The sequence below is a fragment of the Oncorhynchus nerka genome, linkage group LG4, assembly GCF_034236695.1.
Source record: "Oncorhynchus nerka isolate Pitt River linkage group LG4, Oner_Uvic_2.0, whole genome shotgun sequence".
In the NCBI taxonomy this organism is placed as follows: domain Eukaryota; kingdom Metazoa; phylum Chordata; class Actinopteri; order Salmoniformes; family Salmonidae; genus Oncorhynchus; species Oncorhynchus nerka.
In genome coordinates, this window is record NC_088399.1 from 33,755,457 (window position 1) to 33,827,545 (window position 72,089).

At 46.1% G+C, this 72,089-nt stretch overlaps 1 protein-coding gene across 1 annotated transcript; it reads left to right on the forward strand.

Moving 5' to 3' along the window:
* The first annotated feature begins 8,296 nt into the window (after nucleotides 1-8,296).
* On the forward strand, nucleotides 8,297-33,115 carry LOC115128896 (T-box transcription factor TBX5-A-like). The gene is made up of 9 exons (XM_029659035.2): nucleotides 8,297-8,669; nucleotides 9,558-9,730; nucleotides 10,375-10,469; nucleotides 12,212-12,331; nucleotides 13,811-13,958; nucleotides 21,038-21,190; nucleotides 26,152-26,243; nucleotides 28,853-29,085; nucleotides 29,256-33,115. The coding sequence occupies exons 2-9, from the start codon at nucleotides 9,587-9,589 to the stop codon at nucleotides 29,843-29,845; spliced, it is 1,575 nt and encodes a 524-aa protein (XP_029514895.2). The 5' UTR covers nucleotides 8,297-8,669; nucleotides 9,558-9,586; the 3' UTR covers nucleotides 29,846-33,115.
* Nucleotides 33,116-72,089: the final 38,974 nt, after the last annotated feature.

Here is a 72,089-nt window from a genome sequence, read left to right on the forward strand (position 1 = left end):
CCAGGTGTTTGATGCCATTCTATTTGCTCCGTTCCAGACATTATTATGAGCCGTCCTCCCCTCAGCAGCCTCCACTGCACTACACTTAGAGGCAAAGGTGTTCCTGGATTTCAACGTTTACCTTCTCTTCATTGTTAGGGTTAATCCCCATCAAAATGAGTTCAGTGCCAAAATGACAAGTACTATTGTTTATCTATAGTGAGGCTTCTAGTGGTTGTTAGAGGTTTTTGGCACCTATGTGGCATGTTGATTATTTTTTCTTCATATTGGAATTTGGTACAACATATTATGACCCCATTCCTGAGAGCTATGACTCTAACATGCTGACCAGACCGGACACTTCGCGTGCGCGAGCGTCGCAAAATAAATTTAGAAATCCATGTTATTCAATTATTGCACCCACACTGCTTGCGCGCGCCAACGAGCGTCTGCGACGCCAAGGGCTAAAATAGAACTCATTCATATTTCTGACGCAGATCCCGCTGCAAGTCCTGCCTCTCCCATATAATCATTGGTTTATAGAAGCAGGTGCCCACGTGCCATTTCCTCATTGGTTATACCCACGTGGGGTGATTGAAAGACGAACTGTTTTGCCGGTAGTCCTGGTAATACAATGACAGTTTAGATGCGATCACCATATAAATTAAATGATGAAAAAGCCTGGAAGGAGGAGAGATGGCTAGAAACGATTCGGTTGGCCGTTTTATGTGTGGATTAATTGTCAGAGTAGAGGTCCTTGTGCATTTCAGGTAAAATAACAACTCAATGTTTATATCCCAGGACAAATTAGCTAGCAACAGCAAGCCAGCTAAATAGGACAAATTAACGTTAGCTAGCAAGTGCAAGCTAACTAGATAAATTGCCATACATGTTTAATGCTTTTCGACCTGTCACCAAATTAATGTAATGGGAGGGGGGGCAAAATAAATATATGCACGATAGCGCACGATAGCCCACGCGTGCAGCCGGTTTGGGTTCCGTTTAAGAAACACGTATATGCTTTCTGTTTGGTACTCACAAGGACTCCCAGACCCCAAATCCCTGTAAGGACTGCCAATTCTGGACCAGACCAGACAGATCAAACCAGAAGTTTCCCATCCCATACCACACCATAAATTTCCCATCCCATACCACACCATACATTTCCCACGCAACTCACTTTACTCAGTCTCCCCTAACTGTGTTCTGTTCTGCTGAAATAATCTTCATAGTGTCATGGTTCAAACAGGACAAATGGGCAGGCACCATCCGATATAGCTTCCCAAACAACATTCAGGTCAGGGCGACATCCAACCCATATCTCAGTTGTTCCTAGTTATCAAGTAGGCACCGTATGCACGTGATATTTAACTATTGACTGATTGATAACTGAATACTTCGTGTGATGTATGTAGTACAATGTCTGCTTTCTCGCTTGATTCTATTGAAGTCGATTTTGGTACGTCGGTCTTTTCTCTTTTTCACATGCCAATGAACTAAGAGTGAAGGGCCAATAGAGGGCAGCAGTGTACATGACATGTAAAATAATGTCCCATAATTAAAGGGGAAATGATGTCAGAAGATCAAATCGATTTCAATGATGATAGGGAAACAGGGAATATAAACAGGGAATATAAAATATGCTTGCAATTAATAATATTGTAATTACCATCAATATTATTCTGATGAATAATAATTAGTGATTTATGTCTGAATCCACATGTTTGATTTGAGCATATCTGGCCTACAGCTGCAGAGTTCCACTGAGTGCCAGCTGGGGGAAGAGGAGGACTGTGAATGAGAGGTTGTGGGTAGAGAACGGGATCAGGAAGTTGGAATGTGGGTCCCTGTGTGTTATGTGATTGTTAGCAGAAATGTGTCAGCCCAGCCCCACCACTCCTCGGAGCAGGGCTCCGTGCAGCCTGCACAACTCAGAGCCAGGCTAGAGGTGTGGGGGACTCTGCCTCTGAACGCTGCAGTGCCGTGCAGCCCCAGATAACTTATCATCCCTGTCTCTAGTGGAACAAGCATAAACCCACAGGGAGGAGGAAGAATGGGTCTTAGTAGAAGGCTGAGCATAGAGCCATGTGTGGCCATGGAGGGGTCTACCCATTCTGCGGAGGGTTCAGTGGGTCACCCCCTCTCTTGGAGAGGCCTGGAGCTGGAAGAACCGTGTTGGCAAGAGAAGGAGACTCTGTGATGGGATCTAATCAGGAAGGAGGACACAAGGCACACAGACAAATGAGGCATCAATCAGGACACAACACATCACTTTCTAGTCATTATGCAAGACTGAAAGAGATGGGAGCTCCAGTATGTCCATGAAACTTAGGCTCTGACACATTCTTTGAAGGTGCATTTCTAACACTATTTACTCATTTTACTTTCTTGGAATGTTAGAGGAAAGATGGATGTTTACATTTCAAAAACTTGTTCACAGAAAACACATTCTCTATAGAATGATGAATGCTGTTCTATAGTATATGTTTTGGATTGGACCTAGATGAACAGAAAGTAGTTTTGCCTAATAAGAATAGAATCACATTTGTGCATATTCATTCAATCACAGAAGGGTCAGTCCTGAGGTGAACTAGGTTGATTGAACCCAGGTTGCTTTCTGACATGTCCTGTATCTCTGTCCCAGACTGACTCTTCTGGCCCTATCAATGACAAACTCCATGTCACAGTCACACATGGGAAAGTCTCAGCCTGAAAAATGCCATCTCAACAACTTTTGTTCTTCTTCTTTCTACTATTCTCCCCAGGTCTTGTGACCCAAACCATAGCTGGGTTTTCACCCACAAACCACAGCTGGTTAGGAGCAGCTCTCCTCACCTCCAAGTCAGGGGCAGACCTGCAGTTACCCAACAGCGCTTTCACCTGCCTGTCTGTGGGATTCCAGACAGATTCCAGACACTTCCCAGGCCATCCATCACCCATGGGAGCGCCACATGGAGCGGAGTATCAGACCACACAATCACCCAACATACTGGATGACCCTGAAGAATAGAACACAGAATGTCTCTATGTGTGTGTGTGTCCATTTTCTCCTCAGGGCGAATCATATGTAGCCAAACCTCTTGCATATTTCATTCTGTCTAGGCTTTCCATGTACCTATTATGTGTGCCTCTCTCCACTGGGAAATCAGATGCAAGCCTCAACCTAACATAATATGAGATTTTGGGCAACCTGTGATCATTGCATGGGTGAATGGACTTTGTAGTTTTGTCTTTGGAGGGAACTTGCATGATCCTAATTTGTTATTATTAAATGGGCTACAATTACCAATCCCACAACCAGCGCATTAAAAGTCTGTCGTTAATGCATTATAATTAGCCTTTTAAAGGGAATGAATATAACACACACTCAGTGCACAAAACATTCGCATCACCTTCCTAATATTGAGCTCACCCCCCTTTTGCCTCAGAACAGCCTCTACAAGGTGTCGAAATGCGTGCTGTAGGGATGGATGCTGGCACATGTGGACTCACAGTTGTGTCAAGTTGGCTGGATGTCCTTTAGGTGGTGGACCATCCTTGATACACACGGGGAACTGTTGAGCGTAAAAAACTCAGCAGCGTTGTAGTTCTTGACACACTCAACCCGGTTTGCCTGGCACCTACTACCATGCTTCCGGTGGCGCTGCACAGCCATTTTTTTGTGGTTTCAGTTAGCTTTTTCTTGTTCTATATGATACCCTAATGTGGATTATTCCCCTTGTGGATTATACATATAATGGACGTGATACGAACTGTATCCACATGTGTTGTCTGCTGTAGTTATTGCTATGGATTTATTTATGTATTTATGTATCTATTGGTGATTCTGTGCTGTTGTTTGTGGGGATGCAAGACACCAAAAGAGACACACATAAAATAATTACTATTACCCCGTTCAAAGGAACCTAAACATTTTGTCTTGTCTCCTCCCCTTCATCTACACTGATTGAAGTGGATTTAACAAGTGGCATCAATAAGGAGATCATAGCTTTCACCTGGATTCACCTGGTCAGTTTATGTCATGGAAAGAGCAGGTGTTCCTAATAAGGTTTGTACATTCCGCATATAATACAACATTCAGAACATATTTAGACACAATGCTTTTGATTAAGTTGCGCTCTCGGCTCCCAATGGTCTCTTCTGTAGGTAATAACATGGTAAATATACCTGCATTATGTACGGCCCTAATTGGTGCAAGTGTTCGATGGTCTTCATTTAAACGTTATTGTAAATGTTATGTATATCCTCTCACCACGTGAAGATGAGTTCATGAATAAAATATAGCCAAATGTTTGACCTTTTTGAAGATAACCTTTTGGAAAACTTTTGCTGCAAATGTTCACAAGCGTGATGTTTTGCAGGAGTTGCAGTGTGCGTTTGTAAAATATGTGGTGTTAATAATATTAAATGTTTTTCGATCAGTTTTATGAGTAATTAGGCCTAAACTTTCACTATGAATCACAACCACAATTGTTCAGCAAAAGTGAAAATGAGAAAATGCCTTAATTCACAAATAATTACAAATTAGTCTTTTTTTAAAAAATAATGCAAAAAAGCGTTTGATTTCTAGGTCTGAAATTCACTTCTTGCATACATTTTGCACTTTTCCATTGAGCATTGCCAAAAGGCCCATTTTATTCTAAGCACACCTCTGGCTGTGACCTACACCTTTATCTGGCGATTAATTCATTTGTCAGTTTTGTGCACGTGCAATTAGATACCAATTATTAAGAACAGACTTCGATAAATTCATCGGAATTACAGTGTATTGAAACAAATTCAAATCATACACAAATGCGTCACGATTGTCATAGTTTAGGCTACGGTATTAAAACAGTTTTTTGTTATATATTTCCATTCGAAATTAAGCCTGATACTGACAACCAAGCATAATAGCAAACACATTTGTTGTTGTTTTTTTTGTGTGGAATTGTGTGGCTCTCATATGTCTAATTCAATCCATATTCTTTTCTGATCAGACTTCCAAAAATAAGATGCAGTGCCATGTCGCTTACATTTTTGTTTTTACATCTCGATGCAATTACATGTAGGCCTAATTACACTGTATAATACGTTTTTCCCCAGTTTCATTACAATCAATCATTATTTATTGTAAGCTGACTCCAAAGGGCCTTGCTGAGTAATGACGTTCTAGTTGTACACGTAGTTAGGCTATAGAGTAACTAACTACATGGCATAAATGTAACCTAATAAAGGGTTGACACTTTATCCTTGGTTTTGAACTACCCGACCATTCTGCGTTTCTATACTGTTTGATCGTGAGATATTTTCACACTGGTGTCGTTCATGCGTTATAGACAGGCTATCGAACAGAACAATCAAGAGGAATTGGCATGTTGTTGAACTTTCAATATCATTCATTGCAATAAAATATGCAGTCAATTAATAACAGTTTTACATTTGAAAGTTAATGTCCAACAGCTATTTTGAAACGACTTAGATGCAGTCCTTTTACACAGCTAAGTTGATTGGTGTTTTGTTGTTGTTGTTTTTCGTTATTACTTCATTAAATGTCAGGAATCAGAATGTAGGCAAGCCCATGTTGAAAATGAATTGCTTTATATATATAGTATCATCTCTAATAATGTGATATATCCCGAACTGACAGTCATTAGCCAGTAACGTTCAACGAAAACGTTTGGTCCGTAAAACTACTTCCAGACTAATTTGTCAAACCAAGGGTTGAGTCCAATTACGCACATGTTTACCTGTTGTTGACGAATATGATTATGAGGATGAGGATAATGCCATGATGATGATAAGAATAGTGATGGTGAGGATTATGATGATGAAGACTGTGATGATTCTAGCAGATTGTGGTTGCACTTTTGGGCATCAGTAGTTGTGTTCTCATGGGAAGTGAATGTTCTGGTCAATCATTTGGAGGAGGAAAAAAACCATATCATGAACATGCTTGTGCTTTCGTCAAATTGGAACCAAATTGGATTTACGCAATCTGGCATGATTAGCCCCATATCACCTCCATGCTAAACAATGCAGTATGAGAGTTTACATTCCAGTGGTGCGTTGGGTGTAATGTTGACACAGAATGCAGTGAGCGGTGCATCACTCCTATAACGTTGTGTTGCCTAAACACAATTCAGAAGTTACGTTTCCCTTAGGGAGTCGGTAATAATTATTATTTATTTTGTCTCACGCACATGCACTGTACTGTGTACGATCTTGAATGGAAATAGTGTATTTGACAACAACAAAAAAGTGCACCGTTTTGTGCACTTTTTTTTTATAACGACTGTCTCCTGTAACGCTAATTTTATTAAATGCATTACTGCTGTTACCTCATGTAACGTCCATATTTATTTGACAGAAAGCATTAAGTAGCCTAGCAGTTATATGCCCTCGGGTAATGTGGCGTATTTATTATTGAATACTTATTTGTCACTTGGTTTTAATTTCACGAAGGTCTTACAGTATTAATTATTAGCGGAAGGCTACACTATTTGATTGACCTGCAGTCACAGAAGTAGTAGTAAATGGAATATTGATCTACAACGACTTACACCAATATAGTATTTTAAACATTGGTACACCTCTTGACATGCATGCGCTCCATAGTTGTCTCGCAAGGTCAGCCTCTCTCATTCAATTAGATTTGCTACTTTATTTTTCTCCTCAGAATGATCAAAAGAGGAATGCCATGGAGCGTCCTAGTATGGGGTAGTCCTACAGTTCAGTGCATATCATAATGCCTCCGGCGGCCAAGAACTGGGCTACTTTAGCATGAGTTTCCTGGATCTGCATTGTATCATTGCAAACAACCGGTTCGCACACACGCCTGTGTGGAGCAACGGGTTATCATTTGCTATATTAGGCCTATAGGCCTAAAGCTGATTAGTTCATTTTAAGGACATTCATTTAATTACAAACGTTGTCTTTTTGGGGTAGGCCGAATTTCTACTTTGGTGATGTGTAATATTTTGACACGTGTGAATAGAAATGCTGTTTATGGTGAGTCCTAGCCTAACTGTAGCGGTCACTCGTCACATGTGTGGTGTAAGTGGGGCCAGGGTGTGGGCTACAGGGTTATAGCAATTGCCATAAGAACCACTGACATCTTAGAAGTCTAAATATTGACATCGTGCCACTTAACTGACCCAGAACAGCATATGGGGTCATACCACGCAGTGTGAGGTGGCTTTCGTCCCATATTGTTTTTGTCACACAGTTCTTCCCATTCGACGTGTGTCACAACACGCTGAATTAAGTCAGGGAAATTGCCTGTAAACCAAATGTGGTTTTATCAGAGGCAGTGCGCCTGCATTCTGAAACGATAGCCTCGGGAAAATCAAACCTGATGTAGTGTGCACAGTGCTTCATCTTAACAAAAAATCAGGAAGCTCACCATAAAAAAATCCATGTAAAATAGAGATGTCGGTGCTGTTCACATAAGAGTAATGTCCAGTTAAATACTAGTATTTCGTCATTTTGTGATCCCTGATGCTTCCTGCGAGATCAACGACAAAAACTCTCCATATTATATGACAATATCCCTGCGAACAATGGAGAATCTTCCGTGTAATTTTGTATTCAATATCGATTTGTACGATATCTGGCCTTCAATGAACATTATAGGCTTACTCATCCTCGTGGAAGTGAGGGCATAGCCTATAAAATTGTGCTGTGCTATATTGTAAAGGTCATTCCCTCAATAGAATGTTCCTCTATGAATGTAAAGCTGGGCTGCCGTGGCCCACTCCATGTTCACCTAATGTTACACATTCACACATTGCATGGATATTTTCTGTACAATCCACATTTGTTGCCTATTACACACATGCACTCCCATTTGCCTATGTTTTTGTTGGCCATTGTTTTTAGATTTTCCCAAAGTATCCCATCACAAAGTGTACTTTTCAGTTATCTGATGCAGGATGCCCAGGCAAATTTAATATTTCAATATGATGGATGTGCTCTCACACATGTCTGTATCTGTGTTTGTCTCAATTGACGACGTTTAGTTATTTTTGTAAACGAAATCCCAATGGCGAACGTTACTGAATCTGCTCAATAGCAAAATATATCCGGAAGACTTAGCAGTGAAGGATAGGTTTTGGAGAGAGGGCGGAAGGGGTTGAGGGACGCGGGAGGGAGAAGGGGGGACCCGAAGAAGACTATTCTTGGGGTAGACCATTGCTGTTCAGGCACTGGATATGCAGAGAGGACAACCCAAACTAGCCTACGCTGCTCGTCACAGACTCAGCGCTTCCGCGTCATAACGCGTACTACTGTGGGCCATTGGTGCGTAGAGAGAGAGAGAGTGAGAGGAGGGAGGGGAGAAGGTGGTGACGGGTCTGCTCCTCTGTAAACTTGCTATACTGCTATGTGCTATCAGCAGGGAAGGCTTCCCGAACAACGGTCATCGACTCTAAAATGTACAATAAAGTAACACCGCGTGCTTATTTTAGCCATCTTTGCTAGACTCCTGAATCTTCCTTCACCTGTGCGTTTTCGCTTGGTCACCGTACATTTGGACTTGCACTGAAGATAGAGAAAATCCATGGGGATATTAGAAAGCCTTTTCGGGCTACACATTGGGATTATACATTGAATTGGGTGGACATTTTTCGCAAACACTTTGCATTTTTGAAGAAACGACCTCTGCTGTGCCATATCTTCACGACATTGAAAGTGACGTATCTGGTTACAAGGTAAATCCGTTTTTACTGTGCGGAGTATTCCGCGTTCCAGTGGTCAGTGGTTCACTATTGTCGTTGTTATCGCAGGTCATTTTAGTGTAGGACCTCGTAGTGGAAGAAAATAGTCTGTTTTTGCATGGAGCCACGTCGTGCTCTCTGTTTTTATGCCTACAAATACATGTATATGTTTTGCAGTGATGGTTGTTACCAACACCATCTATGGTAGGCTGTTGTTTTTTGTTTCCATTGGCATTTTAGGAATACACAACCTATAGGATCTGTCCCGAATGTATGTTTGTTTGCGACCAGTTGTCTATATTCTCTACAAATACGAACAATGTCAGCATCATCAAATGTAGAAACCTTCAATGAGTGGTGTCCTTGCTATGAATATATCACAATTGGTATGTTCATTATAGCCTAGCCTACTTTTTACAAGTAGCCTTCATCATTATTTGTTTTGTAATCATTTGTGCTGTTATTGAAGTATTTTTATTATTCTTTATTGTGGCCTATCCGGAATAATGAAACGCACGTCATTTGTCCAAAGGGTGAAATATATTAGAAGAATAAAACGTCCTTATCCTTATTAATAGTTCTCTTTACTGGTAATTAAGTTATATTTTAAGGAAAAATATTGACTTATATTTTCACAAAATTAACCTAAATAAGTTGTTTGTGATCAGTGTGTGTGTGTGTGTGTGTGTGGTGTGTGTGTGTGTGGGGGGGTGTATGTGTGTGTGTTGGCTATGTTAATAGCAGGCCATGTTGTCTAATGATGGCTACATTTTATTTTGGCCTACAACTCATTAAAGACGGCCAATGTCACATCAAAAAGTTATGCGCATATTCAGGACAGAGAATGGGAGGTTGAAATGCGCTTTTGTTTCGATCTGACAGTTGGGGCCTTGGTCTCCGGAGCTCCAGACATGGCAGACCAGAAGGAAACATTTGGACTGCAAAATTCGCCCAGCGGATCAGAGTCAAAGGAATTACACACTGAGAGTAAAGCAGAGAAACAAAATGGAACTTCGAGCAAATCTCCATCCTCCCAGACGACATATATTCAACAGGTCAGCTTTACATGCTATTTTGAGCCTATGTACTTCAGGTCTCAAGTCACTGCCTAGGTGTTATTCTGGACCTGTATCTAGGCCTACGTATTAAATATGGATATCTGTAAACGACTCATAAGAGGAGTACGTGCACTGCAAACTTTTCAGACCTTAGTGTGCATAAAAACGTAGAATTACCATTGTTTTGAACTATAGCCTATAGGCTACAAAGTTCCGTGAAATGATCATGTCAATCAACTCGATGAATCGCTTGGTAGTTGGTTACCGTAGTCTAGTCCTGCAATTATTGCAGTTTCGTGTATTTTCTTTGTGAGATTTTATTATCTGCCTATTTATAGTCAAATCACAGAATTTATAGGCTAGTTATTTAATAGGCTTAATGGGAAATGATGGTATACTATTTCAGAATAGTAGCCTATTGTTTCACGAGGTAGCCCAATGTGAATGGTAGGCTAATATGAAATTATATTATGTCTAGGTTTTTGTTAAACTATTATGGAATTTATACCACAGTGCAACATTTATCCTGTATGAATGACATGACATATGCATAATACTAACTGGGCTAAATAATCTTACCAATTGGTCTCCACTGCAAGAAAGGTCATATTGGTATTCCTTTTACTTGTCTAATTTTGAAGGGAATGGAGGGGATAAAAGTGTACCTGCATGAGAGGGAATTGTGGGCGAAGTTTCATGAGGTGGGGACTGAGATGATCATCACCAAAGCGGGAAGGTAAGAGAGCAACAACTGCTTATACTGGCATTAACGGATTATGCAAATACGTTTGAGAAACATACAATTGCATGTGAGGTTATGTTTGAATCATTATTAGTAAATAAGAATGGTCAGCATTTAGTGGTTTTAGTTTTGACAGTGCTGTCTGAAAAAGTTATTTCGTCCATACATTTGCTGTAGACCTATGTCCACGGAGAAAATAGATTTTTACTAATCTTTTTGTTGCAATAGTGATAGTTATACTGATGCTGTACTCGTTTTCTAGAGGGAGGCCTACTGTATTTACACTTCATTCTCTACCAATGTACCACGGCATAGTTCCCTAAATACATCTAAAGGGATATAGTCGGTTTGAGACAGATAAATTGGGCAGATAAATATACACTAAACATGCTTTATAGCCTATATATCCTCAATTATTTTAATCCTGTCATTTTTCCACCCTTTTTGTCGTCTTTTTCCAAATTGGATGTATGATATTACTTTTTATTTATTTATTATTTCCTTATATTCTCCACGTTTGCCATATTGAAAGCATTATCGAGTGACTTTTCAAGACAAAAAGGCCAACACGGCAATCGGGCTTATTGGGTAGACCTGTCCTGCTCAGAGTCTCTCGCAGAATATGGTTGAGATATTCTTCTACCTCGATTTAGTGTGAACTTGAATATGCATGATGGTCGGTGGTCTCTGCTCATGTTAACAAATCGTCTTGTGGCTCTTAGAGGTAGCCTATTTATTATTCATTTCAGCTATGTCTCAATATCCTTCCAGTCTGCACTAGGTTCGTGTTTTTTTCTCAACTGCATAAAGCAGTCTTTATATTCTGTCCATTCATTTTCCCGTTATTGGCTTGAGACGTTATTATCCCTCCCGCCCTCGTTATTAACCAGCCCTTACCCCTTTCCATCACCTCGCGACTGCCTCTTTATTCAGGCAGGTCACCCGTTTGAGAAACAGCTTGTAGGCCTGGAGGCTTGGATCCCAATCGGCGTGCGACAGCAATTTCTGACGTTTTTCCAACCTGATAGACTCCATTTCATCAGGGTACTTGTGTAAACGTTCTGAACATATGCACGTATGTTATCATGCATCTGGTTACCATGCATCTGGTTTTAGTGACGCATTTGATGCAAAAGCAGCTAACGTTTATTTCACCGTGAAACTATAGGCTCTTCCTTAATACATGTTTTATTTTGTTGAAGTTTGCATTCGCTTCAGTTGTTGCATGTGTGAAATTATGCAGTCGTTTCCAAACGAACTAAATATATATTAGGCTACCTAATTCCCTTACATTTGATTATGTTTGATTGATTGTTCTTCTACCTTTCATTTGGTTATGCATAGGCTATCTGACGTTGATAGCATATACATGCATTGTGAACCAGTGGGTTCACACCCTGACCCACCCCAAAAGACGTGCAGTGTATGCATAGTTGGTCATATGTTGATATTTTAAGATAGCTAAGTTTGAAACAAGTTGTGGGCTTCTATGCAACGACTGTGCGTCAAGGTCGTATAATTTCCTTACATTTGACAGTGTGATTTCGGAAGTAATCAATTGATATTAAATTGAGTTGAATATCGACTCTTGTCCATAAATGTGATTGCATAGACTGTAAATAATCAGAAATGTCCTTAAGGAAATATACGGTAACTTCAATCACCAATAGCCTATAGCAGGCATAATGTATTAATGTATGCACTTACATTGTGTAACTATATTGTTTCATTTGCAGGCGAATGTTTCCCAGCTTCAAAGTGAAGGTCACTGGTTTGAACCCTAAAACGAAATACATACTCCTGATGGATGTCGTGCCTGCGGACGACCATCGCTACAAATTCGCCGATAATAAATGGTGTGTAAGACTTTAACAAATACAGTTCCTTTGGGATCGCATCAGAGCTAATGTCCACAGCCTTATGACAATAAGTAGCCTACCTGTATACAAGATATGAACATGTCATATGTAGCCTATTTTTGACCCAGGATGTTTCACCTTGTAATGAGGTGTTTTCTGTTTGCAGAGTGCAAATAACTTTACAATGCATTTCTGGAGCTATCAGGCTATTGCATATAGGTAGAAGGAAACTGTAGTCAATGTGCAATAAAGTAGCCTAGTATTAGGTCGTGTCCAGTTTATGTAAATAAAGCATTATACTTCACACATTGGAATGAGATTTATAATCAGTCCTGGGACTAAAAACGTTTTTTATTGAAATTAGGTTGGCCTACGATTTATGGCTCAGATTATATTCGAGGGCATTTACTGGTTCTTTAGCAAACTATTCATTATAGCTCAAATGTCTCAAAACGTTGATGTTTTGAGATATGCAGCCTTAGCCTAAGTACTAAACGTTTACCAATTCTGAAGAAGAAATAGCTTCCGTGTGGTGTAGGGGGATCCTTGGCAAATGCTGGGGAGTTGTTCTGACTACCGACTAGAGGTGGTTTATGCGAATTAATGAACTCATATTTGTATTGATGTTTCCTTTGGTGAGGGTGTAGATCTCTTTAGACAGCTCTGAAATACAATCTTCACCATCAGCGAAACACAGCCTATAAACACTAGTTGTTAGTGTCATGTCCATCTGGTCAAGAATGCCTTGTTTGGGTCAGTGGTTTTCAATGGCGAATACCGCCGATAATGATCCGTTCAGCGCATGTTGTGGAACTAATCTGCTTTTGGTCAAGTAGCCTAGGTTACTGTAAGAAAATAACGTTCGCCCTTGCAAAATAGCATGCAGGTTATTGGTTATGCTAATTGGGCTGACCCAACCCAACTGTCCACGTAGCACGACACACCTAATGTAGACTATTAAATTAAATTAAATAAAAATAATTATTATTATTATTGTCGCGCAATAGCCATTTTTACAATACTTCGTCATTCTTATTCCAACGGGTTGAGAGTACAGGCTAAACAAAATTAGGCTATAGCCTACGCGGACAATACTACAAACCAAAGACTAGGCTACAACTAAAGGCATTTCTCAAACCTTACATTTCATTAACTGGATAACCTTGATAAGATCTCCAGTTTTGGAACAAACCCCAAGCCTACTTCCAAATAGCCTAACTGAATTTATTTCGAAGAAGCCTTGGCTACATATTAGGCTAAACCACTATTTCCGATGAAAGGGGAAAGGGAGCCTAAGCATTTTCATGAACAGCATATTTTAATTGTGAGAAAGTATTTTTCATGAGTGGAACAACTTTGTAGGTTAGAGGTCGCTTTTATCTGCTCACATAAGCGTAGGCCTATCGTACCATTTATAGTTGGGTTAATTTAGCTGTGATTTGAGTGTAAAACGCAGACTTTGGTTCTGTGATTCAGGTCCGTGACCGGGAAGGCCGAACCTGCCATGCCCGGGAGGCTCTACGTTCACCCGGACTCTCCTGCGACAGGGGCGCATTGGATGAGGCAACTTGTCTCTTTCCAGAAGCTGAAACTGACGAATAACCACCTGGATCCTTTTGGACACGTATGTGTTACTTAACTCTTCATATGTTACGGCTTTGTCTTGCAAGATGCTTGATGAATTTCGTAAAGGATTATAATGATTAAACACATCATCTGCATGCATTAGTACAGACAAGAGGTCAGATGGCATCAGCTTCTTTCTTTTTAACGACCTATTATTATGAACTCCCAAGACCCCAGATTTTGTGATCCATGTCGGAAACAAAACAGCAAACAAAAACATCAATTACATCATCTATTTTCTTCGATGTTAAAAATTGTGATTTTGGCTAGATATTTTATGGGGTCGGGGGGTGTGGGTAACATTTTGGCCAAATTACACATCTCAACAGAGAATGCAGGATTGGACAGATTACAATAACATACAATACAACAGTCATATCACGTATAGGACATAACAACAGCCCCATGCTATAGTTGACAACCCAAAAAACAATAGTGGTTGTTATATAACTTGAAACAAGGAAGTAGATTATGCACAAATAAACCAATTACAAATGATATAAAGCTAAGTGATGAACTTCCTCTATCCATCTCTTGAATTATGACAGGCAAGAAAGTGTCAATATTGGTCACTTCCTTGTTACTTCTAATTGTATGAAGCTGATAATAATTACAGTTGGTGGAACCTACTCTTTCTGCCCAGAGTGAAGCAAATATGTGATATTACTTCAGCATAACACACTGGGTGCAAACTAAAACACTATAAAAGGTCAGCACAAAATCAGTCACAGATTTAATAGCGACTTGTAGTCATTGACGATAGCTGTAGTAGGGAGTATGTTGATTGGAAATCATTTTGTATTGTTTGCATGTGTTGAAGTCAGTAATAAGCCAGATTTTACTCTCTTTGACTATCACTTACAGCACTATCTTCTGCCTGATCACATGACTCCATTGGCGGTGTGTGAGAATTGATAGTGATTGTTGCCTTGCCAAAACCCAGCTAGTAGAATGAAATTGGAGCTCAGTTCAGTTGGAATGTGAACGGTGTTGTAAATTTCGCGGCCAGAATCCATTTTTGATTGGTTGCAGTGGTTCCTGGCTTGCCCTCTTTCGTGTCCAGGAAGTACCATGGGATTCATAAATGAAATACTGGTGCCGAGCCAAAAACATATTCCATCAGCTTGTTGGTCCAGCTGGCTGAAATAACTTTGAGACGATTTATAATTACTAGCTTCGGACGTGGAGCTAAAACATGTCGGTGAGGTAGTTTGAGCCAGGAGGGACCTGAAACGTCTGGAAATTAGACAGAGCAGAGCAGGACCTCACCTCCTCAGCCAGAGAGTATGCTGCTATAGACCAGTGTCTCCTATAGCGTTTTGAAACAATTTCCATTGGTTGAAATTAATGTTTTTTATTACTGTATGTTTGGAATTGACTATGAATGTGAGTTTATTGAAGGGATTTCTGATATTCCTATGATAGATTTCTACAGTTAATTGTATATGGTCAATGTTAACATGCATCTTAATGACTATCTATATATTTTGTTGCTTATTCTCAATAATTTAGTCTCAGCTATTTGGGTTACATGTTGCTAATTGAGCCTTTCGTGTCTATCTGATACCAATAGTATGCATATAAACATACAGTATGATTACCCATTTTCAACTTAGCACCTACGGTTTATCCAACACAACACTTATCACAAGCCTAAACTATGGCTTTGATCTTCCTCTAGACTTGCGAAACATTTGTCCACGTTATTCATCTTCTCCAAAATGTGCTGGCGCTGGTGCGCTCGTCCAGTCCTCCCCACACATGTCTTTGCCAGCTGGGTGGGTTGTGGATATCTCACTGTTTATGTTCGAATGGCAGTGTGAGATGAGCAATAGATGATGGTGTACAAATTCTGCTAATCCAAGGTCTTCAGAAAGCTCTCTGATGTGGAGGAACTTGAAAGGCAGCCGCAGGGGACCCAGGGTGATCCCTCACTATCATTAAATACTATCATACAGAGTCGGGGGGAATGGAGATGCAGAGAGCCAGGCAGCAGAGAAGGCGTGTGCTGGAGGCCTAGTGGGTGGTCTGGTCTGCCCTACTCTGGTCGCCCCTTCAGACAGACAGACAGACAGACATGCAGGGAACCAACCCACAGTATGTCTGTCTGTGCTTCTTGTTGTTGTTTTGTAAGAAATTAACACAATACTTTTAGTGTATAGGTTATATGACAGACGTGGGAGTTAATTGTAACCTTGTCTTCTATCTACATGTTGTAAATCAAATCATCCCAATGGTTTGTATCATTGTGAATCTGTTAGCCAGATAAAGGGAAAAGGGGACACCTTTCAGTTGTTCAACTGAATGCATTCCACTGAAATGTGTCTTCCGCATTTAACCCAACCCATCTGATTCAGAGAGGTGCGGGGGGGTGCCTTAATCGACATCCACGTCATCAGTGCCCGGGGAACAGTGGGTTAACTGGCAGAACGACAGATTTTAACCTTGTCAGTAACTTGTACATTTGCAGTGCAGCTGCAACACAGTCTCACAATCAATTCGTGCATATATGTACAAAATGCATTTCAGCAAATTTCGTACGTTATTGTGCGTTTTTCTGGCTTAATTCGTGAGAAAAGACACGAATTTATGTGCAACTCAAGGGATTTTGCCTGATCCTACATCGAGTTTTAGAACAAAAATTAAATATAAACTATCGCGTCTATATGGTTGTTGCAATGGCTTGTGTGCCTACTGGTTAAATTTGTGTCTTTTCGCACGAATTAAGTAGCACATAAATTAGTGTATTTTCGAACGAATTGAACCACACAAAAATGCACAAAAACGCACGAAATCTGCTGAAATACATTTTGTACATATATGCGCGAATTGGATGTGAGGCTGGGCTGGCAGATGATATACGCTGATGTTCATAATTTATTTTTAGGTCCCCAACCAACCTTCATTGAAGGCTTTGTGATGGGATTGGTGAATGTGAAGATACAGTGCCTTGACTTTTTCCACATTTTGCTACGTTATAGCCCTATTCTAACATTTATTCAATTGTTTTTCCCCCCTCATCAATCTGCACATAATACCCCATAATGACACAGCAAAAACAGTTTTGTTAATGTTTGCTAATTTATACAAAAATAGAAAACTGAAATATCACATTAACATAAGTATCCAGAACCTTTACTCAGTTCTTTGTTGAAGCACCTTTGGCAGCAATTACAGATTGAGTCTTCTTGGGTATGACACTACAAGCATGGCACACCTGTATTTGTGGAATTTCTCTCATTCCTCTCTGCAGATGCTCTCAAGATCTGTCAGGTTAGATGGGGAGTGTTGCTGCACAGCTATTTTCAGGTCTCTCCAGAGATGTTTGATCGGGTTCAAATCCGGGCTCTGGCTGGGCCACTTAAGGACATTCAGAGACTTGTCCCAATGCTACTCCTGCGGTGTCTTGGCTGTGTTCTTAGGGGATGTTGTCCTGTTGGAAGGTAAAACCTTTGCCCCAGTCTGAGGTCCTGAGCACTCTGGAGCAGATTTTCATCAAGGACCTCTCTGTACTTTGCTCCGTTCATCTTTCCCTCGATCCTGACTAGTCTCCCAATCCCTGCCACTGAAAAACATCCCCACAGCATGAAACATGCCACCACCATGCTTCACCGTAGGGATGGTGCCAGGTTTCCAAGAGTGACGTGTGGCATTCAGGCCAAAGAGTTCAATCATGGTTTCATGAGACCAGATAATCGTGTTTTTCATGGTCTGAGAGTCTTTAGGTGCCTTTTGGCAAACTCCAAGCGGACTGTCATGTGCCTTTTACTGAGGAGTGGCTTCCGTCTGGCCACTCTACCATTAAGGCCTGATTGGTGGAGTTCTGCAGCGATGGTTGTCCGTCTGTAAGGTTCTCTGATCTCCACAGAGAAACTCTAGAGCTCTGTCAGAGTGACCATTGGGTTCCTGGTCACCTCCCTAAAGAAGGCCCTTCTCCCCAGATTGCTCAATTTGGCCGGGCGGCCAGCTCTAAGAAGAATCTTCTTCCATTTAGAATGGTGGACGCCGCTGTGTTCTGGTGGATCTTTAATGCTGCACACACTTTTTAGTACCTTTCCCCAGATCTGTGCCTAGACACAATCCTGTCTCGGAGATCTACGAACAATTCCTTCAACCTCATGGCTTGGATTTTGCTCTGACATGCACTGTCAACTTTGGGACCTTATATAGACAGGTGTGTGCCTTTCCAAATCATGTCCAATCAATTTAATTTACCACAGGTGGACTCCAATCAAGTTGTAGAAAAATCTCAAGGATGATCAATGGAAACAGGATGCATCTGAGCTTAATTTCAAGTCTCATAGCAAAGGGTCTGAATACTTACATAAATTACATATGTTTTTTATTTTTAATACATTTGCAAAAATTTCTACAAACCTGTTTTCGCTTTGTCAATATGGGGTATTGGGATTTGTTACATTTGATTCCCTTTTACAATAACGCTGTAACATAACAAAAAATGAAAAAGTCAATGGGACTGAATACTTTCCAAAAATATTCACACCCCTTGACATGTTCAACATTTTGTTGTGTTACAGCCTGAATTTAAAATGGATTTAATTTAGATCTTTTTTGTCACTGGCCTACACACAATACCCCATAATATCAAAGTGTACTTGTGTTTTTCGAAATTTTTACAAATTCATTTCAAATGAAAATATGAAATGGCTTGAGTCAATAAGTATTCAACCCCTTTGTTATGGCAAGCCTAAATAAGTTCAGGAGTAAAGACGTGCTCAACAAGTCACATAATAAATTACATGGACTCACTCTGTATGCGATAATAGTGTTTAACATGATTTGTGAATGACTACCTCATCTCTGCACTCCATACATACAATTATCTCTCAGTCGAGCAGTGAATTTCAAACACAGATTCAACCACAAAGACCAGGGAGGTTTTCCAATGCCTCGCAAAGGCACCTATTGGTAGATGGGTAAACAACAACAACAAAACAGACATTGAATATCTCTTTGAGCATGGTGAAGTTATTAATTACACTTTGGAAGGGGCATTAATTAATACACCCAGTCACTACAAAGATAGAGGCGTCCTTCTTAACTCTGTTGCCGGAGAGGAAGGAAACTGCTCAGGGATTTCACTATGATGCTGCCATTAACAACATTGTAGTTACTCCACAATACTAACCTAATTGACAGAATGAAAATAAGGAAGCCTGTACAGAATGCAAATATTCCATACAATGCATCCTGTTTGCAACAAGTCACTAAAGTAGTACTGAAAATACAAAGTGTTATGTTTGGGGCAAATCCAATACAACACATTAGGGAATATCGCACTCCATATTTTCAAGCATAGTGGTGGCTGCATCATGTTATGGGAATACTTGCAAACGTTAATGACTGGCGAGTTTTTCAGGATAAAAAAAGAAACGGTATGGAGCTAAGCACAGGCAAAATCCTAGAGGAAAACCTGGTTCAGTCTGCTTTCCACCAGACACTAGAAGATTAATTCACCTTTCAGTGTGACAATAACCTAAAACACAAGGTCAAATCTACATGGGAGTTGCTTACCAAGAAGAGAGTGAATGTTCCTATGTGGCCGAGTTACAGTTTTGACTTAAATCTACTTCTATGGCAAGATCTGAAAATGGTTGTCTAGCAATGATCAACAACCAATATGACAGAGCTTGAAGAATTTTGAAAATAATAAGTGGGCAAATGTTCCACAATCCAGGTGTGGAATGTTCTTAGAGACTCACAGCTGTAGTCGCTGCCAAAGGTCCTTCTACAAAGTATTAACTCAGGGGTGTGAATACTTATTTGAATTAGATATTTCTGTATTTTATTTTCAGTAAATTAGCAAACATTTCTAAAAACAGGTTTTCACTTTGTCATTATGGGGTATTGTGTATGAGTCAGAAAAAAAAATATTTAATCAATTTTGAATTCAGGCTGTAACAACGAAATTTCGAATAAGTCAAGGGGTATGACTGAAGGCACTGTAGTTCGTTTTCTCCCACAGTATTTATCTGATTCAGTGTTTTATAAATCTCAAAAATACTTCAGCTTTGACCCATTGTATTATCATGTAGAAAATCAACCTGAGTCATAATGCATTTCCAGTGTTGGCTGTTGAATGACGTTGACCCATTTTTGTTAAGAAGACAATCAATTTCATTGTACACTGACCTACTATCAAGGTGCTTTTGGAAAATTCACAGTGGATCCCAATTTACTCTCTATTTTGAGGTTAAATTGTTCCATCAGTTGTGAGAATCCATTGAGGTCATGTCTTTGTAGTCAGCGCATCCTCTCCCTTTTCTCTGCAGCGTGCTTGAAAGGCACACAAAAAACCTACAGATAACAGATAGGAGGAATACCCAAGGGGCAAGGGTTCCTGAGGAGGTGAAGGAGAAAAACACTGTTTTGTTATCTCTAAATTTAATGAAATTAAAAACCATTAGATTGCTCACGGCTGATGCCCATGACTCCATAGTATGTCAGACCAATTAAGACTAAAGCCCGAGAAGAGTTCATGGCTCAAGTTCAACTGGGTGGACCGCCGTCTTAATGCCGCCAGCCTGGCCAGTGGTAGTAGTATTCACTTGGCACAAACTAGGTCAGGGGTCAGGGAGAAAGCATGGAAAGAGAAAATGTTCACGTGTTACAATGGGAACTCATCTCTTTTGACATATGTGCATTATCATGTAATGTAAACAGCGTTGTATGTATGTATGTATTTATTTATTACTGCCATACCCATCAGTGATGGGCTTGTAGAGTTAGGCAACATATAAACTATGCACACATTTAGATTTTGACTGTACATTCTATCGTCAAATATATTTACATGCTTTTTCTTTCGAATTGCTATGATTAGGCCTATTGGTATATTCATGGTTTTATGATATACGTTGTATGTTCTATATTAGTATGTTTTTGTTCAAAGCAATGGCAATAATATTTTGTCTTTATCTTCATTGTCTTGAATGGGTTTGGATTTATTTGAATGTGATTTTGATAATATCAGAATTTGGGTTTTGGCGGGATTATGCATCAGGAGAAATTGTCAAAATACAAAAGGCGCTTAATGGAATACATTTCTCTCTTCAGATTATCCTCAACTCCATGCATAAATACCAACCCAGGATTCACATCGTGAAAGCGGATGAAAATAATGGCTTTGGCTCCAAAAACACGGCGTTCTGTACCCACGTATTCCCCGAGACTGCCTTCATTGCGGTAACATCTTACCAGAACCATAAGGTAGGCCTAAGCCTTCGATTTTGGACATATTTACGCCGTGGTATTATGTATGTAAGAATAGCCTAAATTGGTGTGAATTTGCAAGTGCATTATAAATGTATAAGCCAAATACAATCAGTTTAGAACAAATGAAAACTTTTTGGCATATAGAGAAATCGAATTGTTGCATTGCCCTTTCCTGCTCAATTAAAAGTAACAACGTCACAACACATATAGTTAATAAAATCACTTCATGGATAAATCGAAATCAGTTCCTGAACATCAGAATGTAGGCCCACATTGCTGCTAAAGACGTGCCGGGAAGATTGAAAACTGATGAATGGGCTGATTATCAAAAATTGAATAATAAAGCGGATGGAGTGTATCCTTTCGCCACAAATGGAGTCTGACGTAGGCCTATGTCACCATGAGCAGTGGCAGAACATGAGGTTCATGTCTGATTATCACTGATATCATATTCAGATCATTGACAGATGTGAATATGGGTCGGGGAAACCGCATGTCCGAAATATTGGACATGGCACGACCTACAGACACTTTAGGAAATTTCAACTGGTGCAGTTTCATTACATTTTTGTGAATGATACGGATTGCAGATAAGGCTCAGGGCGTAAGTATAACGTCCATACATTTTGAACGTTTTATTATATGCTTATATGTACTTTTTATGTTATATGTTATGTTCGAGCTTTATAAATAGTGTATTATTAACAGGCTACTACAGTTATTATTATGACTATGCATATTATTTATAATATTAGAGAAAATGTATGTGTTAGCCTATAGCCTGTAAGAAATAAGACTAAACCAACTTGTTTTTTTAGCCCGAAGTTGCAATAAATCTCGAAATAGCATATAATGTGATGAATATCGATTACATCAAATCTATTTATGCATGCATGTTTTTTATTTGTATAATGTAAATGTAGACTAATAATTCACAGGTTCGAACATGATTTCGCACATGAACGAAAATATTAACTGTTTAGCTCCTGCTTTCTTTAAAAAAATATTTAAAGTACAATTTTGTCACTGAATTAAGAGCATTTCAGTATTTAATAATATTTATTCGTCTTTATGCAATTAATGGTTACGGTTAGACACAATCCGTCTCCCATGGTACGCTCAGGGTTATTCATTCATCAGAAAGACAACTTCCTCACTTCAATTTATTATTTGCTCAAATGTGATGTAGGCCGATATAAATTATTTTGAAAATATTTTCAGACTGAAATGAAACCACTAAGAAAAATAAAGGCATAGTCTATTTACAAACCTGCACTTAAATCCCTGGAAGATAAATGGTTAAAGTGTTGTAATTTACTTATTAAGTAAGTTTTAAATTCAAAAGTGGGTATATTTTCAATCATGTAGTGTGATATTGTCCTCTATGAACGTTCAAACATGCAACCACCTGTTGCATGCGCTTTATTTTGGCTGCGCATTGGAACGTTTATTTACAAAGAGAAGATAAAGATAAATAATTTCAAACGATTACATTTTCCTCAAATCCGACCAGGCATACGCATAATCTTAGGAGTGTTGCCCAATCATTTCTGCGTCCGTTTAACATCCGTTTTTAACTATGTCTGAGTCAGATTTTACTGTGGGACAGAGGGAATGTGCAGAGGGTAAGGACCCTTAATGTGTCCTGAGCCAATCCGAATTCCCAAAGACTCTGAGAAACAGGAAATACAAATGACTGAAACTCTGAAGAAAACATTAATTAAAATCAGGGAGTTTGAGGGCTCCTGAGAATGCAACATGGGCTAATTATTATTATTAGGCCTGCCAGACTTCCAGACAAACAGTCTATTCTGATTTCCTCAACTTTTACCACGAATACCTAATCAAAGAATGTTACATCTGCCAATTAAGCTAAGAAAAAGTTATCATGCCATGCATGCCTTTTGGGGGAACTCGCACCACCTGTTAACAGTTTATTCAGAACGGCCAAACTTGCCCATAGCTATACTTGAATTGAAAACAAAACATTTCCTTCTGAATAAACTATTTCGAAAACAACTCGCCTTTTCATATCTTCTGTTCTCAAATTAGTTAGTTCTATACAGGTTACAGAAAACACTGGGCCTATGAATCTGAACGTATTGGCTACCTCTTAAAAATTATATTTGCATTATGGTAAATAGGCCTGATTAACAAATGCAGTAATCTATTATGGCTGAATGTTTGTCATGATTGCTATCCTTGGTAGTCAAGGCAAGTAGGCTATCTAACGACCCAGCATTGGTAACAACTTGCTTTGTATTTAACGGGGTGTTTAGGCCTATAAATGTCTCCAGAATTGTTAGGAAACTGTCACCCCAGGCTTGTAGTTTTTTTCACACGAACAGGGTTAGTTCATGCATGGCGCTTTCATGCAACGGCACACTATACAATATTTATACCTTTGGGCTCAGTTTGGAAAAATTCCTACATTTGTATAGTCTGGTATGAATTCGTCCAAGTGTAAATATACTGTATGTAACCTGGTTGACCATTTCGTGCCATTAACATTTGCATTTACTATGCTATTCAAATTTGAAGATAGCATTCTTTTTCATGCCACCCTTTGTAATTTCATAGGCCTTTTCACCTGAAACACCTTCAATTATCCTGCATAGGTCTAATTGGTTTACAATTAGATAGGGATATTAAGCGATTAAATATCAGTTAGGCTTTTAGGTAGGACTATAGCCTATTTTGTTGAGCATGTGTAGGCTACAAGTTATTTTTGCAAATATTTTGTACCACCAACAGTTATTTTCAAAATGATTGCTTTTTTAATAAGCTAGTTACTTTTTGAGAAATCATTTTGAGAATCATGTTATTGAAATATGGTAAGATTCAATACCCTCATACTCCTGTATTGTCCACACTAAATTCTACATTTGCTTCCCAAAGAAATTTCTAGACGTTTGCCAAACGCACAGTGCATTAACGAGAAGCTAAAAACGTGTATGTCTCAATGAGATATATTTTACAAGGTTTCGTAGAAAGTGAAAGCCAGCGCGTGGACAAAAATCCAGTCTTATTGTGAGGCATGAAACACAGCAGACCAGCCAACTAATTAGGCCTACCTGCCAGAAACCGCGTGCCCTGCATTCTGTTTAATCTCAAATCGTAATTTTTGCGGCTGTTATTATCTCAAATCTATGGCTTTGGTCCAATCTGGAAAATAATATAATTGTTTCCTAGATGGGCTACTTGCTCTCTACACTGTAAAAAGTAACTGCTTAACCCATTAAAGAAATGGAGTAGTGGCTACTAAAATGTATCCAGTAGTCATTAAAACTCAAATCGTACTAACTCATATGTCATTAGGATTTCTTATCACTTAATATTTTTCGAGTACTGTTTATTATTGAGTAAATAACTTTGTGTTCTGCTAATATAGTTCGTTTTTACAAATTATGATTAATTAAGGTTTTAAAGTCAATCTGGCATTTATTAAATAAGTTGTCCTTTCTTGATTTCAATGTTTTACATCTTTACTTAATATAATAAAGTAGTAGTCAGACATTGATTTTTGAGTAAAAACACTGGATTTATCTGTGTTTTTCTGATGTATAATTATTACATTTTTGCAAGTTATGAATTCCTAATAGTGCCATGTGGCTCTGTTTTTAGAGGATTGGGTAATTGTGGGTAATTCAAAATGTTTACACTTTATGATACTTCTACACAATGTTGTATGCATGTTTGAAGAAAGTAAATTATATTTCTAAAATAGTATTAAGCAGTATGTTGTGCTCAGTTGTAATGGATCATGATGAACACATATCAAAACCATCAGACAAAATTGATGTTCAATATTGAGATAAGTCATTCCCACCGTTAACAAGATGTGCAGCACTCTTAATGAGAGGTTTATGTAGCATCCTGTAATGCTCACAGCTCTACCTCCACTTACTGCTAGAGGAATGAGTACTGTGCTCAACAATGCCTGCAAAGGTGGGTTAAAATACGAAATCTTCAAATAGATACACATTTTAAACATGAAGACAATATCACTCAAAATTACCAATCAGAACTACTTACACTTGAAAAAGAAATGTCACAAAGGTAAATCATTTAAGTAGAAGGGACCCTAAAATGTATATGTTCACTACAACAAAAATTAATGTTCAGGTAATGTCAAAAGCTATAGTTCAGAAAACAATGCAATTTAGTGTCAAAAAGTTCACACACAAAAAAAACAGTTAAGTATTTTACAACTTAAAAAATGAAGTTATAAAGTGACATCACCATATATGTTTAAGTATTGAACACTGAAATACTTTGAGTTGGGTTACTCGAATGGTTCTAGGCAAGGGTTTCCACAAAAAAAAAATTGTTAGCAGGACTAATGACCTTTTACAGTATATAGCTCCATGGGAAATGACGTTTCTGGCATCAACTTTAGATCTGTAGCCTGATCCACTTTAATATGTATAGAGTTGTATAGTACAGCAAGCTAATGTTAGATGATAGAAAGTTTTCATATTTACATTAAATTAATGACATATGTTTTTCAGAATTAAATTGTGTGCTTAATGGTCTGAGCACATGGTAATTGAATCTACATGTTAATAACTAAACCAGGGACACAGCAACCAACTAGTACAGTAGGCCTATTATGCCAATGCTTTTGTGAGGTTTCTTTCCTTTTCAGTGCATATTTGAAAAGTTAAGATTGTCATACAACTACTGACCAGCGTGTGTGTGTGTGGACCTATGGCCAGTGTTTCATCCTAAAACCATCTTGATGCTTTATGATGTTCCACATGGGAGGGTGAAGAAGCTGGTTTTGAGTGAATATTTCTTTGAAGAGGCTTTGAAGGACACAACAAGTCCTTCTCACAGAATATAGGAAAAAGGAAATGTGTATGACATTGGGATGCAACGTTTTCTTTTTACATAAAATTGTAGGCTAATTGACGGTTGAATCACTTATGACAAATGTGCGGTCTGTTTTGCAGATAACCCAACTTAAGATAGAGAACAACCCGTTTGCCAAAGGCTTTCGTGGGAGTGATGACATGGAGCTCCACCGGATGTCCAGAATGCAAAGGTAGGACCTATTACAGTCACAAAGAGACCCATGATCGCCAATGGCTAAGCTTTGATTCAGTGGTTGACTTTTCTAACTCTAATAATCCAATATTACCATCATTAGAGGTTGTTTGGCACACTATATGGTAAACTGGAAGCATGCATTAGACAATGTAACCACAATTAGATAAGGATTACTGACATTCTAATCACAGTGTCACTTCACAAGCACCATTGTAATCCCTGAATCAGTGAAATGCAAACCAGATGAGTGTTATTTTCAGTGAGACCCACCACCCCCTGCCCCCCTCTCCCCAGCTGAGTAAGTGTAGTTCTTGAGCAAGGGCCAGTCTTCATGTCCCAGGGCTTTTTATGGCTGATCTGGCAGGGCCTTCTGAACTAGCGACATCTCCCTCTTTACCGGGAGGGATATTCCTACCAGTCGTCTGTGCATTGATGGCTGGTCCAGCATTAGCATCGACCACATGGCTCTTTTCCCTATTCACTCCAGATGAGTACTTTCACATGCATCCACACAGTGTGGAAAACACATTTTCAAAGAAGAAAATCTGGTTTGAAACTTGCCCAGATCGGCCAACAAAGGCGTTGCAAAGGCTTTCAAACAGAGGATTCTTAAATCTGAGAAAAATGTTAAAGGAGTTTGGTTTGCCATGCGCAAGTGACACTTTGCCTCCCATACATTTTATTTGGAATGGGAGAACAGAACATTCTCTCTAATTAGCCACTGCAGGTGAATCTAATTTTGGTAGTTTTGGTTGACTATGATTTTCCACATTGGGTGATGTGGTACACATTTAGCTAATTTTATAATGGAATTGGTGAGAGAAGACAGAACAGTTTGGATGTTTGTCCTTTTTCTCCAAAACTATTTTACCTGCACACATAATCCATTTTTTATTCATCACTGGGGTGTTCACAAATCTATATTGTATATTTAATATTGGGTTATCTCAGTCAGATGTTGATTAAGTTGGTTTAAGTCACAATATAATACTTCTGCAAGTGGGATAGTTATTTTGTATAGACATTTGTAAATTGATTTCAATTGGCCAAAGGCCAAACCACACCATAACTCCGACATGCCACTGTCCTGTCTTGCCAAGTACAGTAAGCTCAGCACATCTGGTCTTGGTTAATATTTCCAAGGGAGAGCTTATTGCGAGATGAGGTCACTGGTTCAAAAGAAACAGTCAAAGAAACAGAAGTAGCAAAAATGGTCCATTCATAGATCCTCTAGATTAATGCAACTGGAATAAATGCCTTTCTTTCCACTGGAAACCAATCCTCCCGAACACTTTCCCAGTGGATCCTAAGTGGGTGTGACTCATTGATAGTCCGTGTGGTTTGTTAGTACTGAGAAGGGTATAGTGTCAGATCATTGGATGAAAGAGACAGTGTATACAAGTCAGCCATGGTTAATGACTTAGGTCAGGGGCAGTTCTCAAGTAACATATCTATCTTCTTTTGCATGTGAAAAACCATGATGAATGCAAATAAATGAACAAATACTCAAAATAATTAGGATGATTGATTTAGGATAATTAGGTGATGATTAAAGGTCCAATGCAGTCATTTTTATCTCAATATCAAATAATGTCTGTGTAACAATTAAGTACCTTACAGTGATTGTTTTCAATTAAAATGGTTAAAAAAGTTTTTTTAAATAGCTTCTTAGCAAAGAGCAATTTCTCAAGCAAGAATTGTTCTTGTACTGTCTTGGAATGGTCTGAATGGGGAAGGAAACCAAGAAAACTAGCTGTTTGGAACTCTATTTCTTATTGTCTATGAACTCATTTACTGGCTGAAATTCAGGCCGTCTTTTCAAACAGCTCTTACACAAACATTTTACAATTTCACAGGATTATTCCAACCTCAGTGTGGAAATATATATAAAACACAAGAAAATCACATTTGACTGCACTGGGTCTTTATTAATCACTACTATTAGTAATAGTAATGGTAATTATAGTAGTTGTAGTAGTAGTACTAGTGGTGGTGATATATACTGTGTAGAAAACATTCTTTCCATGACATGGACTGACCAGGTGAATCCAGATGAAATGATCCCTTATTGATGTAACTTGTTAAATCTACTTCAAATCATTGTAGATGAAGGGGAGGAGACAGGTTCAATGATTTTTTCAAGCCTTGAGACAATTGAGACATGGATTGTGTGTGTGCCATTCAGAGGGTGAATGGGCAAGACAAGATATTGAAGTGCCTTTGAACGGGGTATTATAGTAGGTGCCAGGTGCACCGGTTTGACTGTGAAGAACTGCAACGCTGCTGGGTTTTTCATGCTAAACAGTTTCCCATGTGGTCCACCAAGAATGGTCCACCACCCAAAGGACATCCAGACAACTTGACACAAATGTGGGTAGCATTTGGAGTCAACATAGGCCAGAATCCCTGTGGAACGTTTTTGACACCTTGTAATGTCCATGTCCCGGTGAATTAAGGCTGTTCTGAGGGAAAAGGGAGAGCGACTCAATATTAGGAAGGTGTTCCAAATGTTTTGTACACTCAGTGTAAATTGAAAAAGCATACAGTACCATAAGTGTTATGATCATTTCGTAACCCTGTGTGTGTGTGTGTGTGTGTTTGCAGCACTAAGGAATACCCAGTGGTCCCTCGCAGTACGGTGCGCCAAAGGGTGGGCACAAGCCAGAGCCCATTCAATGGGGAGGTGCAGGTTATGGTCACTCCCAGTGGCCTGGCCTCCCAGTACACCCAGTGTGAGAATGGGGTCACCAGCACCTCACAGGACCTCCTGCCCCAGTCTGGCTGTTACCCCCTCCCCCACGAGCACAGCCAGGACTACCATTGCATCAAGAGGAAAGGTGGGCCAGGCTATCATGATATATGCATGCCAATGGGATTGGTTGTTGGAAGCATATAAAAGGGAAAACATTGATTACTAATGTATAAATATATAAATTGTTTTGCTCAGCTGATTAGTCTACAATATGTGTAAATACTGCAGCTGTAACTGTTTCCTGTCTGTCTGTAGTGGATGATGACTGTCACTCAGGGGAGCACACCTACAAGAAGGCTTACCTGGAGAGCTCCTCCAGCGAGGACGACCATTACTACCGTCCCGTCAGCTACCCACAGAGCCTGGGCCTGCCCGGGGGGCCCTACAGGACCGAGTCTGGCCAGAGGCAGGCCTGTATGTACGCCAGCGCCTCCCAAGGGGCTGAGCCTGTCCCCAGCCTGGAGGACATCAGCTGCAACACCTGGGCCAGTGTTTCGCCCTATGGCAGCTGCTCCGTCACCTCCATGCAGCCAATGGAGCGGCTGCCCTACCAGCACTTCTCCGCCCACTTTACCTCGGGGCCCCTGGTGTCCAGACTGAGCGGGGTGGCAAGCCACGCCTCCCCGCAGCTGGGCGAAGCCCACCACGCCATGTACCAGGGCCCCATGGCCCACCAGACACTGGGCCGCCAGTGTAGCCCTGGGGCAGGCATCCAGTCGCCCACCGCAGGTCTCCAAAGCAACGAGTACCTGTACTCGCACGGGATCCCGCGCACGCTGTCGCCTCATCAGTACCACACAGTGCACAGCGTCAGCATTATGCCAGAGTGGAATGAGAGCAGCTAAAATAACTTTCTTCATAGGAAAGGATGGAGAAGTTGGATAAAAAAGTCCCTTGATAAGGTTGGGCTTTAGATAAATCTATATTTATATTTTTGAAGCAGTACAGTACGGCAGTGCAGTCTCATGAGATTAATGAGGCATGACCGCCTAGAGCATTGGACTTTGGTGCTCAGAGGAACTGAGGAACTTCTTACTGTGCCTAAAGGCAAATATCATGAGGCAAAACAAGGTGGAGAAAAGCATTGGCCATGAAGTTAAGGAGACTTATAAGGAAACTAAACACGTTTAAAACCCAATGCTTTTGCATGAGTAACAGAAGCACAGAAGTGGCTTCATCGGGAGACCCCTATTTTAAAACTGTTCTGTTTTGATGGTGTATTTTACATCTTGGTGTTGCATTATCAATGTTTTTTTCTGCTGCCAATAGAAAGCTATTTTACCTTTATCCTGTAGATTTGTAGATTTAACATTTGGTGGAAAAAAAATACCTCCCGGTTTTCATTTTATTTGTTTTTTTTTGTTGTGAACTGCTTACCTTCTATATTGAACAAAAATAAACGCAACATGCAACAATTTCAACGAATATACTGAGTTACAAGTTCATAAAAGGAAATCAGTCAACTGAAATACATTTATTAGGCGCACATCTATGGATTTCACATGACTGGGCAGGGGAGCAGCCATGGGTGGGCCTGGGAGGTCATAGACCCACCCACTGGGGAGCCAGGCCCAGCCAATCAGAATATGTTTTTTCGCACAAAAGGGATTTATTACAGACAGAAATACTCATCAGTTTCATCAGCTGTCCAGATGACTGGTCTCAGACAATCTCGCAGGTGAAGAAGCCAGATGTGGAGGTCCTAGGCTGGTGTGGTTACACATGGTCTGAGGTTGTGAGGCCGGTTGGATGTACTGCCAAATTTTCTAAAACGACTTGATGCGGCTTAAATAAGCCGACTTGATGCGGCTTATTTAATTCACTGGCAACAGCTCTGGTGGAATTGCCAGTAGTCAGAATGCCAATTGCACGCTCCCTCAACTTGAGACATCTGTGTTATTTTGTGTTATGACAAAACTGCACATTTTAGAGTGGCCTTTTATTGTCTCCTCCACAAGATGCACCTGTGTAATGATCATGCTGTTTAATCTGCTTCTTGATATGCCACACCTGTCAGGTGGATGGATTATCTTGGCAAAGGAGAAATGCTCACTAACAGGGATGTAAACAAATTTGTGCACACATTTTGAGAGAAACACACTTTTTGTGCGTATGAAACATTTCTGGGATCTTTTATTTCAGCTCATGGAACACTTTACATGTTGCATTTATATTTTGTTCAGTATAAAACCGTTCTACAGAAATTCAGAGGCTGGGATTATTTTTTGTGGCTCTTGAAAAAAGTACTTGTTGAATTAATGGGTGATTTGTCAATCAACATTTCTAAGAGTAGAAAACATACTAGATACTTACGAAAAACATTGCATTGGTCTGCATTAGTTTGAATACTATAGAAGAAAAAAAATTGTCCTTAGGGTGACAGTATGTGACAGTATGTACTGTAGAGGAAGTGTGTATTGATATCCTCTCTAACCCTGGCATGTAGCAACACACACTTTGACATGGAAACAATGTGTTATTTGCAGTAAGTCTAGGAACAGTGTGTGAAAAATGGACCCAGTATTCACCTGCAACAACTCACATGAAAAAATACTATAGTATATTATGGCATGAATACTAAAAGTATTCACTAGTGTTTTTGCCAACTTCACTGTAGTATACTGTAGTATTTGCAGTTAACTACAGTATAAATACTGTAGTAAAATAACTAGTGTATATACTATAGTAATTAATGTAGTGTTTTTGCAGATTGTAGTATACTATAGTATTTACTGTAGTATTTACTATAGTGTTTTTCTTTTATTATCTTTGACATAGAAATGGAGGATTTCTCCTAGAGTAAACCTACTAGAGAAATATTAAAAGGCCAAATTTTCCACAACCTGTAGGTACGACTGGGGTCTGAACAGATAGTTCAGAGCTCCTGCTCTTCTCTATAACCTGAAGGGGACACATTATATGGTCTATACTTGGAATGTAGGTTTCTCACTTATGGGTGGCACAAATTGGGATATGGGGAAGGGAATGGTAAGGGTATATGCAATTAAATACTTTAGTATTTACTATAGTTAAACTCTAGTGTTTTTGAGGACTGTAGTGTTTAAGGGTATTGGTGAAAACCACAGTATTTTTTTGCGGATAATACTGTAGTATTTACTATAGTATTATACACTATGCTACCAAATTCTACAGTAAATACTACACATGATCGAGGGATACTACAGTGTGTAGTATAGTATTCTACAGTATACTACAACATTCTATAGTAAGTACTACTCATGATCGTGGGATACTACAGTGTAGTATAGTATTCTACAGTATACTACAGTTTACTGCAGAATAATATAGTAAGTACTGTAGTATTCTATAGTAAACTGTAGTATTTTGCAATGTGGAGAAAGCTAAGAAACAAGAAACCTTCTCAAATAGCAGGTATAGTTCTCATTCAGACACGGCCCTTATAAGAGATTGAAGCCAGCATTGCTGAAAAGGTGATTGCATATTATGAAAACTTGTTTTAATCCAATTTTTATTAGTTGACTTATTTTCCATGTTGTACCGAGCAAATGTGTTGTATATCAATATTTTCATTTATGTTTTGACAACTGGCACTTCTCCCATGACTACAGTCATAAACTCAAACTGAGCAAACAACAAAGATAGGTATGGTATATATGATTTAACAATGTGGAATGTAAAGGACGAGAGGCAAAGATTATTAATGACAAACCATGATCATGTAAAAGCATGGTCACTGCAGAGATTATACACGATCTAAACATGCACATCAATACATACATTCTGCCAATATATGGAAGTCATGGTATATGTTAAAGGTGAGTTTGACGAATGTACAAAGACTTATTTTTGAATTACTTGTAGTCGATAGAATGCTACTTGTCAATAGTATTTATTTTTTTCCCATATTCTAAATCAACTTGCTCCTGTTGTATCAAAAGTTGAACCTGTTATTCGGTCCTGTTCTTTTTGTTACTTTGTTATTTAGGCTCCATTTATTTTCTTTTTTAATCATACTGCTTTAGAAATCAGGACATTCATTTAGATGGCAAAAGTCTAAGAGAGAGAGAGAGAGAGATGGATTATGTTGCTGTAAATAAACACGTGTAAATAGAATAAAGAATACTTGCAATACATTTAAGAGCATTCTGTCTTTTCTCATTTGACCTCTTTTTTTAATGATGCTTTTTGTCCTTTGTTTACATACACATCATTTGTATAAAAGCAACAAGTTGAAAATCTTGTCATCACAGTGTAGGTGGCAGCAGTAACTAATTGTGCCTAATTGTCCCCAGCATCTCTTGATTCAACTGATAATCCTGAGGATTAAAGGTCTGCTGTCTGGCCAACCCCTCTGAGCCCCTCATAAATTGTGTGTGTGTGTGGTGCTGGTTCACACCGTCTAGTCAACCCCTCAGGTGCAGTTGACCGGTTACCCTAGACATCGAGGACATATTGACCAGAGTGCACCCCTCCTTGACCACTGTTTCAAACCACAGCCTGATGCACACGTTGTATTCTTTTACAGAACAGTTTGTTGTTGGACAGTCTAAATCAGGCTTGGAAGGTTCTCACACACAGTGTATTCTTTTACAGAACAGTTTGTTGTTGGACAGTCTAAATCAGGCTTGGAAGGTTCTCACACACAGTGTATTCTTTTACAGAACAGTTTGTTGTTGGACAGTCTAAATCAGGCTTGGAAGGTTCTCACACACATTGTATTCTTTTACAGAACAGTTTGTTGTTGGACAGTCTAAATCAGGCTTGGAAGGTTCTCACTCACATTCATTCACTTCATGATCAGGACCATTTATGATGAAGTGTCCTCTCCTACATAGCACACCGTTTGTAGAATGATCTAATTGAAAGCTATATCAATTCATTATGCTACAAACAATTTCTGTAAAAAATGTGGATGTGGACAAGTTTGATGTTGCAACGGGTAAAGAATGAGATGCAGCGCAGGGAGTAGCAAAGCTCTATCAATCAATGTGAAATGATTTTCTTGGTTGGGTTAGTGGAAGTATACAGATGTGGATCTTAATTTGATCACTCTTTTGTTGCCGAGAATTTTTGCTGTGCTGCAGGAAGTACAGATGAGCTTCGGGATTTGCATAAATTCACTGTAAATCCACACTAAACAGAGTTATATTAACAGTAATCCACTTTTCATGTAGCCTCATTTTGACCAGCTAATAGCCTAACCACTGATCAAGTAACATTATGGAGTAAACGTTCAAATCCTGTTGCTACAGGATTATTTTGCTATGACAATACAGGTCAAATTAAGATCCAAAACCTGTAACAGTTCATTTCACATCCCAGCACACAGATGTGTCACTCGGTATAAGAGGATATCACAAGATGATACATTACATGACCAAAAGTATATAGACACCTGCTCATCGAACAGCTCATTCGAAAATCTTGGTGATTAATATGGAGTTGGTACACCCTTTGGTGCCATAACAGCCATAACAGGGACTTGCTTCCATTCAGCCACAAGAGCATTAGTGAGGTCGGGCACTGATGTTGGGCGATTAGGCCTGGCTCGCAGTCGGCGTTTCAATTCATCCCAAAGGAGTTCGATGGGGTTGAGGTCAGGGCTCTGTGCAGGTCAGTCAAGTTCTTCCACATCAATCTTGACAAACCATTTCTGTATGGACCTCGCTTTGTGCACAGGGGCATTGTCATGCTGAAAAATGAAAGAGCCTTCCCCAAAATGTTGCTACAAAGTTGGAAGCACACAATTGTCTAGAATGTCATTGCATGCTGTAGCGTTAAGATTTCCATTCACTGGAACTAAAGGGCCTAGACCAAACCATGAAAAACAGCCCCAGACCATTATTCTCCCTCCACCAAACTTTACAGTTTGCACTATGCTGTCGGGCAGGTAGCATTTTACTGGTATCGGATACACTATCCAGAACCTTCTCGTGGATCTGGTAGGACAAAAAAAAACATGGCTTTGGTCCTGTGCCCAATTTGCAACACTGTTTTTTTTTGTTTCCCCTGCGTAAGATGCTACAGGCAAACTAGCTGTCTACCGGTAGCTAGCTTGCTAGCTCGTACGACTCTTTCAAGTGTAACTAAAGTTACTGGCAAGCTCATCATCCTTATAACATTATGTTAGCTAGCTATCCCCCGTTTAGATAATTTGTTTTCACGTCGCATCTGCGCTCGTTGCGTTTTCCTTGTGCTTGTCCGATGCACTGTGAGCTGGCTGATGCTTGGGGCCTTGTTCTAAAAATAGAGCACATTAGCAGCGGGGTGATTTTGAACAGGCAAATGTGAAATAGGCGTATATATGCTACGGTTCAAACGCACAGATCACTTTATATAGAAACCAGGGAATTTGAAAACATTATATAATAATTCTGTCATGTGCTTTATTGACTGGCCTCCACTCCACTGCTTACCACGTTATGTATCTTGATGCCCACCGCCACCCCATAGCCTGTGCATCATCCTCTCATTTACCCAGACATGCACGAGTGGGCAAGCCCGGCCAAGGATGATGATGCAAAAGGCTCTTTAAACATTTAAAGAAAGTCAGCTTTCAAAGGGGGGAGCCAGAACTGTTGGCCACTGGTTCAGTCATCATGGTCAGTGGTTGAAAGCAGAGAGATACGTTGAAGGGAGAAGGAATGAATGTGTAATGAACCAAAATACTGAATTATTAATGAACACTGATACTGACACTTATTTACATGATGACCGTATAGATATGGAGAAAAGGGAGGAAAAGTATTAAGTAAAATAAAATAAAAACAATGCATACTTATCTTCACTGATTTGTGCCATGAGTTGTGGCTTTGCTTCTCTTCAATTAACTCAGGTGATTTTTTCCTTCCTGTTTGGCCCTGTCCCTGAGTATCATCGGATGGGGCCACAGTGTCTCCTGACCCCTCCTGTCTCAGCCTCCAGTATTTATGCTGCAGTAGTTTATGTGTCGGGGGGCTAGGGTCAATTTGTTATATCTGTAGTACTTCTCCTGTCTTATCCGGTGTCCTGTGTGAATTTAAGTAGGCTCTCTCTAATTCTCTCTTTCTCTCTTTCTTTCTCTCTCTCGGAGGACCTGAGCCCTAGGACCATGCCTCAGGACTACCTGGTATGTTGACTCCTTGCTGTCCCCAGTCCACCTGGCCGTGCTGCTGCTCCAGTTTCAACTGTTCTGCCTGTGATTATTATTATTTGACCATGCTGGTCATTTATGAACATTTGAACATCTTGGCCATGTTCTGTTATAATCTCCACCCGGCACAGATAGAAGAGGACTGGCCACCCCTCATAGCCTGGTTCCTCTCTAGGTTTCTTCCTAGGTTTTGGCCTTTCTAGGGAGTTTTTCCTAGCCACCGTGCTTCTATACCTGCATTGCTTGCTGTTTGGGGTTTTAGGCTGGGTTTCTGTACAGCACTTTGAGATATCAACTGATGTATGAAGGGCTATATAAATACATTTGATTTGATTTGATTTAGTTCATCTTCTAATAGTTCTGTAGAATTACAGTTCAACATAAATGCAGTACAGTAGAGAACCCCACAACACTGTAGATCCAGTTAGAGAGAATATTTTAAAAGCAGAGTCAACGTAGAGTGAGTCATGGCCTGAGCCAACCTTAAATGTGAAACCAAAACAAATCACAGCCAGGGTGCCCCGCATGACAAAGGAGAGTAGCGCAAGAACAAGAGCATTCCTACCGGGAGAAAAACGAGCGAAGGATTACTTTATTAAGCTTTACTGAAAAGCTGTTCGCCAAAGATAGATGGAGCAGTTCAAAAAGCAGGGTTTTGGGGAGAAACAAATCCATCTCGTTTTGGAGACACACATCTGCTTTGAAAAGACAGCCCGAGCCAAACTGTAGCAGCTTCAGAGGCATCATTCGAAACTGGGAGCTATTCCTATTCTGACAGCCCCTGGACAGCAGTCTGAGACCACAGTGTCAAAGGGCTCTCCATGCCTGTAAAGAGAGAGAGAAGCTCCATCTCACCAAGGGGCTGAGCTTCTTGTCACACCCCAATCTGGAGGCTTGATTCTGGGCTTCGGCACAGGGAGGCCTGTGCTCCCGTCCACACACGGAGGCCTGGGCTGCCATGCACATGCGGAGTAGAGGGCTCGCTCTACTCTGTGCTGGCAGGTAAGAGAGGCGAGTTGCGATCTCTTGGCAGGATCCCAGGGCACATGCTGGAGGCCAGGCCTGAAGGTGGGAGTGGGGTCTGGAATTAGGAGAGCCCTCCATCAGATAACACATTTTCTGGTTCATGTAAAGACGTTGGGCGTATCAACAGAGACATGCATCACCCTGATGGGGCTCCAGCATGTGTACGAAGCCTTCGGCTCTGGCTCTGTGGCCAGCCAGTGCTGAGATGGGAGCAGAGGCCCTCCAGCTCCCACCATTCAGTCTTTCAGCACCAGCCTTTGTCAGAGCCTGAGGAGGGGGGCTCCTCTCTGGGGGAGGCAGGGAAGGAAGGTGGGGTGTTGATAGGGTGAGAACCAGAGAGTGTCGCAGTGCTAAGAAAGAGGGATAAAGCTGTTAAGCCTGGACGTACAGTAGCATTGAGCTTTCAACTCAACTCTTGCCAGGGTGTTTCCTCCAGTACATGGTAGAATCTGAACACTAACACATTTCCATACAGTACTGACAGATCAAATCAAAGTTTATTTGTGACGTGCGCAGAACAGTGAAATGCTTACTTATAGGCCCTAACAGTGCAATTTTTAAGTAAAAAATAGGTATTAGGTGAACAATAGATAAGTAAAGAAATAAAAACAACAGTAAAAAGACAGTGAAAAATAACAGTAGCGAGGCTATAACAGTAGCGAGGCTATATACTGTAGCGAGGCTATACAGGCACCGGTAAGTCGGGCTAATTGAGGTAGTATGTACATGTAGGTATGGTTAACGTGACTATGCATTAAATGATAAGCAGAGAGCAACAGTAGCAAAAAGAGGGGTTGGCGGGTGGTCTTTGACAATTTGTAGGGCCTTCCTCTGACACCGCTGGTGTAGAGGTCCTGGATGGCAGGCAGTTTAGCCCCAGTGATGTACTGGGACGTAATCACCGCCCTCTGAAGTGCCTTGCGGTCGGAGGCCGAGCAATTGCCGTACCAGGCAGTGATGCAACCAGTCAGGATGCTCTCAATGTTGCAGCTGTAGAACCTTCGGAAGATCTGAGGACCATGCCAAATCTTTTTAGTTTCCTGAGGGGAATAGGCTTTGTCGTGCCCTCTTCACGACTGTCTTGGTGTGTTTGGACCATTCTAGTTTGTTGGTGATGTGGACTCCTAGGAACTTGAAGCTCTCAACCTGCTCCCCTACAGCCTCAATGAGAATGGGGGCGTGCCCGGTCCTCCTTTTCCTGTAGTCCACAATCATCTCCTTCGTCTTGATAATGTTGAGGGATAGGTTGTTATTCTGGCACCACCCGGTCTTCTCACTATAGGCTGTCTCGTCGTTGTCGGTGATCAGGCTGTTGTGTCATCTGCAAACTTAATGTTAGTGTTGGAGTTGTGCCTGGCCACGCAGTTGTGGGTGAACAGGGAGTACAGGAGGGCACTGAGCACGCACCCCTGAGTGGCTCCAGTGTTGAGGATCAGCGTGGCAAATGTTTTGCTACCTCCCCTCACTACCTGGGGCGGCCCGTCAGGAAGTCCAGGATCCAGTTGCATAGGGAGGTCTTTAGTCCCAGGATCCTTAGATGAGCTTTGAGGGCACTATGGTGTTGAAAGCTGAGCTGTAGTCAATGAATAGTATTCTCACATAGGTGTTCATTTTGTCCAGGTGGGAAAGGGCAGTGTGGAGTGCAATAGGGATTACATCATCTGTGGATCTGTTTGGGTGGTATGCAAATTGGAGTGGGTCTAGGGTTTATGGGATAATGGTGTTAATTTGAGCTATTACCAGCCTTTCAAAGCACTTCATGGCTACGGACGTGAGTGCAACGGGTCTGTAGTCATTTAGGCAGGTTGCCTTACTGTTCTTGTGCACAGGGACTATGGTGGTCTGCTTGAAACGTGTTGGTATTACAGACTCAATCAGGGACATGTTGAAAATGTCAGTGATGACACCTGCCAGTTGGTCAGCACATGCCCGGAGCACACGTCCTGGTAATCCGTCTGGCCCCACGGCCTTGTGAATGTTGACCTGTTTAAAGGTCTTACGTCAGCTACGGAGAGCGTGATCACACAGTCGTCCGGAACAGCTGATGCTCTCATGCATTCCTCAGTGTTGCTTTACCTCGAAGCAAGCATATAAGTGATTTAGCTGGTCTGGGAGGCTCGTGTCACTGTGCAGCTCGCGGCTTTGCTTCCCTTTATAGTCTGTAAAAGTTTGCAAGCCCTGCCACATAAGTCGAGTGTCGGAGCCGGTGTAGTACGATTCAATCTTAGCCCTGTATTGGCACTTTGCCTGTTTGATGGTTCATTGGCGGGCATAGCAGGATTTCTTATAAGCTTCCGGTTTAGAGTCCCGCACCTTGAAAGCGGCAGCTCTACCCTTTAGCTCAGTGCAAATGTTGCCTGTAATCCATGGCTTCTGGTTGGGGTATGTAAGTACAGTCACTGTGGGAACGACATCCTCGATGCACTTATTGATAAAGCCAGTGACTGATATGGTTTACTCAATGCCATCGGAAGAATCCCGGAACATGTTCCAATCTGTGCTAGCAAAACGGTCCTGTAGTTTAGAATATTTTTCATAGACCGAGTCACTGGTGCTTCCTGCTTTAATTTTTGCTTGTAAGCAGGAATCAGGAGGATAGAATTATGGTCAGATTTACCAAATGGAGGGCGAGGGAGAGCTTTGTATGCGTCTCTGTGTGTGGAGTACAGGCGATCTGGCATTTTTTCCCCTCTGCGCATGTAACATTAAAACTGATTTAAGTTTCCCTGCATTAAAATCCCCGGCCACTAGGAGCGCCGCCTCTGGTGAGCGCTTTCCTGTTTGCTTATTTCCTTATACAGCTGACTGAGTGCAGTCTTAGTGCCAGCATTCGTCTGTGGTGGTAAATAAATAGCCACGAAAAGTATGGATGAAAACTCTCTTGGTAAACACAGAATGCGGTAGAGTACAGTAGGGGAATGGGTAGCAAGGGGAATGGATGGAGTGGAAATCTAAATCCTATTCTATTTTCATATCTATCTGGATGTGGGAAAATGTGTTGGTATCACTAAAAATAATATTGATAGCGAGATCATACTGTGGGTATCTGGACGTAGAATGTATTTGATGGACAAATCCTCCATTTTTATATATTTTTTTACATTGTTATTCACGCAAGTTAGCTATTTATTATCCTAATCAGCTCCATCGGTGGAATGCCAAACTTTATTATAAGATTATATCTAATTTGAACTGTAAAAAGTTTGGATTAATAAAGAGAAAGGGATACACATCTATTGATCATTTACTTCGTACATCTATTTATCATTTAATCAGTGGAATCTTAGTAATGATTTACTTTCAACACAGTAAATAATTCATAACATTTTAACATGAGGGCTTTCATCATACAAAAAGGGTTTCCAAAGACTTGCCATGACACGGCAGCGCTCGACTCCAACGGTGGGCTTACCTCCGCTGTACCCGCACCCCACCATACCCCTGTCTGCGCATTATGCCCTGAATATATTCTACCATGCCCAGAAACCTGCTCCTCTTATCCTCTGCCCCCAACGCTCTAGGCGACCAGTTTTGATAGCCTTTAGCCGCACCCTCATACTACTCCTTCTCTGTTCCGCGGGTGATGTGGAGGTAAACCCAGGCCCTGCATGTCCCCAGGTACCCTCATTTGTTGACTTCTGTGATCGAAAAAGCCTTGGTTTTATGCATGTCAACATCAGAAGCCTCCTCCCTAAGTTTGTTTTACTCACTGCTTTAGCACACTCTGCTAACCCTGATGTCCTTGCCGTGTCTGAATCCTGGCTCAGGAAGGCCACCAAAAATTCAGAGATTTCCATACCCAACTATAACATCTTCCGTCAAGATAGAACTACCAAAGGGGGCGGAGTTGCAGTCTACTGCAGAGATAGCCTGCAAAGTAATGTCATACTTTCCAGGTCCATACCCAAACAGTTCGAACTACTAATTTTGAAAATTACCCTCTCCAGAAATAAGTCTCTCACTGTTGCCGCCTGCTACCGGCCACCCTCAGCTCCCAGCTGTGCCCTGGACACCATTTGTGAATTGATCGCCCCCATCTAGCTTCAGAGTTTGTTCTGTTAGGTGACCTAAACTGGGATATGCTTAACACCCCGGCAGTCCTACAATGTAAGCTAGATGCCCTCAATCTCACTCAAATCATCAAGGAACCCACCAGGTACAACCCTAACTCTGTAAACAAGGGCACCCTCATAGATGTCATCCTGACCAACTGGCCCTCCAAATACACCTCCGCTGTCTTCAACCAGGATCTCAGCGATCACTGCCTCATTGCCTGTATCCGCCACGGAGCCGCAGTCAAACGACCACCCTCATCACTGTCAAACGCTCCCTAAAACACTTCTGTGAGCAGGCCTTTCTAATCGACCTGGCCCGGGTATCCTGGAAGGACATTGACCTCATCCCGTCAGTTGAGGATGCCTGGTCATTCTTTAAAAGTAACTTCCTCACCATTTTAGATAAGCATGCTCCGTTCAAAAATGCAGAACCAAGAACAGATACAGCCCTTGGTTCACTCCAGACCTGACTGCCCTCGACCAGCACAAAACATCCTGTGGCGGACTGCAATAGCATCGAATAGCCCCGTGATATGCAACTGTTCAGGGAAGTCAGGAACCAATACACGCAGTCAGTCAGGAAAGCTAAGGCCAGCTTCTTCAGGCAGAAGTTTGCATCCTGTAGCTCCAACTCCAAAAAGTTCTGGGACACTGTGAAGTCCATGGAGAACAAGAGCACCTCCTCCCAGCTGCCCACTGCACTGAGGCTAGGTAACACGGTCTCCACCGATAAATCCACGATTATCGAAAGCTTCAATAAGCACTTCTCAACGGCTGGCCATGCCTTCCGCCTGGCTACTCCAACCTCGGCCAACAGCTCCGCCCCGCAGCTCCTCGCCCAAGCCTCTCCAGGTTCTCCTTTACCCAAATCCAGATAGCAGATGTTCTGAAAGAGCTGCAAAACCTAGACCCGTACAAATCAGCTGGGCTTGACAATCTGGACCCTCTATTTCTGAAACTATCTGCCGCCATTGTCGCAACCCCTATTACCAGCCTGTTCAACCTCTCTTTCATATCGTCTGAGATCCCCAAGGATTGAAAGCTGCCGCAGTCATCCCCTCTTCAAAGGGGGAGACACCCTGGACCCAAACTGCTATAGATCTATATCCATCCTGCCCTGCCTATCTAAGGTCTTCGAAAGCCAAGTCAACAAACAGGTCACTGACCATCTCGAATCCCACCGTACCTTCTCCGCTGTGCAATCTGGTTTCCGAGCCGGTCACGGGTGCACCTCAGCCACGCTCAAGGTACTAAACGATATCATATTACCGCCATCGATAAAAGACAGTACTGTGCAGCCGTCTTCATCGACCTCGCCAAGGCTTTCGACTCTGTCAATCACCATATTCTTATCGGCAGACTCAATAGCCTCGGTTTCTCGGATGACTGCCTTGCCTGGTTCACCAATTACTTTGCAGACAGAGTTCAGTGTGTCAAATCGGAGGGCATGCTGTCCGGTCCTCTGGCAGTCTCTATGGGGGTGCCACAGGGTTCAATTCTCGGGCCGACTCTTTTCTCTGTATATATCAATGATGTTGCTCTTGCTGCGGGCGATTCCCTGATCCACCTCTACGCAGACGACACCATTCTATATACTTTCGGCCCGTCATTGGACACTGTGCTATCTAACCTCCAAACGAGCTTCAATGCCATACAGCACTCCTTCCGTGGCCTCCAACTGCTCTTAAACGCGAGTAAAACCAAATGCATGCTTTTCAACCGATCGCTGCCTGCACCCGCATGCCCGACTAGCATCACCACCCTGGATGGTTCCGACCTTGAATATGTGGACATCTATAAGTACCTAGGTGTCTGGCTAGACTGCAAACTCTCCTTCCAGACTCACATCAAACATCTCCAATCGAAAATCAAATCAAGAGTCGGCTTTCTATTCCGCAACAAAGCCTCCTTCACTCACGCCGCCAAGCTTACCCTAGTAAAACTGACTATCCTACCGATCCTCGATTTCGGCGATGTCATCTACAAAATGGCTTCCAACACTCTACTCAGCAAACTGGATGCAGTCTATCATAGTGCCATCCGTTTGTCACCAAAGCACCTTATACCACCCACCACTGCGACTTGTATGCTCTAGTCGGCTGGCCCTCGCTACATATTCGTCGCCAGACCCACTGGCTCCAGGTCATCTACAAGTCCATGCTAGGTAAAGCTCCGCCTTATCTCAGTTCACTGGTCACGATGGCAACACCCATCCGTAGCACACGCTCCAGCAGGTGTATCTCACTGATCATCCCTAAAGCCAACACCTCATTTGGCCGCCTTTCGTTCCAGTACTCTGCTGCCTGTGACTGGAACGAACTGCAAAAATCGCTGAAGTTGGAGACTTTTATCTCCCTCACCAACTTCAAACATCAGCTATCCGAGCAGCTAACCGATCGCTGCAGCTGTACATAGTCTATTGGTAAATAGCCCACCCATTTTCACCTACCTCATTCCCATACTGTTTTTATACTGTTTTTTTTATTTATTTATTTACTTTTCTGCTCTTTTGCACACCAATATCTCTACCTGTACATGACCATCTGATCATTTATCACCCCAGTGTTAATCTGCAAAATTGTATTATTCGCCTACCTCCTCATGCCTTTTGCACACATTGTATATAGACTGCCCATTTTTTTTCTACTGTGTTATTGACTTGTTAATTGTTTATTCCATGTGTAACTCTGTGTTGTCTGTTCACACTGCTATGCTTTATCTTGGCCAGGTCGCAGTTGCAAATGAGAACTTGTTCTCAACTAGCCTACCTGGTTAAATAAAGGTGAAATAAAAAAATAAAATAAAAAATAGACAGAGCGTAGACAGAGCGTAGACAGAGCGTAGACAGAGCGTAGACAACGCTCGACTCCAACGGTGAATAGACAGAGCGTAGACAGCGCGTAGACAGAGCGTAGACAGAGCGTAGACAGCGCTCGACTCCAACTGTGAATAGACAGAGCGTAGACAGCGCTCGACTCCAACGGTGAATAGACAGAGCGTAGACAGCGCTCGACTCCAACGGTGAATAGACAGAGCGTAGACAGAGCGTAGACAGCGCGTAGACAGAGCGTAGACAGAGCGTAGACAGCGCTCGACTCCAACAGTGAATAGACAGAGCGTAGACAGAGTGTAGACAGAGCGTAGACAGAGCGTAGACAGCGCTCGACTCCAACGGTGAATAGACAGAGCGTAGACAGAGCGTAGACAGCGCTCGACTCCAACGGTGAATAGACAGAGCGTAGACAGAGCGTAGACAGCGCTCGTACGCGTAGACAACGCTCGACTCCAACGGTGAATAGACAGAGCGTAGACAGAGCGTAGACAGCGCTCGACTCCAACGGTGAATAGACAGAGCGTAGACAGAGCGTAGACAGCGCTCGACTCCAACGGTGAATAGACAGAGCGTAGACAGAGCGTAGACAGCGCTCGACTCCAACGGTGAATAGACAGAGCGTAGACAGAGCGTAGAGACAGCAGCGCTCGACTCCAACGGTGAATAGACAGAGCGTAGACAGCGCAGCTCGACTCAACGGTGAATAGACAGAGCGTAGACAGCGCTCGACTCCAACGGTGAATAGACAGAGCGTAGACAGAGCGTCCAGGTGAATAGACAGCGCTCGACTCCAACGGTGAATAGACAGAGCGTAGACAGAGCGTAGACAGAGCAGCGCTCGACTCCAACGGTGAATAGACAGAGCAGAGCGTCGAGAATAGACAGAGCGTAGACAGCGCTCGACTCCAACGGTGAATAGACAGAGCGTAGACAGAGCAGACAGCGCCGACTCCAACGGTGAATAGACAGAGCGTAGACAGAGCGTAGACAGCGCTCGACTCCAACGGTGAATAGACAGAGCTCGACTCCAACGGTGAATAGACAGAGCGTAGACAGAGCGTAGACAGAGCTCGACTCCAACGGTGAATAGACAGAGCGTAGACAGAGCGTAGACAGCGGTGAATCAGACGGGGAATAGACAGAGCGTGAGACAGAGCGTAGACAGCGCTCGACTCCAACGGTGAATAGACAGAGCGTGACAGAGCGTAGACAGCGCTCGACTCCAACGGTGAATAGACAGAGCGTAGACAGCGCTCGACTCCAACGGTGAATAGACAGAGCGTAGACAGCGCGCTCGACTCCAACGGTGAATAGACAGAGCGTAGACAGAGCGTAGACAGCGCGACTCCAACGGTGAATAGACAGAGCGTAGACAGAGCGTAGACAGCGCGACTCCAACGGTGAATAGACAGAGCGTAGACAGCGCCGACTCCAACGGTGAATAGACAGAGCGTAGACAGCGCGACTCCAACGGTGAATAGACAGAGCGAGACAGCGCCCGACTCCAACGGTGAATAGACAGAGCGTAGACAGAGCGTAGACAGCGCGTAGACTCCAACGGTGAATAGACAGAGCTCAGAGACTCCAACGGTGAATAGACAGAGCGTAGACAGAGCGTAGACAGAGCTCGACTCCAACGGTGAATAGACAGAGCGTAGACAGAGCGTAGACAGCGCCGACTCCAACGGTGAATAGACAGAGCGTAGACAGAGCGTAGACAGCGCTCGACTCCAACGGTGAATAGACAGAGCGTAGACAGCGCGCGACTCCAACGGTGAATAGACAGAGCGTAGACAGAGCGAATAGACAGAGCGTAGACAGCTCGACTCCAACGGTGAATAGACAGAGCGTAGACAGAGCGTAGACAGCGCCGACTCCAACGGTGAATAGACAGAGCGTCGACAGAGCGGTGAATAGACAGAGCGTAGACAGCGCTCGACTCCAACGGTGAATAGACAGAGCGTAGACAGCGCTCGACTCCAACGGTGAATAGACAGAGCGTAGACAGAGCGTAGACAGCGCTCGACTCCAACGGTGAATAGACAGAGCTCGACTCCAACGGTGAATAGACAGAGCGTAGACAGAGCGTAGACAGAGCTCGACTCCAACGGTGAATAGACAGAGCGTAGACAGAGCGTAGACAGCGCTCGACTCCAACGGGGAATAGACAGAGCGTAGACAGAGCGTAGACAGCGCTCGACTCCAACGGTGAATAGACAGAGCGTAGACAGAGCGTAGACAGCGCTCGACTCCAACGGTGAATAGACAGAGCGTAGACAGCGCTCGACTCCAACGGTGAATAGACAGAGCGTAGACAGCGCGTAGACAGCGCAGAGCGTAGACAGAGACAGACTCCAACGGTGAATAGACAGAGCGTAGACAGAGCGTAGACAGCGCTCGACTCCAACGGTGAGAGCGTAGACAGAGCGTAGACAGCGCGACTCCAACGGTGAATAGACAGAGCTCAGACTCCAACGGTGAATAGACAGAGCGTAGACAGCGCCGACTCCAACAGAGCGAATAGACAGAGCGTAGACAGCGCCGACTCCAACGGTGAATAGACAGAGCGTAGACAGAGCGTAGACAGCGCTCGACTCCAACGGTGAATAGACAGAGCGTAGACAGAGCGTAGACAGAGCGTAGACAGCGCTCGACTCCAACGGTGAATAGACAGAGCGTAGACAGAGCGTAGACAGCGCTCGACTCCAACGGTGAATAGACAGAGCGTAGACAGAGCGTAGACAGCGCTCGACTCCAACGGTGAATAGACAGAGCAGCGCGACTCCAACGGTGAATAGACAGACAGCGCTCGACTCCAACGGTGAATAGACAGAGCGTAGACAGAGCGTAGACAGCGCTCGACTCCAACGGTGAATAGACAGAGCGTAGACAGAGCGACAGACAGACGAGACAGCGCTCGACTCAACGGTGAATAGACAGAGCGTAGACAGCGCCGACTCCAACGGTGAATAGACAGAGCGTAGACAGAGCGTAGACAGCGCCGACTCCAACGGTGAATAGACAGAGCGTAGACAGAGCGTAGACAGCGCTCGACTCCAACGGTGAATAGACAGAGCGTAGACAGAGCGTAGACAGAGCTCGACTCCAACGGTGAATAGACAGAGCGCAGACAGCGCTCGACTCCAACGGTGAATAGACAGAGCGTAGACAGCGCTCGACTCCAACGGTGAATAGACAGAGCGTAGACAGAGCGTAGACAGAGCGTAGACAGCGCTCGACTCCAACGGTGAATAGACAGAGCGTAGACAGAGCGTAGACAGCGCTCGACTCCAACGGTGAATAGACAGAGCTCGACTCCAACGGTGAATAGACAGAGCGTAGACAGAGCGTAGACAGCGCTCGACTCCAACGGTGAATAGACAGAGCGTAGACAGAGCGTAGACAGCGCTCGACTCCAACGGTGAATAGACAGAGCGTAGACAGAGCGTAGACAGCGCCGACTCCAACGGTGAATAGACAGAGCGTAGACAGAGCGTAGACAGCGCCGACTCCAACGGTGAATAGACAGAGCGTAGACAGCGCCGACTCCAACGGTGAATAGACAGAGCGTAGACAGCGCAGCGACTCCAACGGTGAATAGACAGAGCGAGACAGAGCGTAGACAGCGCCGACTCCAACGGTGAATAGACAGAGCGTCGACTCCAACGGTGAATAGACAGAGCGACTAGACAGAGCGTAGACAGCGCTCGACTCCAACGGTGAATAGACAGAGCGTAGACAGCGCTCGCTCCAACGTGAGACAGCGCTCGAGAATAGACAGAGCGTAGACAGCAGAGCGTCGACTCCAACGGTGAATAGACAGAGCGTAGACAGAGCGTAGACAGCGCTCGACTCCAACGGTGAATAGACAGAGCGGACAGAATAGACAGCGCTCGACTCCAACGGTGAATAGACAGAGCGTGGACAGAGCGTAGACAGCGCTCGACAACGGTGAATAGAGACAGAGCGTACAGCGCTCGACTCCAACGGTGAATAGACAGAGCGTAGACAGAGCGTAGACAGCGCTCGACTCCAACGGTGAATAGACAGAGCGTAGACAGAGCGCAGCGACTCCAACGGTGAATAGACAGAGCGTAGACAGAGCGTAGACAGCGCTCGACTCCAACGGTGAATAGACAGAGCAGACAGCGTAGACAGCGCTCGACTCCAACGGTGAATAGACAGAGCGTAGACAGAGCGAGACAGCGCTCGACTCCAACGGTGAATAGACAGAGCGTAGACAGAGCGTAGACAGCGCTCGACTCCAACGGTGAATAGACAGAGCGTAGACAGAGCGTAGACAGCGCTCGACTCCAACGGTGAATAGACAGAGCGTAGACAGAGCGAGACGCGCGACTCCAACGGTGAATAGACAGAGCGTAGACAGAGCGTAGACAGCGCGACTCCAACGGTGAATAGACAGAGCGTAGACAGCGCCGACCAACGGTGACAGAGCGTAGACAGCGCTCGAACGGTGAATAGACAGAGCGTAGACAGAGCGTAGACAGCGCCGACTCCAACGGTGAATAGACAGAGCGTAGACAGAGCGTAGACAGACTCCAACGGTGAATAGACAGAGCAGAATAGACAGAGCGTAGACAGAGCGCAGCGCGACTCCAACGGTGAATAGACAGAGCGTAGACAGAGCGTAGACAGCGCTCGACTCCAACGGTGAATAGACAGAGCGTAGACAGAGCGTAGACAGCGCCGACTCCAACGGTGAATAGACAGAGCGTAGACAGAGCGTAGACAGCGCGCTCGACTCCAACGGTGAATAGACAGAGCGTAGACAGAGCGTAGACAGCGCTCCTCCAACGGTGAATAGACAGAGCGAGACAGAGCAGACAGACAGCCGACTCCAACGGTGAATAGACAGAGCGTAGACAGAGCGTAGACAGCGCTCGACTCCAACGGTGAATAGACAGAGCGTAACAGAGCAGACAGAGCGAGACAGCGCTCGACTCCAACGGTGAATAGACAGAGCGAGAGACAGCGCCGACGGTGAATAGACAGAGCAACGGTGAGACAGAGCGTAGACAGCGCTCGACTCCAACGGTGAATAGACAGAGCGTAGACAGAGCGAGCGGTGAGACAGAGCTCGACTCCAACGGTGAATAGACAGAGCGTAGACAGAGCGTAGACAGCGCCGACTCCAACGGTGAATAGACAGAGCGTAGACAGAGCGAGACAGCGCTCGACTCCAACGGTGAATAGACAGAGCGTAGACAGACAGACAGCGCGACTCCAACGGTGAATAGACAGAGCGTAGACAGAGCGCTCGACTCCAACGGTGAATAGACAGAGCGTAGACAGCGCCGACTCCAACGGTGAATAGACAGAGCGTAGACAGAGCAGACAGCGCCGACTCCAACGGTGAATAGACAGAGCGTACAGAGCGCAGCGCTCGACTCCAACGGTGAATAGACAGAGCGAGACAACGGTGAATAGACAGAGCGGTGAATAGACAGAGCGTAGACAGAGCGTAGACAGCGCAGCGCGACTCCAACGGTGAATAGACAGAGCGTAGACAGCAGCGACTCCAACGGTGAATAGACAGAGCGTAGACAGAGCGAGACAGAGCTCGACAACGGTGAATAGACAGAGCGTAGACAGAGCGTAGACAGCGCCGACTCAACGGTGAATAGACAGAGCGAGACAGCGCAACGGTGACAGAGTGAGACAGAGCGTAGACAGCGCCGACTCCAACGGTGAATAGACAGAGCGACAGAGCGTAGACAGCGCCGACTCCAACGGTGAATAGACAGAGCGTAGACAGAGCGTAGACAGCGCCGACTCCAACGGTGAATAGACAGAGCGTAGACAGCGCCGACAGCGCAACGGTGAATAGACAGAGCGTAGACAGAGCGAGACAGCGCCGACTCCAACGGTGAATAGACAGAGCGTAGACAGAGCGTAGACAGAGCGTAGACAGAGCGTAGACAGCGCTCGACTCCAACGGTGAATAGACAGAGCGTAGACAGAGCGTAGACAGCGCTCGACTCCAACGGTGAATAGACAGAGCGTAGACAGAGCGTAGACAGCGCTCGACTCCAACGGTGAATAGACAGAGCGTAGACAGAGCGCTCGACTCCAACGGTGAATAGACAGAGCGTAGACAGAGCGTAGACGACTCCAACGGTGAATAGACAGAGCGTAGACAGAGCGTAGACAGAGCTCGACTCCAACGGTGAATAGACAGCGCTCGACTCCAACGGTGAATAGACAGAGCGTAGACAGAGCGTAGACAGCGCTCGACTCCAACGGTGAATAGACAGAGCGTAGACAGAGCGACTCCAACGGTGAATAGACAGAGCGTAGACAGAGCGAGACAACGGTGAATAGAATAGACAGAGCGTAGACAGAGCGTAGACAGCGCTCGACTCCAACGGTGAATAGACAGAGCGTAGACAGAGCGTAGACAGCGCCGACTCCAACGGTGAATAGACAGAGCGTAGACAGACAGACAGCCGACTCCAACGGTGAATAGACAGAGCGTAGACAGCGCGACTCCAACGGTGAATAGACAGAGCGTAGACAGCGCTCGACTCCAACGGTGAATAGACAGAGCGTAGACAGAGCGTAGACAGCGCCAACGGTGAATCGACTCCAACGGTGAATAGACAGAGCGTAGACAGAGCGAGACAGACAGCGCGACTCCAACGGTGAATAGACAGAGCGACTCAACGGTGAATAGACAGAGCGAGACAGCGCGAGACAGCGCTCGACTCCAACGGTGAATAGACAGAGCGTAGACAGAGCGACTCCAACGGTGAATAGACAGAGCGCTCGACTCCAACGGTGAATAGACAGAGCGTAGACAGAGCGTAGACAGCGCGACTCAACGGTGAATAGACAGAGCGTAGACAGAGCGAATAGACAGCGCTCCAACGGTGAATAGACAGAGCGTAGACAGCGCTCGACTCCAACGGTGAATAGACAGAGCGTAGACAGAGCGCAGCGCCGACTCCAACGGTGAATAGACAGAGCGTAGACAGAGCGCGTAGACAGCGACTCCAACGGTGAATAGACAGAGCGTAGACAGAGCAGCAGCGCGACTCCAACGGTGAATAGACAGAGCTCGACAGAACGACAGACAGAGCTAGACAGACGGTGAATAGACAGAGCGTAGACAGAGCGAGCGTAGACAGCGCTCGACTCCAACGGTGAATAGACAGAGCGTAGACAGAGCGTAGACAGCGCTCGACTCCAACGGTGAATAGACAGAGCGTAGACAGAGCGTAGACAGCGCTCGACTCCAACGGTGAATAGACAGAGCGTAGACAGAGCGAGACAGCGCCGACTCCAACGGTGAATAGACAGAGCGTAGACAGCGCAGAGCGTAGACAGACTCCAACGGTGAATAGACAGAGCGTAGACAGCGCGCTCGACTCCAACGGTGAATAGACAGAGCGTAGACAGAGCGTAGACAGCGTCGACTCCAACGGTGAATAGACAGAGCAGACAGAGCGTAGACAGCGCTCGACTCCAACGGTGAATAGACAGAGCGTAGACAGAGCTCGACTCCAACGGTGAATAGACAGAGCGTAGACAGAGCGTAGACAGCGCTCGACTCCAACGGTGAATAGACAGAGCGTAGACAGAGCGTAGACAGCGCCGACTCCAACGGTGAATAGACAGAGCGTAGACAGAGCGTAGACAGCGCTCGACTCCAACGGTGAATAGACAGAGCGTAGACAGAGCGACTCCAACGGTGAATAGACAGAGCGCAGCGCTCGACTCCAACGGTGAATAGACAGAGCGAGACAGCGCTCGACTCCAACGGTGAATAGACAGAGCGTAGACAGCGCTCGACTCCAACGGTGAATAGACAGAGCGTAGACAGCGCGCTCGACTCCAACGGTGAATAGACAGAGCGTAGAGACAGCGCCGACTCCAACGGTGAATAGACAGAGCGTAGACAGAGCAGACAGCGCTCGACTCCAACGGTGAATAGACAGAGCGAGACAGAGCGAGACAGCGCCGACTCCAACGGTGAATAGACAGAGCGTAGACAGAGCGTAGACGAGCGAGACAGAGCGTAGACAGCGCCGACTCCAACGGTGAATAGACAGAGCGTAGACAGAGCGTAGACAGCGCGTAGACAGAGCGTAGACGACTCCAACGGTGAATAGACAGAGCGTAGACAGAGCAGTAGACAGCGCAGAGCGTCGACTCCAACGGTGAATAGACAGAGCGTAGACAGCGCCAGCGCTCGACTCCAACGGTGAATAGACAGAGCGTAGACAGAGCGTAGACAGCGCCGACTCCAACGGTGAATAGACAGAGCAGACAGAGCGTAGACAGCGCCGACTCCAACGGTGAATAGACAGAGCGCAGAGCGTAGACAGCGCCGACTCCAACGGTGAATAGACAGAGCGTAGACAGAGCGCAGCGCTCGACTCCAACGGTGAATAGACAGAGCGTCGACAACGGTGAATAGACAGAGCGTAGACAACGGTGAATAGACAGAGCGTAGACAGAGACTCCAACGGTGAATAGACAGAGCGGTGACAGAGCAGACAGCGCCGACTCCAACGGTGAATAGACAGAGCGTAGACAGAGCGTAGACAGCGCTCGACTCCAACGGTGAATAGACAGAGCGTAGACAGAGCGTAGACAGAGCGTAGACAGAGCATAGACAGCGCTCGACTCCAACGGTGAATAGACAGAGCGTAGACAGAGCGTAGACAGCGCTCGACAACAGAGCGTAGACAGAGCGAGACAGAGCGGTGAATAGACAGAGCGTAGACAGAGCGAGACAGCGCCGACTCCAACGGTGAATAGACAGAGCGTAGACAGAGCGTAGACAGCGCTCGACTCCAACGGTGAATAGACAGAGCGTAGACAGCGCTCGACTCCAACGGTGAATAGACAGAGCGTAGACAGCGCTCGACTCCAACGGTGAATAGACAGAGCGTAGACAGAGCGACTCCAACGGTGAGACAGAGCGTAGACAGAGACGAGACGCGTGAAACGGTGAGACAGAGCAGACAGAGCGAGACAGCGCTCGACTCCAACGGTGAATAGACAGAGCGTAGACAGAGCGAGACAGCGCGACTCCAACGGTGAATAGACAGAGCGTAGACAGAGCGTAGACAGCGCCGACTCCAACGGTGAATAGACAGAGCGTAGACAGCGCGAGACAACGGTGAATAGACAGAGCGTAGACAGAGCGTAGACAGCGCTCGACTCCAACGGTGAATAGACAGAGCGTAGACAGCGCGTACTCCAACGGTGAATAGACAGAGCGAGACAGAGCAGAGACAGCGCCGACTCCAACGGTGAATAGACAGAGCGAGACAGAGCGTAGACAGCGCTCGACTCCAACGGTGAGAATAGACAGAGCGTAGACAGCGCCGACTCCAACGGTGAATAGACAGAGAGCGTAGACAGCGCCGACTCCAACGGTGAATAGACAGAGCGTAGACAGAGCGTAGACAGCGCTCGACTCCAACGGTGAATAGACAGAGCGTAGACAGCGCTCGACTCCAACGGTGAATAGACAGAGCGTAGACAGAGCTCGACTCCAACGGTGAATAGACAGAGCGTAGACAGCGCCGACTCCAACGGTGAATAGACAGAGCGTAGACAGAGCCAGCGCTAGACAGCGGTGAATAGACAGAGCGTAGACAGCGCCGACTCCAACGGTGAATAGACAGAGCGTAGACAGAGCGTAGACAGAGCGAGACAGCGCTCGACTCCAACGGTGAATAGACAGAGCGTAGACAGAGCGTAGACAGCGCTCGACTCCAACGGTGAATAGACAGAGCGTAGACAGAGCGACAGACGCTCGACTCCAACGGTGAATAGACAGAGCGTAGACAGAGCGAGACAGCGCTCGACTCCAACGGTGAATAGACAGAGCGTAGACAGAGCGTAGACAGCGCTCGACTCCAACGGTGAATAGACAGAGCGTAGACAGAGCGTAGACAGAGCGACTCCAACGGTGAATAGACAGAGACAGAGCGACAGCGCTCCAACGGTGAATAGACAGAGCGTAGACAGAGCAGACAGAGCCAGAGCGTAGACTCCAACGGTGAATAGACAGAGCGTAGACAGAGCGTAGACAGCGCTCGACTCGGTGAATAGACAGAGCGAATAGACAGAGCGAATAGACAGAGCTCGACTCCAACGGTGAATAGACAGAGCGTAGACAGAGCGTAGACAGCGCGACTCCAACGGTGAATAGACAGAGCGTAGACAGAGCGTCGACTCCAACGGTGAATAGACAGAGCGTAGACAGCGCCGACAACGGTGAATAGACAGAGCGTAGACAGAGCGAGACGCCGACTCCAACGGTGAATAGACAGAGCGTAGACAGAGCGTAGACAGCGCTCGACTCCAACGGTGAATAGACAGAGCGTAGACAGAGCGTGACTCAGACGACTCCAACGGTGAATAGACAGAGCGTAGACAGAGCGTAGACAGCGCTCGACTCCAACGGTGAATAGACAGAGCGTAGACAGAGCGAGACAGCGCTCGACTCCAACGGTGAATAGACAGAGCGTAGACAGAGCGTAGACAGCGCCGACTCCAACGGTGAATAGACAGAGCGTAGACAGAGCGTAGACAGCGCTCGACAGGTGAATAGACAGAGCGAGACGACTCCAACGGTGAATAGACAGAGCGAGACAGAGCGTAGACAGCGCTCGACTCCAACGGTGAATAGACAGAGCGTAGACAGAGCGTAGACAGCGCTCGACTCCAACGGTGAATAGACAGAGCGTAGACAGAGCGTAGACAGCGCAGCGCTCGACTCCAACGGTGAATAGACAGAGCGTAGACAGACAGCGCTCGACTCCAACGGTGAATAGACAGAGCGTAGACAGAGCGAGACAGCGCCGACTCCAACGGTGAATAGACAGAGCGTAGACAGCGCGACTCCAACGGTGAATAGACAGAGCGTAGACAGCGCTCGACTCCAACGGTGAATAGACAGAGCGTAGACAGAGCGTAGACAGCGCTGACTCCAACGGTGAATAGACAGAGCGTAGACAGAGCGAGACAGCGCCGACTCCAACGGTGAATAGACAGACAGAGCGTAGACAGCGCCGACTCCAACGGTGAATAGACAGAGCGTAGACAGAGCGTAGACAGCGCCGACTCCAACGGTGAATAGACAGAGCGTAGACAGAGCGTAGACAGCGCTCGACTCCAACGGTGAATAGACAGAGCGTAGACAGAGCGTAGACAGCGCTCGACTCCAACGGTGAATAGACAGAGCGTAGACAGCGCTCGACTCCAACGGTGAATAGACAGAGACAGAGCGTAGACAGCGCTCGACTCCAACGGTGAATAGACAGAGCGTAGACAGAGCGTAGACAGCGCTCGACTCCAACGGTGAATAGACAGAGCGTAGACAGAGCGTAGACAGCGCCGACTCCAACGGTGAATAGACAGAGCGTAGACAGAGCGCAGCGCAGAGCGCGACTCCAACGGTGAATAGACAGAGCGTAGACAGAGCGTAGACAGCGCTCGACTCCAACGGTGAATAGACAGAGCGTAGACAGAGCGTAGACAGCGCGCTCGACTCCAACGGTGAATAGACAGAGACAGCGCTCGAGACAGAGCGTAGACAGAGCGCCGACTCCAACGGTGAATAGACAGAGCGTACAGACAACGGTGAGACAGAGCGAGACAGCGCTAGACAACGGTGAATAGACAGAGCGTAGACAGAGCGTAGACAGCGCTCGACTCCAACGGTGAATAGACAGAGCGTAGACAGCAGCGCGACTCCAACGGTGAATAGACAGAGCGTAGACAGAGCGTAGACAGCGCCGACTCCAACGGTGAATAGACAGAGCGTAGACAGAGAGTAGACAGCGCTCGACTCCAACGGTGAATAGACAGAGCGTAGACAGCAGCGCCGACTCCAACGGTGAATAGACAGAGCGTAGACAGAGCGAGACAGACTCCAACGGTGAATAGACAGAGCGAGACAACGGTGAATAGACAGAGCGAATAGACAGAGCGCAGCGCTCGACTCCAACGGTGAATAGACAGAGCGTAGACAGAGCGAGACAGCGCTCGACTCCAACGGTGAATAGACAGAGCGTAGACAGACGGTAGACAGAGCGTAGACAGAGCGTAGACAGACTCGACAACGGTGAATAGACAGAGCGTAGACAGAGCGTAGACAGCGCTCGACTCCAACGGTGAATAGACAGAGCGTAGACAGAGCGTAGACAGCGCTCGACTCCAACGGTGAATAGACAGAGCGTAGACAGAGCAGACAGCGCTCGACTCCAACGGTGAATAGACAGAGCGTAGACAGAGCGTAGACAGCGCGACTCCAACGGTGAATAGACAGAGCGTAGACAGAGCGCAGCGCTCGACTCCAACGGTGAATAGACAGAGCGTAGACAGCGCGTCGACTCCAACGGTGAATAGACAGAGCGTAGACAGCGCGACTCCAACGGTGAATAGACAGAGCGTAGACAGCGCCACTCCAACGGTGAATAGACAGAGCGTAGACAGCGCCTCGACTCCAACGGTGAGACAGAGCGTAGACAGAGCGCAGCGCGACTCCAACGGTGAATAGACAGAGCGTAGACAGAGCGTAGACAGCGCCGACTCCAACGAGACAGAGCGTCCAACGGTGAATAGACAGAGCGTAGACAGAGCGTAGACAGCGCCGACTCCAACGGTGAATAGACAGAGCGTAGACAGAGCGTAGACAGCGCTCGACTCCAACGGTGAATAGACAGAGCGTAGACAGAGCGTAGACAGAGCGTAGACAGCGCTCGACTCCAACGGTGAATAGACAGAGCGTAGACAGAGCGTAGACAGCGCTCGACTCCAACGGTGAATAGACAGAGCGTAGACAGCGCTCGACTCCAACGGTGAATAGACAGAGCGAGACAGCGCTCGACTCCAACGGTGAATAGACAGAGCGTAGACAGAGCGTAGACAGCGCTCGACTCCAACGGTGACAGAGCGTAGACAGAGCGTAGACAGCGCCGACTCCAACGGTGAATAGACAGAGCAGCGCCGACTCCAACGGTGAATAGACAGAGCGTAGACAGAGCAGACAGCGCGACTCCAACGGTGAATAGACAGAGCGTAGACAGAGCGTAGACAGCGCCGACTCCAACGGTGAATAGACAGAGCGTAGACAGAGCGTAGACAGCGCTCGACTCCAACGGTGAATAGAGCGTAGACAGCGCTCGACTCCAACGCAGAGCGAGCTCCAACGGTGAATAGACAGAGCGTAGACAGCGCGGTGAATAGACAGAGCGTCAGAGCTCCAACGGTAGACAGAGCGTAGACAGAGCGTAGACAGCGCTCGACTCCAACGGTGAATAGACAGAGCGTAGACAGAGCGTAGACAGCGCTCGACTCCAACGGTGAATAGACAGAGCGTAGACAGAGCGTAGACAGCGCCGACTCCAACGGTGAATAGACAGAGCGTAGACAGAGCGAGACTCCAACGGTGAATAGACAGCGCCGACTCCAACGGTGAATAGACAGAGACAGAGCGTAGACAGCGCTCGACTCCAACGGTGAATAGACAGAGCGTAGACAGAGCGAGACAGCGCCGACTCCAACGGTGAATAGACAGAGCGAGACAGAGCGTAGACAGCGCTCGACTCCAACGGTGAATAGACAGAGCGTAGACAGAGCGTCGACTCCAACGGTGAATAGACAGAGCGTAGACAGCGACAGCGCTCGACTCCAACGGTGAATAGACAGAGCGTAGACAGCGCTCGACTCCAACGGTGACAGAGAATAGACAGAGCGTAGACAGCGCGTCGACTCCAACGGTGAATAGACAGAGCGTAGAGCGTAGACAGCGCGACTCCAACGGTGAATAGACAGAGCGTAGACAGAGCTCCAACGGTGAATAGACAGAGCGTAGACAGCGCCGACTCCAACGGTGAATAGACAGAGCGTAGACAGACAGACAGCGCGACTCCAACGGTGAATAGACAGAGCGTAGACAGAGCGTAGACAGCGCTGTAGACTCCAACGGTGAATAGACAGAGCGTAGACAGCGCAGCGCTCGACTCCAACGGTGAATAGACAGAGCGTAGACAGCGCTCGACTCCAACGGTGAATAGACAGAGCGTAGACAGCGCTCGACTCCAACGGTGAATAGACAGAGCGTAGACAGAGCGTAGACAGCGCTCGACTCCAACGGTGAATAGACAGAGCGACTCCAGAATAGACAGAGCGTAGACAGAGCGTAGACAGCGCTCGACTCCAACGGTGAATAGACAGAGCGTAGACAGAGCGTCCAACGGTGAGACAGCGCCGACTCCAACGGTGAATAGACAGAGCGTAGACAGAGCGTAGACAGACAGCTCGACTCCAACGGTGAATAGACAGAGAGACGCCGACAGACGAATAGACAGAGCGAAGAGCGTAGCAGCGTAGACAACGAGCGAATAGACAGAGCGTAGACAGCGCTCGACTCCAACGAATAGTGAGATAGACAGAGCGTAGACAGCGCTCGACTCCAACGGTGAATAGACAGAGCGTAGACAGAGCGTAGACAGAGCAGCGCCGACTCCAACGGTGAATAGACAGAGCGTAGACAGAGCGTAGACAGCGCTCGACTCCAACGGTGAATAGACAGAGCGTAGACAGCGCTCGACTCCAACGGTGAATAGACAGAGCGTAGACAGAGCGTAGACAGCGCTCGACTCCAACGGTGAATAGACAGAGCGTAGACAGCGCAGCGCCGACTCCAACGGTGAATAGACAGAGCGTAGACAGAGCGTAGACAGCGCCGACTCCAACGGTGAATAGACAGAGCGTAGACAGAGCGTAGACAGCGCTCGACTCCAACGGTGAATAGACAGAGCGTAGACAGAGCGTAGACAGCGCTCGACTCCAACGGTGAATAGACAGAGCGTAGACAGCGCTCGACTCCAACGGTGAATAGACAGAGCGAGACAGAGCGTAGACAGCGCCGACTCCAACGGTGAATAGACAGAGCGTAGACAGAGCGCAGCGCCGACTCCAACGGTGAATAGACAGAGCAGCGCGACTCCAACGGTGAATAGACAGAGCGTAGACAGAGCGTAGACAGCGCTCGACTCCAACGGTGAATAGACAGAGCGTAGACAGAGCGTAGACAGCGCCGACTCCAACGGTGAATAGACAGAGCGTAGACAGAGCGTAGACAGAGCTCGACTCCAACGGTGAATAGACAGAGCGTAGACAGAGCGTAGACAGCGCTCGACTCCAACGGTGAATAGACAGAGCGTAGACAGAGCGTAGACAGCGCTCGACTCCAACGGTGAATAGACAGAGCGTAGACAGCGCTCGACTCCAACGGTGAATAGACAGAGCGTAGAGACAGCGCGCCGACTCCAACGGTGAATAGACAGAGCGTAGACAGCGCCGACTCCAACGGTGAATAGACAGAGCGTAGACAGCGCGACTCAACGGTGAATAGACAGAGCGAATAGACAGCGCTCGACTCCAACGGTGAATAGACAGAGCGTAGACAGCGCAGAGCGACTCCAACGGTGAATAGACAGAGCGTAGACAGAGCGTAGACAGCGCTCGACTCCAACGGTGAATAGACAGAGCGTAGACAGAGCGTAGACAGCGCCGACTCCAACGGTGAATAGACAGAGCGTAGACAGAATAGACAGAGCGTAGACAGCGCCGACTCCAACGGTGAATAGACAGAGCGTAGACAGCGCTCGACTCCAACGGTGAATAGACAGAGCGTAGACAGAGCGTAGACAGCGCAGCAGTCGACTCCAACGGTGAATAGACAGAGCGTAGACAGAGCGTAGACAGCGCTCGACTCCAACGGTGAATAGACAGAGCGTAGACAGAGCGTAGACAGCGCGACTCAACGGTGAATAGACAGAGCAGAGCGTAGACAGCGCCGACTCCAACGGTGAATAGACAGAGCGTAGACAGAGCGTAGACAGCGCTCGACTCCAACGGTGAATAGACAGAGCGTAGACAGAGCGTGAGACAGCGCTCGACTCCAACGGTGAATAGACAGAGTGAATAGACAGCGCAGCGCGACTCCAACGGTGAATAGACAGAGCGTAGACAGCGCTCGACTCCAACGGTGAATAGACAGAGCGTAGACAGCGCCGACTCCAACGGTGAATAGACAGAGCGTAGACAGCGCAGCGCTCGACTCCAACGGTGAATAGACAGAGCGTAGACAGAGCGTAGACAGCGCCGACTCCAACGGTGAATAGACAGAGCGTAGACAGAGCGTAGACAGCGCCGACTCCAACGGTGAATAGACAGAGCGTAGACAGCGCTCGACTCCAACGGTGAATAGACAGACAGAGCGTAGACAGCGGTGAATAGACAGAGCGAATAGACAGAGCGTAGACAGCGCCGACTCCAACGGTGAATAGACAGAGCGTAGACAGCGCGGTGAATAGACAGAGCGTAGACAGCGCTCGACTCCAACGGTGAATAGACAGAGCGTAGACAGAGCGTAGACAGCGCTCGACTCCAACGGTGAATAGACAGAGCGTAGACAGAGCGTAGACAGAGCGGTGAGACAGAGCGAGACAGAGCGTAGACAGCGCTCGACTCCAACGGTGAATAGACAGAGCGTAGACAGAGCGTAGACAGCGCCGACTCCAACGGTGAATAGACAGAGCGTAGACAGAGCGTAGACAGCGCTCGACTCCAACGGTGAATAGACAGAGCGTAGACAGCGCCGACTCAACGGTGAATAGACAGAGCAGACAGCGCCGACTCCAACGGTGAATAGACAGAGCGTAGACAGCGCGACTCCAACGGTGAATAGACAGAGCGAGCGAATCAGAGCAGACAGAGTGAATAGACAGAGCGTAGACAGCGCTCGACTCCAACGGTGAATAGACAGAGCGTAGACAGAGCGTAGACAGCGCTCGACTCCAACGGTGAATAGACAGAGCGTAGACAGAGCGAGACAGCGCTCGACTCCAACGGTGAATAGACAGAGCGTAGACAGAGCGTAGACAGCGCTCGACTCCAACGGTGAATAGACAGAGCGTAGACAGCGCTCGACTCCAACGGTGAATAGACAGAGCGTGACAGCGCCGACTCCAACGGTGAATAGACAGAGCGTAGACAGAGCGTAGACAGCGCACTCAACGGTGAATAGACAGAGCGTAGACAGAGCGTAGACAGCGCTCGACTCCAACGGTGAATAGACAGAGCGTAGACAGAGCGTAGACAGCGCCGACTCCAACGGTGAATAGACAGAGCGTAGACAGAGCGTAGACAGGCTAGACAGACTCCAACGGTGAATAGACAGAGCGTAGACAGAGGTGAATAGACAGAGCGTAGACAGCGCCGACTCCAACGGTGAATAGACAGAGCGTAGACAGAGCGTAGACAGCGCTCGACTCCAACGGTGAATAGACAGAGCGTAGACAGCGCAGAGCGACTCCAACGGTGAATAGACAGAGCGTAGACAGCGTAGACAGCGCGACTCCAACGGTGAATAGACAGAGCGTAGACAGAGCGTCGACAGAGCGGTGAGACAGAGCGTCGACAGACAGAGCAGACGCGCTCGACTCCAACGGTGAATAGACAGAGCGTAGACAGAGCGTAGACAGCGCTAGACAGAGCTCAGCGCTCAACGGTGAATAGACAGAGCGTAGACAGAGCGTAGACAGCGCTCGACTCCAACGGTGAATAGACAGAGCGTAGACAGAGCGTAGACAGCGCCGACTCCAACGGTGAATAGACAGAGCGACAGAGCAGCGCTCGACTCCAACGGTGAATAGACAGAGCGTAGACAGAGCGAGACAGCGCTCGACTCCAACGGTGAATAGACAGAGCGTAGACAGAGCGTAGACAGCGCTCGACTCCAACGGTGAATAGACAGAGCGTAGACAGAGCGACTCCAGGTGAATAGACAGAGCGTAGACAGCGCTCGACTCCAACGGTGAATAGACAGAGCGTAGACAGAGCGTAGACAGCGCTCGACTCCAACGGTGAATAGACAGAGCGAGCGTAGACAGAGCGTAGACAGCGCTCGACTCCAACGGTGAATAGACAGAGCGTAGACAGAGCGTAGACAGCGCTCGACTCCAACGGTGAATAGACAGAGCGTAGACAGAGCGTAGACAGCGCTCGACTCCAACGGTGAATAGACAGAGCGTAGACAGAGCGTAGACAGCGCTCGACTCCAACGGTGAATAGACAGAGCGTAGACAGCGCTCGACTCCAACGGTGAATAGACAGAGCGTAGACAGCGCTCGACTCCAACGGTGAATAGACAGAGCGTAGACAGAGCGTAGACAGAGCGTAGACAGCGCGTAGACAGAGCGTAGACAGAGCGTAGACAGCGCTCGACTCCAACGGTGAATAGACAGAGCGACTCCAACGGTGAATAGACAGAGCTCCAAACGGTGAATAGACAGAGCGAGACAGCGCTCGACTCCAACGGTGAATAGACAGAGCGTAGACAGCGCTCGACTCCAACGGTGAATAGACAGAGCGTGAGACAGAGCGTAGACAGCAGAGCTCGACTCCAACGGTGAATAGACAGAGCGTAGACAGAGCGAGACAGCGCCGACTCCAACGGTGAATAGACAGAGCGTAGACAGAGCGTAGACAGCGCTCGACTCAACGGTGAATAGACAGAGCGTAGACAGACAGCGCGCTCGACTCCAACGGTGAATAGACAGAGCGTAGACAGAGCTCTGTCAGCCTTTACTCAACGAGAATAGACAGAGCGTAGACAGCGCCAGCGCTCGACTCAACGGTGAATAGACAGAGCGTAGACAGAGCAGAGCGAATAGAGACAGCGCCGACTCCAACGGTGAATAGACAGAGTGAATAGACAGAGCAGACAGCGTAGACAGCGCTCGACTCCAACGGTGAATAGACAGAGCGTAGACAGCGCTCGACTCCAACGAGCTGTGAATAGACAGAGCGTAGACAGAGCGTAGACAGAGCGTAGACAGAGCGACAGCGCTCGAGACAGAGCGTAGACAGAGCGTAGACAGAGCGTAGACAGCGCTCGACTCCAACGGTGAATAGACAGAGCGTAGACAGAGCGTAGACAGCGCTCGACTCCAACGGTGAATAGACAGAGCGTAGACAGAGCGTAGACAGCGCCGACTCCAACGGTGAATAGACAGAGCGTAGACAGCGCTCGACTCCAACGGAGAATAGACAGAGCGTAGACAGCGCGTAGACAGACTCCAACGGTGACAGAGCGTAGACAGAGCGTAGACAGCGCTCGACTCCAACGGTGAATAGACAGAGTAGACAGCGCTCGACAGAGCGAATAGACAGAGCGTAGACAGCGCGTAGACAGAGCGTAGACAGAGCGTAGACAGCGCTCGACTCCAACGGTGAATAGACAGAGCGTAGACAGAGCGTAGACAGCGCTCGACTCCAACGGTGAATAGACAGAGCGTAGACAGAGCGTAGACAGCGCCGACTCCAACGGTGAATAGACAGAGCGTAGACAGAGCGTGAGACAGCGACAGAGCGACTCCAACGGTGAATAGACAGAGCGTAGACAGAGCGTAGACAGCGCTCGACTCCAACGGTGAATAGACAGAGCGTGAGACAGAGCGTAGACAGCGCTCGACTCCAACGGTGAATAGACAGAGCGTAGACAGAGCTCGACTCCAACGGTGAATAGACAGAGCAGACAGCGCGTCGACTCCAACGGTGAATAGACAGAGCGTAGACAGCGTAGACAGCGCGACTCCAACGGTGAATAGACAGAGCGTAGACAGAGCGTAGACAGCGCGACTCCAACGGTGAATAGACAGAGCTCGACTCCAACGGTGAATAGACAGAGCGTAGACAGAGCAGCAGCGCTCGACTCCAACGGTGAATAGACAGAGCGAGCAGACAGAGCGTAGACAGCGCTCGACTCCAACGGTGAATAGACAGAGCGTAGACAGAGCGACTCCAACGGTGAATAGCGAGACAGCTCGACTCCAACGGTGAATAGACAGAGCGTAGACAGAGCGTAGACAGCGCTCGACTCCAACGGTGAATAGACAGAGCGTAGACAGAGACAGCGCCGACTCCAACGGTGAATAGACAGAGCGTAGACAGAGCGTAGACAGCGCTCGACTCCAACGGTGAATAGACAGAGCGTAGACAGAGCGTAGACAGCGCCGACTCCAACGGTGAATAGACAGAGCGTAGACAGAGCGAGACAGCGCTCGATAGACAACGGTGAATAGACAGAGCGTAGACAGAGCGTAGACAGCGCGACTCAACGGTGAATAGACAGAGCGTAGACAGAGCGAGACAGCGCTCGACTCCAACGGTGAATAGACAGAGCGTAGACAGAGCGTAGACAGCGCTCGACTCCAACGGTGAATAGACAGAGCGTAGACAGAGCGTAGACAGCGCCGACTCCAACGGTGAATAGACAGAGCGTAGACAGAGCGTAGACAGCGCTCGACTCCAACGGTGAATAGACAGAGCGTAGACAGAGCGTAGACAGCGCTCGACTCAACGGTGAATAGACAGAGCGTAGACAGAGCGTAGACAGCGCTCGACTCCAACGGTGAATAGACAGAGCGTAGACAGAGCGTAGACAGCGCTCGACTCCAACGGTGAATAGACAGAGCGTAGACAGCGCTCGACTCCAACGGTGAATAGACAGAGCGTAGACAGAGCTCAGACAACGGTGAATAGACAGAGCGTAGACAGAGCGTAGACAGCGCTCGACTCCAACGGTGAATAGACAGAGCGTAGACAGAGCGAGACAGCGCCGACTCCAACGGTGAATAGACAGAGCGCTCGACTCAACGGTGAATAGACAGAGCGTAGACAGCCGACTAGACAGCGCTCAGACTCCAACGGTGAATAGACAGAGCGTAGACAGAGCGTAGACAGCGCTCGACTCCAACGGTGAATAGACAGAGCGTAGACAGCGCTCAGACTCCAACGGTGAATAGACAGAGCGTAGACAGCGCTCTCGACTCCAACGGTGAATAGACAGAGCGTAGACAGCGCGACTCCAACGGTGAATAGACAGAGCGTAGACAGAGCGTAGACAGCGCTCGACTCCAGCGTAGACGGTGAATAGACAGAGCGTAGACAGCGCCGACTCCAACGGTGAATAGACAGAGCGTAGACAGAGCGAATAGACAGCGCTCGACTCCAACGGTGAATAGACAGAGCGTAGACAGAGCGTAGACAGCGCCAACGGTGACTCCAACGGTGAATAGACAGAGCGTAGACAGAGCGTAGACAGCGCCGACTCCAACGGACAGAGAAGACAGCGCGACCCAACGGTGAATAGACAGAGCGTAGACAGCGCCGACTCCAACGGTGAATAGACAGAGCGTAGACAGAGCGTGACAGCGCCGACTCCAACGGTGAATAGACAGAGCGTAGACAGCGCTCGACTCCAACGGTGAATAGACAGAGCTAGTGGACTCCAACGGTGAATAGACAGAGCGTGAGACAGAGCGCTGACTCCAACGGTGAATAGACAGAGCGTAGACAGAGCGTAGACAGCGCTCGACTCCAACGGTGAATAGACAGAGCGACAGACTGGTGAATAGACAGCGCTCGACTCCAACGGTGAATAGACAGAGCGTAGACAGCGCTCGACTCCAACGGTGAATAGACAGAGCGTGAGACAGCGCTCGACTCCAACGAATAGACAGAGCGTAGACAGCGCTCGACTCCAACGGTGAATAGACAGAGCGTAGACAGCGCAGCGACTCCAACGGTGAATAGACAGAGCGTAGACAGAGCGTCAGCGCTCGACTCCAACGGTGAATAGACAGAGCGTAGACAGAGCGTAGACAGCGCTCGACTCCAACGGTGAATAGACAGAGCGTAGACAGAGCTCTCCAACGGTGAATAGACAGAGCGTAGACAGAGCGTGAGACAGCGCTCGACTCCAACGGTGAATAGACAGAGCGTAGACAGAGCGTAGACAGCGCTCGACTCCAACGGTGAATAGACAGAGCGTAAGACAGAGCGTAGACAGCGCTCGACTCCAACGGTGAATAGACAGAGCGTAGACAGCTCGACTCCAACGTGAATAGACAGAGCGAATAGACAGACAGCGCTCGACTCCAACGGTGAATAGACAGAGCGTAGACAGCGCGTAGACAGACTCCAACGGTGAATAGACAGAGCGTAGACAGACAGAGCTCAGACTCCAACGGTGAATAGACAGAGCGTAGACAGACCGTAGACAGAGCGTAGACAGAGCGTAGACAGCGCGTAGACAGAGCGTAGACAGAGCGTAGACAGAGCGTAGACAGCGCTCGACTCCAACGGTGAATAGACAGAGTGTAGACAGAACGTAGACAGCGCTCGATTCCAACGGTGAATAGACAGAGCGTAGACAGCGCTCGACTCCAACGGTGAATAGACAGAGCGTAGACAGAGCGTAGACAGCGCTCGACTCCAACGGTGAATAGACAGAGCGTAGACAGCGCTCGACTCCAACGGTGAATAGACAGAGCGTAGACAGAGCGTAGACAGAGCGTAGACAGCGCGTAGACAGAGCGTAGACAGAGCGTAGACAGCGCTCGACTCCAACGGTGAATAGACAGAGCGTAGACAGAGCGTAGACAGAGCGTAGACAGAGCATAGACAGCGCTCGACTCCAACGGTGAATAGACAGAGCGTAGACAGAGCGTAGACAGCGCTCGACTCCAACGGTGAATAGACAGAGCGTAGACAGACGTGAGCGCTCGACTCAACGGTGAATAGACAGAGCGTAGACAGCGCTCGACTCCAACGGTGAATAGACAGAGCGTAGACAGAGCGCAGCGACTCCAACGGTGAATAGACAGAGCGTAGACAGCGCTCGACTCCAACGGTGAATAGACAGAGCGTAGACAGCGCTCGACTCCAACGGTGAATAGACAGAGCGTAGACAGAGCGTAGACAGCGCTCGACTCCAACGGTGAATAGACAGAGCGTAGACAGAGCGTAGACAGCGCTCGACTCCAACGGTGAATAGACAGAGCGTAGACAGCGCTCGACTCCAACGGTGAATAGACAGAGCGTAGACAGCGCTCGACTCCAACGGTGAATAGACAGAGCGTAGACAGCGCTCGACTCCAACGGTGAATAGACAGAGCGTAGACAGAGCGTAGGCAGCGCTCGACTCCAACGGTGAATAGACAGAGCGTAGACAGAGCGTAGACAGCGCTCGACTCCAACGGTGAATAGACAGAGCGTAGACAGAGCGTAGACAGCGCTCGACTCCAACGGTGAATAGACAGAGCGTAGACAGAGCGTAGACAGCGCTCGAATCCAACGGTGAATAGACAGAGCGTAGACAGCAGAATAGACAGCGCTCGACTCCAACGGTGAATAGACAGAGCGTAGACAGAGCGTAGGCAGCGCTCGACTCCAACGGTGAATAGACAGAGCGTAGACAGAGCGTAGACAGCGCTCGACTCCAACGGTGAATAGACAGAGCGTAGACAGAGCGTAGACAGCGCTCGACTCAATGGTGAATAGACAGAGCGTCCAGACAGAGCGTAGACAGCGCTCGACTCCAACGGTGAATAGACAGAGCGTGACAGCGCTCGACTCCAACGGTGCATAGACAGAGCGTAGACAGCGCTCGACTCAACGGTGAATAGACAGAGCGTAGACAGCGCTCGACTCCAACGGTGAATAGACAGAGCGTAGACAGAGCGTAGACAGCGCGACTCAACGGTGAATAGACAGAGCGTAGACAGAGCGTAGACAGCGCTCGACACCAACGGTGAATAGACAGAGCGTAGACAGAGCGTAGACAGCGCTCGACTCCAACGGTGAATAGACAGAGCGTAGACAGCGCTCGACTCCAACGGTGAATAGACAGAGCGTAGACAGAGCGCTCGACTCCAAACGGTGAATAGACAGAGCGTAGACAGAGCGTAGACAGCGCTCGACTCCAACGGTGAATAGACAGAGCGTAGACAGAGCGTGAACAGCGCTCGACTCCAACGGTGAATAGACAGAGCGACAGCGCTCGACTCCAACGGTGAATAGACAGAGCGTAGACAGCGCTCGACTCCAACGGTGAATAGACAGAGCGTAGACAGAGCGTAGACAGCGCTCGACTCCAACGGTGAATAGACAGAGCGTAGACAGAGCGTAGACAGCGCTCGACTCCAACGGTGAATAGACAGAGCGTAGACAGAGCGTAGACAGCGCTCGACTCCAACGGTGAATAGACAGAGCGTAGACAGCGCTCGACTCCAACGGTGAATAGACAGAGCGTAGACAGCGCTCGACTCCAACGGTGAATAGACAGAGCGTAGACAGAGCGTAGACAGCGCTCGAATCCAACGGTGAATAGACAGAGCGTAGACAGAGCGTAGACAGCGCTCGACTCCAACGGTGAATAGACAGCGCTCGACTCCAACGGTGAATAGACAGAGCGTAGACAGCGCTCGACTCCAACGGTGAATATACAGAGCGTAGACAGTGCTCGACTCCAACGGTGAATAGACAGAGCGTAGACAGCGCTCGACTCCAACGGTGAATAGACAGAGCGTAGACAGCGCTCGACTCCAACAGTGAATAGACAGAGCGTAGACAGAGCGTAGACAGCGCTCGACTCCAACGGTGAATAGACAGAGCGTAGACAGAGCGTAGACAGCGCTCGACTCCAACGGTGAATAGACAGAGCGTAGACAGCGCTCGACTCCAACGGTGAATAGACAGAGCGTAGACAGAGCGTAGATAGCGCTCGACTCCAACGGTGAATAGACAGAGCTCGACTCCAACGGTGAATAGACAGAGCGTAGACAGAGCGTAGACAGAGCTCGAATAGACTCCAACGGTGAATAGACAGAGCGTAGACAGAGCGTAGACAGACGCTCGAGCTCAACGGTCAATAGACAGAGCGTAGACAGAGCGTAGACAGCGCTCGACTCCAACGGTGAATAGACAGAGCGTAGACAGAGCGTAGACAGCGCTCGACTCCAACGGTGAATAGACAGAGCGTAGACAGCGCTCGACTCCAACGGTGAATAGACAGAGCGTAGACAGCGCTCGACTCCAACGGTGAATAGACAGAGCGTAGACAGCGCTCGACTCCAACGGTGAATAGACAGAGTGTAGACAGAGCGAGCGTAGACTCAGTGCAAACGGTGAATAGACAGAGCGTCAGAGCAACAGCGTGACTCCAACGGTGAATAGACAGAGCGTAGACAGAGCGTAGACAGCGCTCGACTCCAACGGTGAATAGACAGAGCGTAGACAGAGCGTAGACAGCGCTCGACTCCAACGGTGAATGCTCTGTCTACAACAAAGAGATAACCAACAATGAGTGAAATAATGGCATTTGTGCAGAAAGACATTCATATCAGATTTGAATGCATGGTTAATGTCAGAGCGGTCCCATCCGTCCTTGTCATGGGGAGTGTGGGTAGGACAGGCCATGGGAGTTTCAAAACCTAATCTGGACCAGGCTGGAAAATGGCTTCCAGCTGTCTCATCATTAGAGTTGATAAGACACCCTGGCTCCCTCCACTCTCTGTCAGAGGTGGGAATTAAAATTAGAATCCTGAGGTAAGGAGAAACACACAGCAGAGAACAGTCCCCTGTAAATCTGTTGGGAATTAAATTAGAATCCTGAGGTAAGGAGAAACACACAGCAGAGAACAGTCCCCTGTAAATCTGTTGGGAATTAAAATTAGAATCCTGAGGTAAGGAGAAACACACAGCAGAGAACAGTCCCCTGTAAATCTGTTGGGAATTAAATTAGAATCCAGAGGTAAGGAGAAACACACAGCAGAGAACAGTCCCCTGTAAGTATGTTGGGAATTAAATTAGAATCCAGAGGTAAAGGGAAACACACAGCAGAGAACAGTCCCCTGTAAGTCTATTGGGAATTAAATTAGAATCCTGAGGTAAGGAGGAACACACAGCAGACAACAGTCCCCTGTAAGTCTGTTGGGAATTAAAATAGAATCCTGAGGTAAAGGGAAACACACAGCAGAGAACAGTCCCCTGTAAGTCTGTTGGGAATTAAAATAGAATCCTGAGGTAAAGGGAAACACACAGCAGAGAACAGTCCCCTGTAAATCTGTTGGGAATTAAATTAGGATCCTGAGGTAAAGGGAAACACACAGCAGAGAACAGTCCCCTGTAAGTCTGTTGGGAATTAAAAGTAGGCCTAGAGTCCTGACGTTGCTGTTTACTTTTTACATTTGAGCCTTTGTGTAATAATAGTAATACATTAGATTTCTATAGGGCTTTTCATAGAATCTCAAAGCACTTCAAGAGGGAAAAAAACAATCAAGCAATATTTCATGACAGGTCAACAGATAGAGGCGAAATGGAGAGGTTCAGTTCATAGCTTGAGCGGAGACAGCTGGTCAGAGGATGGTAGATGATGGCGATGGAGTCTGCTGATGATCTTGTAGAGAGGGTAGGTCTGGGAGGACTTCTCCCCTTCCACTCTGTGTACCACCCACTTGGGTGATGCTTCAGCAGCTCTGGGCACCAGAAACTCACCACACAAAGTTCAGTATAGTAGCCAGTCGTCCTTACTAGTAGCCCTCTGTCCCAGCACTGCTGTATTGGATGTCTATTAAGGCAGCCCCCCGCACCTCTCTGATTTAGAGGGGTTGGGTTAAATGCGGAAGACACAATTCAGTTGAATGAATTCAGTTGGACAACTGACTAGGTATCCCTCTTTCCCTTATTCCTCAATTTCCTCTCACGCTTCTGGCAACTCTTTAAATAATGTTCTCAGAAGATCATGAATTTTCACTACTTAAAGTGATGTTGTCACTACAAAAAGAGCTAAATTGTAATTATTTCCATCAAGCCTTTTGATACTGGGTCTGTTTTGTCTGGAAGTGACTGTTAAGTCTCACACCAAGTAAACAAGCAGAGGTCAACCGGGGTCAAATAATTGTCTGCTGTGGGAATGAGCCTTATGATGCCTATAATTTCCATTCAAATGTACTCATACTTTTTTTCTCGTTGACCTGGATTCAGTTTTCATTTTTGACAATAGCAGTCCATGAATCACTATTGACAAACATACGACATATGCACTTCCATAGTATTTTGATTAAGGGGCACTGATTTCATCTCATTTGAAGTGACAAAATTGATTCAAGTGGCCTGTATCGGAAAAGCTCTCAATACACAGTACATAGGTGGGGAAGAATAATCAGGGCGCTGATCACATCTAATCTGATGCCAGCAGGACACATTGGGTGGAAGTAATCTGGTCACGGAAAGCTGTCGATGGGGCAGGATTGTGACAGGCGTGGCCTGTGCCCTCTTGCAGAGGCCCTGTAAGACATGGTGCCCCAGCTATGGGATACTCTAGGAAGGGGCCACCGGGCTATTGGAAAAGCACAGCTGAGGATAGGGAGCTCTACAGGGAGCCCTGTAACCCCTGCCTAGGGATCAATTGTGTACCTGCAGAGTGGCGGTGCCCTGGGGAAGCAGAGGTGTGATGGCATAACCTCACCCAACAATCTGAGCCCACAGAGACACAGACAAGGCCCCAGGTCAATGAGTCAATGAGTCTGGGGGCAGCAGCATGGGGCCTGCATGTTTTGGGCAGCACGTTGACCCACTATGGCATCCTTTTCACCTGGTATCCATCACCAACAATACATTTCTTGAAAGAGCACATTATGATGCCTCAAAACAAACAGATTTCCTTTCAGTTGAAAGTAGGTGTTTTCAAGAATTGAGTATGTGTTTAAGTATTTTATTTCCAAGAAATACGTTTCAGTGTGAAAATGATTAACATTCAACACAATCAAATGTGGTACAAAAGCTCTATTCCTACACGTTGCTTTTCTATTTAGAAGAAACGTGTTTTAATTGTGTTGGAGGTAAAGGATCCGAAATAACCAAATAACTTAGAGTGGACTATATCAGGTCATGCTCATTCTATTAACACCAGTGCTCAGTCGATACGGACCTGTCTCCTGGGAGGCCCTGAGCTGTTAGTTGAGGGTTATTGATCTCCCTTATAGCAGGGGCCTCCATGCTGATCTCTGAGGAGGAACAACGTCCTGCTATGGCTACCTCTGCCCATTTCCTTCTCCTTTCCTCTCCCTCTCTCCCTCTCTCCCTCTGCCCCACCACACTAACAGGGCCAGCCAGAGCCTCCTTCACCTCCACAGAGGCCAACGTGTGACTTGATGCCATCA

What these genes read in the sequence shown, in the direction of transcription:
- LOC115128896 (XM_029659035.2), top strand. Translation starts at nt 9,587, where the DNA reads ATGGCAGACCAGAAGGAAACATTTGGACTGCAAAATTCGCCCAGCGGA. An exon ending in CGGATGTCCAGAATGCAAAG is followed by an intron (nt 26,244 to 28,852) that starts GTAGGACCTATT and finishes GTGTGTTTGCAG; the next exon opens with CACTAAGGAATACCCAGTGG. An exon ending in CCATTGCATCAAGAGGAAAG is followed by an intron (nt 29,086 to 29,255) that starts GTGGGCCAGGCT and finishes GTCTGTCTGTAG; the next exon opens with TGGATGATGACTGTCACTCA.